Source organism: Cyphomyrmex costatus, unplaced genomic scaffold (assembly GCF_001594065.2).
Source record: "Cyphomyrmex costatus isolate MS0001 unplaced genomic scaffold, Ccosl1.0 scaffold193, whole genome shotgun sequence".
Taxonomy (NCBI): domain Eukaryota; kingdom Metazoa; phylum Arthropoda; class Insecta; order Hymenoptera; family Formicidae; genus Cyphomyrmex; species Cyphomyrmex costatus.
The window spans coordinates 11,063-83,151 of record NW_017275965.1 but is presented as its reverse complement, the minus strand read 5'-3'; the positions used below and the strand labels follow the sequence as shown (position 1 = coordinate 83,151).

The following is a 72,089-nucleotide window of genomic DNA, read 5'->3' as shown; positions in this document are numbered from 1 at the left end:
GGAAGGCGCCGCAGGGGGCTCGGTGGGGTTGGTGCGCTGAGGGGTGGCGGTAGTGGTGGCCTTGGGAGGGGCGACACCGGAATGCCCTCGCGTTGGTATACGCTACTCGCGCTGCCCTTCCCCGACCAGCACCTGGGGCGCCGCGACCTCACGGCACGTCGCGGTAGCGATCATCCTTACTCTTTCACTCTGTCAGCGGCGCATCGCGCCGGTTACTTCTCGAATCCCTCTCTGTAGACCTCCATCGCCACTCCTCTTTCTCACTCCCGCCGTAATAAGAGCAAGGGAAAAGAAAAAGAGAATCGTTCCATTCTAAAAAAAGCCTACAACCACCACTACCACCCCAACTCTCCACGCAACCACCGCCCACCACATCAATCATCATCACGTACCACCACCAACTACCACGCGCCACCCTCGCGAGTGATACTAGTCAAGGTAAACGAGAGCAAGGTTTTACTGAGCACCTTCTTTAGCGTTAGCTCGTTTTGCCGTCACACTACGCAAAGTAGAAGATGATTATAGTGCGTTGCACGCACCCGAACACACCAACACCCTGTTATATCAAATAAATCTCTCCGTCGTGTATTCAAGGATTCTAGAAAGTGGTCGTATATCCTGAGCACAAAAAATATCTAAAAAAAAGACTAACAGACGTCTATAAATTAATGTTATTAACATGGTTTATGTTTTCTGGGATCATTTTCTCTCTTCATTTTACTTCATTATTGTAAGATGAGACGAGAAATCGGCTTTAGTAGGCACGACTACGGTCTAGAAATCCTGAGTATCGCACTACACAGAAATCACGACGAAAGGTAATTATGTATAGTGCTTTTTATGTGTTCTTTTCATGCCTGCGATACTTTATGTTGTAATTTCTTTAAGTGCAATTTCTTAAGATTACATTAGTAAGCTATAATTAGACAAATACATGATATATATACAACATATAAATAATATCAAGTAGTATATATAAATCTTTCAGTATTTTAGAACTATTTCTCAGACATCTGAGTTCTCTTTCTTCTAACTCTTTCTTCATTTCGATTGTCAGTGGCTTGAAAATCACTTTGGGTCGTAATAACAGGATGGGCTCTCTTGCATTTAATTTTAAGATATACATACAACGATTAGATTTGTTATTTCATCTTTTATTCACTAAAAGCGTACAAAATACACATGAACAATCCGACCCAACTCTTCTTTCATTGCACGTAACGCTTAAAATTGCCTATTTGTTTCATTTTTTTAATGAAAATAGTTTAGTGGTATGTAATTGATGATATTAAATATCATGGAATGAAAGAGTTATTATTCCGTTACATTTTTGTAATAAAAATTTGATAATGACGTTGCAATTTTTGTGACTATAATGATAACTAACTAAATATTAAGATTGCGCTAATAAGATTGGGAAAGTTACTTTGAAAGTAACTTGAATTATTATGCGTTTACTTACTGAAAAAAAATTTGTAACGAGTAATAAATTTGTAAGGAGTAAAAAAAACATTACCCACGTAATCTCGTTACATGTAACGATTAAAAAGTAAGGAGTTACAAATGCCGAACTTTTCTAGTAACAAGTGATTTCCAATTCGTTACAAGTAACGTTTCAGTGACCTTTCAAACCTAATGTTATCGTTACAGTCATAAAATAATTTATCATTACCAAATACTATAACAGAGTAACGATAAAGAAAGTAACAGTGTTATAAGTGTAATATATTATAGTTCCATTCCCTACTTATAAAATTATGTGATACTCAACACATTTGAAATGAAAAAGTCATTAACATGTTCATCCTTTATGTAGAAATCGCGGAAGAAGCAGCAAACATTATCGTCACCGTGCATCGCCCGATTGCAACACTGTCGCCAGTTTCGATAGCAGTTCCTCGGAGAGTCGAGGAGGTCTGAATAGATATTATCGCCAAGCCTGGGAAAATCTGCACGAAACCACCGGTCACAAGTCTGGTCATCCACCACTTCGTCGCAAGGAGACCCTAGATGAACCAGGATACCGAGAGAACTTCCGTGGTAATAACACTGAACGCGACGGCTCGGAATTAGTTGTTAGCGACGTCGCTGCATATCCATCAAGCAAACACGCCAGTGTCTCCGATAAGAAGCGTCATCATCATCACCATCATCATCATCATGGAAGCGCAACGCCTGAATGGAGACAGTCGCAATCCCATCATAGATATTAAACAGAGAGCAAAATGGGAAAAATCTTTATACTTACTATGTTATCATCTGCAATTATCTGGACGATGATTTGTAGAGTATTCGTAGTGAACGTTGATAACTGTCACGAGTTGAAAGATCTTCCTTAAATGAGGGAGCACAGCAAATCTTCCGCTAGCACATAAGTAGTACCCAGATATTGTCTTACAAGAAACAGAGATGGATAATAATCCGAATAGATCCTACATGTATTATTCTGTTACGTTATAAATCATTTACCGTTATTATGTTACAGAATGTAAATATTATGCACTATAGCTTAAAAATAAGAATGCAGATGCAGAGATAGTCGTTCGTCGTAAGAAAGGTAGTAGAAGCTGGTCAGAGGATATGCCAAAAAGCAAAAAAATATTATATAAAGACGATCAAATAGAGATGCAAGTAACATTGTTACGTTTAACAATAAGTTATTCTAAGATCAAGGATTTACGTAATCATTTACATAAAAATACTTGTCTAAGAGAGCGTCACACTTGACACTAACAACGCTTACGGAATTATTCCATCTTTGTTGTTTATCAAACGTTAAATTAGGACAAATAATGCTTGCGAGCGTTGCGAGCGCCAAATGAAACACAGCCTAAGAAGACGCCGGATATCGGCAGAATGTACCTACATCTGTTATGGGTACCTTGGCCTCGCTTTAAATGGATTACTATATGTTTCCCAAAAACGGAATATAGATATCATTAAGCGAAGGCCGATGTTATCCATTTAGGAATAGGACAAATATCGTGTTGTGCACGTGTACAAGTTGCATATTTACTTACGCGCAAGTAAATGAGAATTCAAAGGCACACTACGGTTATGAAAATGAGTGCCTCGTTCGCTGTTATATCTTCAAAATATTCTACTACCGAGTTTGTATTATAAGTATGTAACATTAATTATAATTAATACTTACTAAACGTTTCTATCCAGCTCGTTCAAATTTACGTGTATTTAAGAAATAACGTAATGTTATACAGCAATAAGTTCTTATTAATTGACTGAGAGAATTATAATAATACTTGTAAAGTGACATTGTTGTTGTGTGTTTATGTGATTCTATTTATTGTAATAAATTACAATAGTGCCATTTGAGGCAAATTTGTTTAATTTGTTGAAGAAGCAATTTTGTCATTCAAACATGGTACATTATATGTATATCGTAAATTTTATATATTATATATATATATATATAAGGATTATTAGACTTAAAATTTCACATTTATATGAAATTACAATAAACGTATTTATATGAATATATATAAATGATCTTTTATTCTTGAAAAAGGATATAATAAAAAAGATATAATTATATGCTATGTGTAAAATGCATTTGTTAGAAATTTGGAATATTAATAATACAGGCCGACATGAATTTTGACTCAGAAACGGCAGTATATCGAGGTCATCGAAATGTTCCTTAAAAATTATAATTACCAAAAAATAATTTTTGTGTAAGCCTGTGTAATTGTTCGAAATAATTTGAAAAATTGGCATTATTTAATGGCTAAAATATTTATGGTGTGATTTATTTCTATAGAAAGTTTAATTTTGTAGCCATTGCTTGATTAAACCTTTTACTTGTTCTCTTGCCTCCTTTAGTTGAGGTATATCACGTTCTGACGAAGGATACATATTTGCACAATGTGCAGTACCTTCAAATAAATGATGTATTTATATTAGGAGAATTAATATAAATAATAAAACATCTATAATATATGTAACTTACCATTGATGTAAATGGCAGACTCTTGTGGATTAGAAGATTGTGTGATGCCCAGCACATGCCAAGGATCGACAGAACCATGTACAAATACTACATTTGTCGCTTGTAAATTTAATGCACCATATAAGATATTTGTTCGTATGACTGTAGATTTCAATAAGTTCATATTGTACCTGAAAAAGAGCTTTTATGTACATTAACATTCTTTCGTAGTTGAAATATAATTTTACTGAAAACAAACCTAGGCCCGAAAATATCGACGCATTGCTGTGCAAAAAATTCCACTGGAAAATTATTTCCAAACACATTAGTCTGTCCGGTAGAGGTTTGGTAGAATCCGAACTCCGTACAAGTCTGGTACATCCATTGACGTGCTGCAAGTATCATTTATAATTTGCTATTAACAGGCCACCATAATAAATTAATTAAGATAATAAATATATAATGCAATATTAATTTCAATGCATTACCTCCTTCTGCTTGTTCGCTAGCCCAGCTGATGTTTCGAAGTTCATGAATCATTTTATTATATCTATAATCTAAACACTTTTCTTTAGTAGCATTCAATATTATATTGTTTACATAAGCAAGCCTATCAATAGGCTTTCCTATTTTCTCATCTACTAATATATCACATACAGTTTCAATAGTGATATTAACGGTTGGAGAGCTTTGGCGATTGTCATTATTATATTGTACAATGAGAGCAAAGTTACTAGCTAATGTTCCATATAAGTTGAAAATATCTACTTTTTTTGTATAACCAGGATCAATTGGATCGCATAGTCTGTAAAACATAATTTATAAGAAACCACAAGCATACCTCGATCAATAATTCTGTATCTTGACAAATATACTCACTTAAATTTTTTCTGTATTTGCTGTTGACTAACAGTATGGTGTAACATTATATTGAGTTGCGAGTTAGCCTCTTGTATTGTGTTGACACATTTATCAGAGTATGTTTTCAAAGAGTTTATAACAACATTAAAATATTCTGTAATAAAAAATTATTTGTATACATATATGGCATACTTGTTAAAATGTACCATCTACAATTACACTACCATAAAAATCAATCTGTGCTAGCAGTGGTCCACTAGTAGACACAGCTCCATGTACCAAGTGAGGATATTTGGCGCGCATCCAAGCGGCGAGAGATCCAGAATATGATCCTCCAAATGCAATCCACTTTGTATCGTTTGGGAATTTATATGCAACATTAACACTCGCGATAAAGTACGCTAAATCTGCTAATGCCTGTTCCGAACTCAGATACATTAAGTTCTTTACGCTAAGATCCCTGCAAATATTCGTAACATGTAATGGATATTTGTAAACTAACTTCGGATCTTCTTTTGCATTTATATATATTTTTCTATAACATACGCAGTAGGATGGCTTTTTCCATAAAAACGATGTTCTACATAGAAACACATTGCTCCTAATTCTTTGGCATACTCAATCCAATCACCTGATACCATCCATGTCGTACTTGCCGAACTTTCACCTCCAATCAATAAAAATATTGGACCATTGCTTTTATAAAATTCAGTATTAACGAAGTACCTCTGTAAAATAATAACAAATTATACTTAATAGTATAAATAATATAAACAAAATTTAAAATGATAATACAATTTTTCTAGAGAAATAATGAAATATATAATGCACAATCAAAATTCTATGTGTGTGTCTTGCATTACTTGATTCCAAACATTAACATCAATTGGGTTGAAGTGATCCAGGTACTGCGTAAACCATTGCTCTTCAGAAGGCGATGTTTTAGAAAGCGAAATTGGATCTCTTAAATTGCCTCCTTTACTACGACCTCTCAAGAAAAGACGCCATGCCGTAGTAATACTTGAGATACTCAATACAGTAATTAATAGTAACGGTATAAGAAAGAGAAACCGCATTTTAAAATATAGTTAAATTATTTTTTCTTTTTCCTTAAAAACAGCTCTGTAAAAAAAGATATGTATATATTTTAAAAGGATTTATATCAGAATTAATTAGCAATTATATATTATACAACTATACAAACAGATGAGATACTTTTTCTACATGGTACTTTTATCTTTTATTTGATAAGGACAACAAAGTTACCTTGTTACAGTCATTATTCATGCAAGATGTATTTATGGCTGTATTCGTACTCCGTTTTTATTTTAAGAACGTCTTATCTAATTTAAGATGCTAATACAGCTTAAGATTTGGTTATCTTAAGATTTAAGATGCTAAAATATGGCTTTATGTTTAGCTTATGACTTCTTTAAATTGTACTTTAGACGGTATATTAAATATATGAAGTTATAAAAATACCAGAGCCTATATATATATATTTATTATAAAAATAAAAGTCATTTTTAAATTTCTAAGAGTAACTACTAAAATTTGGCTCTTATCACATTGTCTAATAATGGACTATTTTATAAATTGTACTTTGATACAATATTATAAGAAACTATAATTACACACTATAAGACGATTTACTAAGGTTTTATTATATGGACTATAACTTGCACCGAAATTAATATATTGTCAACCATGCGAGTGAAAGCATATACTTATTATTATTTTATATATATTAATTTTTATATTTTTAATTTTATAATTCCGTACATTACCGCGGCGTTTTGTTTTAACAAAACTTGCGATTATTATTTCTGTAATATTGATAATGACTTAATAGAGGTTGAAACGTTTGTTGTCTAATTAAACTATGCAATTATTTTAACTAAATGACAATCTTTATTTACTAACAATTTTATATTTTAATGAATTTTTGGCTCGTAGCCCTTTTTTCTTTTGCATTATTTTTAAAAATAAATTTATATTTTACCTTTCTGTTTAGGTTAAACATAGACTTTACACTTGGCAATTACGTACGATATCGGCGTTCTTATTTCTGAAATTCTTTAGTTGAAATTTTATTAGATATATGATAATACGAAATAAGACTGATAATGGTGACATGAATAAAAAAAAAAGAAAGATATTTGTAGCAATTGAATTTAACTTGAGAAAAATGATCTGCTGTTTGCAATTACATCTCCTATTATTTTTATCTCTTTCCTTTTTCTTTCTACGGCATTTCATTATATATCTGTCTTCGTTTGGAGGTAGGTATATGTAACGTGGTGCAGCTACTGAGCAAAATGCATTTAATGCAACCTTCCTTGTCAACAGTGGAGAAATATAGGCGGAATGTAAAAATTTATTCATACTTTTCCCCTTTTGAAATTTTCTTATTAGGAAATTTATCAACACATATATATATATATATATATATATTCTGTTAAATCTGTACTTTTGCGTTGATCGTAATCTTTTTTGTAAAATTTTACTTACCGGTCAAAATTGTTGACAAATTTTTATTAATTACTCCATTATTAATAACAAATTATTAATCGTCTTTTGTTTCATATTTATTTTAATTTACTATATAATTTTATCTTATTAAAAAATTTTTATTTTTAGAAAATACGCGGTTTTTGTTCTGCATTAAAATAAATGTAAGTACAATGCAATAATACGTTTATACATCTCTTGTATGCAATCGAACGTTCGACTTTATTCAATTCTTCTCTGTTATGTACAAAAAAACGTCGCTTCGGGAATAGCGTCAGCGAGAGAATTATGAAAATTAAAATATTCGTATCGATACGAGCGTATCGATAGGCAGTCTCGTGAGCAACTTGGAATAACCATGTGATCACATGTCCGACATGAATCGACCTGTGGCCAGGCATTGTCGTAGGAGTAGAATGTTTTGCTAGTGCATCTGAGAAGATCGCGTGTTTTTCTGAAAATCACGACTAGAATCAGTGGCTCAATTAATGGAATGCGTGATAACGCGGTGCGAAAAGATTGGGTTCTCTCGGCAGAGACACAAATTCCGTACGTTCGCTGCTGCGAATGCCAAATAGTTTTTATCTCGTGACCGATTAAATATTTATCATCACTCCAAACAACGAACAAGGCGTTTGATCAGCCGCTGCCGACAAAGTTCCTCAGCACGGTATAAATGCCGCTTGTAATCTCGCTTAGAACTCAGAAATCTTCGGATGAGTTCGAGTGAGTACGAAAACAGTTTCCTCAGAGAGTTTCCTGCTAATTTCTTATTTTTTACTTTACTCGTATGATTATTCATAATATTCTTCATTTAATATCATAGTTTGTTCTAATTGTAACTGTTTGAATTTGTTTTACAGATTAGTGCGATTACGCTGTGCGTAATTAGACAACATGAAGTTTGCAGAGCATTTGTCAGCCCATATTACGCCCGAGTGGCGTAAACAGTACATTAGTTATGAGGTATAATATTGAGTTCAAACATTTAAATTATGCTCTATTATGCAAGAATAATATGGGATTTTAACAAACTTTAAGTTTTAAATATAATTACATATAGATGTGTACTTTCAAACATTATCTTCCTGATCTTACAGGAAATGAAAGCAATGCTTTACGCGGCGGTAGAGGAAGCGCCTTCAGATGAAAGTGTAGAACCAGAAGTGATATCACGTCACTTTGCGTCTTTTGACGAGGTGTTTTTTACATTCTGTGATCGTGAATTAAAGAAGATTAATACATTTTACTCAGGTGAGAGTATTTCTGACACTAAAATGTAATTTTTCTGTAAAAGCGATGTTATTTGTTAACCCAGTAATCGAAAATAGAATTGAAATTTTTATGTGTAGGTATTTTATAAGCTCATTGAATCCAATCAAATAAAAAACTTTTTTAGTCTTGTTTTTGTGATAAGGCTCAATAAGTTTTTAAAAACTAATATAAAGAGACAAGGGCAATGAGTTAATAAATTCGTTAAAAATTTTTAAATTAATCTAATATATTGTGAAGAATATCACGTAATTATGGCGTTTCGTCCCAGCTTCCATTACTGGACTCATCAGTAAGGCATTGTAGTGGAAGCCTACCTTATATGCCTGAGGAAGTTATTCAATCGAGATTCTATATGAAGAGATATACATGTATCAAAGCACTTGCGAGAATTGCAAATATCGAATTTAACGAATTTATTGGTTTATTGCCCTTTTCTCTTTATATTATTTTTTAGTCCTATTCTCTTTTTATCTTCTTTTTTTTCTTAGTTTTATCTATTTAGTTTTCTTATTATTCTGTTCATCAAATCCAATTAAAGAAAAAAAAAAAACAATTAGATTTTCTCAACTAGATTCAATTGCATTGGAAATTGCATCTGTTATTCAGAATTTTAAATTGAGAATTTTAAATTGATTTAATATTATTTTTATATTGAAAGGCATATATGTGTTTTATATAATTCTTATGAAAATCAAAATGCATTCAAATTTATAAAGGATTTATTTTAATGTTCGCGAATGTATTTCTGCAAAAAAAAATCTGAATTTATTTCAATCCATTTTAATCCATTCTCGTTTTCTGGGCATTTATTGCAGAAAAATTAGCGGAGGCTACACGTAAATATGCTGCTTTACAAAGTGAATTAAAGACTGCAGTAGAGTTGCAACAGGGAAGTGGGAAGAACAAAGGAAAAATCAGCGCGAAGCCGCTTTTGCCTACCAGAAAGCTTAGGGATCTAAAACTTGCATTTTCAGAATTTTATCTGTCACTAATCCTTCTTCAAAATTATCAGAATCTTAATCATACTGGATTTCGCAAAATTCTCAAAAAACACGACAAGGTATCTTATTCCATTAGTGATATTATCATGCTTTTTGTCATTTTTTCGCCTATTAGCTTGTGTAATTTCAGAGGCTTCAATTATCCCAATATTATTAGTATCATGTCTTTCCTCTCGTAGTTACAAAATATTGAGAGTTGCAAGAAAGAACTGCTATGTGTGATACCATACCTATATTTCCTGTGTATATCCAAGTAAAAACCAGTAATTGTTCTTGATATTTTATATTATTTAATTATACAGTAATTTTTAATTCCTACAACACATTGTCAAATGCTTCTAGTTATTGTCAGTTGACGCCGGTACAAAATGGAGAGTCGAGTGCGTGGAAACGTCACACTTCTACACGTCCAAAGATATAGACAAATTGATTCAGGAAACAGAAGCCACAGTGACGAACGATCTCGAGGGTGGCGATCGGCAACGCGCTATGAAACGTCTTCGGGTGCCACCGCTTGGCGAGCATCAGAGCCCATGGACTACTTTCAAAGTTGGCTTATTCTCTGGTAGCTTTATTGTCCTATGTGTTGCAGTTATTCTCTCAGGTATTGTTGGAATGCTTATCCGTTAAAAGTTACGACGTATTCGCAGCTGTGCTACTTACAACCAGTAGAATGTTGTAAGAGATTTTAAATATAATTAACTGAGTAAATGTGATTTTTAATAAAAAAAATGTTTATCTCTGCGTACTCTTGGTTCATTGGCAGTTTAATTTGTTGAAGTACACGCGAATCCTTCTTGTTTATATTATTTGTATTATTTAAAATCTCGTTACTTTCAGCCATCTTCCACGACAGCGGGGAGAATCTTAAGATCGCATTTAGACTATACCGAGGTCCCTTCCTTATTGTTGAATTTTTATTCCTTATCGGGATTAACGTTTATGGATGGAGATCGTCTGGCGTTAATCATGTTTTGATATTTGAACTGGATCCACGAAATCATCTTTCGGAGCAACATCTCATGGAATTGGCTGCAATCCTCGGAGTAGTCTGGACGCTTAGCTTACTAAGTTTCTTATACAGTGCCAGTTTAAGTATTCCACCATACGTGAATCCATTAGTACTTGTCTGTATCATGCTGATTTTTCTATTAAATCCGGTTAAGATGTTCCGTCACGAAGCTCGTTTCTGGCTGTTAAAGATCATAGTAAGTATAATTTGTGCAATATTTCACTTGTGCAGTATTTCGTATGAATAAAAAAAGTGAATCTTTCTTATTTTAGGGGCGTGTTTTAATATCACCATTCGCGTATGTCAATTTTGCCGATTTCTGGTTGGCGGACCAGTTCAACAGTTTGGCGACTGCATTCTTGGACTTTCATTTTTTAATATGCTTTTATATTACGAATGGCGATTGGTTGAAGGCAAACGATACTACGCAATGCATGTCTGGCTCTCTCATTATTAGGCCTATTGTGAATTGCTTACCGGCGTGGTTTCGGTTTGCACAGTGCGTTCGCAGATATAGAGATTCTAAAGAAGCGTTTCCACATTTAGTGAATGCTGGAAAGTATTCCACAACGTTTCTCGTTGTTGCAGCCAACACTTTATACGCTTATCACGGAGGTAGGTTAATTTATATAAACCAAAAGTGGTTTTTTTTATAATTAAGTTTCCAACATCTCAAAAATGATTAAGAGATAATACGCTTTTTCAGTGGAATATAATAATAAATGGGAGAATCCATGGTTATGGCTATGGGTGTGTAGCTGCCTTATTAATTCAATATATTCATATACATGGGATCTCAAGATGGATTGGGGCCTTTTAGATAGTAATGCTGGTGAAAATCGTTTTCTAAGGGAGGAAGTAGTTTATTCGACAGCCGTAAGTAAAATAACAAATAACATTGTTCAGTTACAAAAAGAGATATATTATAAACAATAAGAGAAGGCATTGAACCACAATCACTTAATTATATTAGTAGATAATATGTTAATTTATTAATTTAATATAATATTAGTATATAAACGTTTCAGCCTTGATTAGGCCATCTTCAGTACATTATCACAAAGGAGATACTCGCAATTATAATTTTTTAATATTCCGCAAGTCTATTACAATTGTAAAGTCAGTTATTAAAAACAGTTTTTTGTTAAATGAAAATCTTGTTATGGCCTATTCCGTGTGAAGTGGATTAATCATTTCTTAGAATTTTTTTTTAATTTTGCACAGTACTCTGGGAGATAAAATCTTGTGCCAAAGAATTTTTTTTAATTGCAAAATTGATCGAGATATAAACAATGAAAAACTAAACTACTTTATTGTGTAAAGATTTTTATCTCTCTCTCTCTCTTTCCCCGCATCGAGAACTAAACATTTTTTTTTTTTTTTCGAAAACGAGACAAACCACGTTGTTGAATTTTTTTTCTAAGATGTAGGAAAATTAAAAGTATGTAAAAAATATTTTTCTAGATTTTTCGACTCTCTCCTCGATTGTTAAAAAATTTGTTAAAAAGTTTATTGTTAGATAAACAGTAAAAAACGAAATTTTTTCGGAATATTAATATTTTTCCTTAAACCAGATCATTCTTAGTGTGAATAAAAAAAAACGAAGTCAGCTAACATTATTAGTAACAGAGATATAAATCTTTGCAGAATAGAGTAGTTTAATTTTTAATTGTTTATATTTCGATCAATTTTGCAATAAAAAAAATCCTTTGACACAAAATTCTATTTTCCAGAGCACTATCTATGTGCAAAATTAAAAAAATTTCTGAGAAATGATTGATCCGCTTTACGCGGAATAACCCTTGTACACGTTTTGGGTGATTTTTTTGACACAAAAGTTTTCAAACTTTATTATAAGATTATATGATGACTTAAATTATTGATTGACATGAGAATTTATAGCTTAATTTATGGATTAATTTAAATTGTTTTTCATACCTGTATCTGAATAGAAGAAGTAGAATTTTGAATAATTTTACTATTTATAGATGTACTGCTCACACAGTACCTTATGAATTTTGTCTGTTCACATCCAGAGAGATATCTTTATATACCTGTTCTGTTACTAAGTATTATCTAAGTTTGGGTAAGGGGAATTTAGGAAAGTAGTGGAAGAGGTGATGTTCAAGAAAGGAAGTATGTATCTGGTAATAAATTATACTAGATAAAATGGAACAAAACAATGTTATAAAATAAGCTGTCTCGATTGCGACTCCTCTTATCTGGATCAAACAAAAAGGAAATTAAATACCAAAATACATAAGAAAGAATACATAAAAAAAAATTCAACGAATATGCATTCAGTAGCGTCAAGCCATCAACATAACTATGAACACGAACTGAACTGGAGTAATGTTCGGATATTCGACTCAGAGTCTAAGTCTGAATCTGGGTCTGAATCTAATATTCAAATGTTACTCCAGTTCAATTCGTGTTCATAGTTATATTGATGGCTTGATACTACTGAATGTATATTCGTTGATTTTTTTAAAGTCGTATGTCCTTGTATTCTGGTATCTAATTTCTTTTTTGTTTGACCCAGATAAGAGAATTCGTAATCAAGACAGCTTATTTTATACACAACGTTGTCTCGTTATTTTTATCTAATTTATTACCGGATACATACCTTCCTCTCTTGAACATCATCTTTCCCACTACTTTTCTCTAAATTCCCCTTACCCAAACTTAGATAATATTCAGTAACAAGTATATAAATATATTTCTTTGAATGTAAGGCCAGACAAAATTCGTAAGGTACTGTTGTGTGCAATACATCTCTGTAAGTAGTAAAATTATTCAAAATTCTACGGGTTCCTATTTAGACATAGATATGAAAAACAATTTAAAAAACGTATACTCCCTCCGTTGTTTTTGTTAACCTTCGGTTAGCAGCAGTCGGGAGTAATTAGCTCATAAATTAATCTATAAATTCTTATGTCAATCAATAATTTAAATCATAATCTTGCAATAGAGCTTGGAAACTGTTGGGTTGAAAAAATCACCCGGAACATGTATAACAAGATTTTCATTTAACAAAAAACTGTTTTTAATAACTGACTTTACAATTGTAATAGACTGCGAAATATTAATATAAAATAAATTGTAATTGCGAATATCTCCCTTTGTGATAATGTGACTGAAGATGACTTAATCGAGACTGAAACGTTTACATATTAATATTATTAAATTAATAAATTAACTTTAAAAAATAAATTAACTTAAATATGATCCACTAATATAATTAAGCGATTGTGGTTCAATGTCCCTCTTATTATTGTTTTTAATTTTATAGCCACTTAAGTCATTTTGGTTGTGGAGATATTATATATTATACGTGTGTTTTAGTGGTTTTATTATTTCGCAATAATAGAAGATTTTATACTACGATTTATATGGATTGCGAGTTTTATTCTCATCGAATGCGGGTTTATTTCTGGGGACTTAATGACTTCCATTGTAGCACCTCTTGAAGTTTTTAGGTGAGTACGTTTTTCGCCGTTGTTCGAGCTTATTGAAAATTTTATTGTACTTTTACTACTTCTAATTACAAAACTATTTTTAGACGATTTGTGTGGAACTTTTTCCGTTTAGAGAATGAACATTTGAATAATTGCGGTAGATTCCGCGCTGTACGTGATATTTCGATAGCACCTATAGAAAGCTCCGATCAAACGCAAATTTTACGTATGATGGATGATGAGAACGGTGTACTTAATAGAGGTAAACGTAAAAGCGGCGGTAAAAAGCAGAGCAATTCAAAAGAAGAAAAACGAGCTCTGCTTAAGGAAGAAACTATAGATATCGATATGTCAAATGCCAGTTGAATATATATTATATAATAGTTCAAGATTTTTGTACAATCATCTTTAATGACTTCTATGGACGAAAAGCCTCCAAAGTCTGGTACTTAGAGAAAATAATTCGCAAAATTTTGTAAATGATACATATCGATTTTGTTGGAAGATAAATAATTAGCATATGCTTTAGAACCAGTAGATTAGAAAACTAAAATTATCATAGTATGTATCATAGTGCCTTTCGCGCTTCTCTCATATGAGATACTTTTTACAATAAATTATAATAATCCAATAAATAGCTTGCACCGAGAGTCTTCCAACATAAGAACAAACAATATAGCTTAAATAAATAACTTCACGAATTTTCTAGCTTTTAGACACAACATAGAAAGGTGTAACATGTAAATATGAAGTGTGTGCTTTTGTATACGAGCTTTACAAGTTGTTAATGAGTAAGGTCATTTTGCCTGCCATTTTAGATGCTATTATATACTGTGATTTTATTTGCTGTATTGTTATCAATATTTTTTCTAAAAATGCCATTTTTTAATAGATAATCGATGCCCTAAGTAACAATTTTTTAAATGAAAGTAGAGAGAAAAGAAATATTGATACAAAATAGTCTAATGTTATTATACTACGCTCATAACAGAAGTGATACTAAACATGTATTAATACTAGGGAGGCTGTTATGTGCTTTTTTTATACATATATTAAACATAATTACTGTACTTATGTTATATATGTATAATAGTTATGTTAGCCTAAATATGTAAATTATTTTCTAGTAGTAAAAAGAGTAGAATATCGAATTTGTAAAATAGATGTTTAATTTACTAATGCTCTGTATCATTTGGACAGTAGTGTTTTGTATATAAAATAGAGTATTAAAATTATCCAACTGTTTTATATTGTAAGATAATATTCTATACATCACATTAATTTTAAAGAAGTAGCAACAGTACATTTTCTTTTGTTATAAGGATTATTTAATGTTTTCGATATTATTGTTACATACTTAAAGAAACATCTGCTCAATAAGATGACAAAAATTAATAATTGTTATATTTTACTTATTATTTCAAATTGTATTGTATTTATATCTTATCTGTCACTAATTATTTATACAGGTGTAATACGAAATAAGTTAATAATAAAACTTTAAATAGACTGTACACACACACACATATAAAGCAGCATGTGTGGAATCTAAGATACAGTAATTTTAATGCATTGAAATAACAAAACTAAAATGTTTTAAAAGTATACTTAACACACATTATTTTAACAAAGCAGTGCTTATATTTGTAAAACACATTTTGATTGCATATGTTTATTTGCTAATTAAAATAGATAGTAATCTAAGATATCTTTCTAATTAAAATTTTTCTGTTGGAATGGAAAATTTTTATTTATATACATTTAAATTTTATATATTTATAAATATAAACTGTTTTTATATTAAGTTACATATTTATTTCATTTACTCATAAAATTTATTTATAATTAGTTATATAAATGATAGTATCAATGCGTTTAGAAATATAAATTTGACATATTAGACTTTGTATTCCAATAAATTTGACGATTTTATATAAATATTTTCCTATATAAATAATCAGGATCACAATTGCCAGGAATATAAACATTAATAATATAAATAAACGTTAAGTATTTTTATATTCTATATACAATAAAATTTCTGATATTAAAGTATCTAGGTACAAGTTTATACAAGATATTACTGCTGTGTGATAATTTCTTAAGTCAGACTATGTATGTACATAATTTCGAATATTGCAATACACTGATTATACTTTACATTATAATAAAATGTTTATATAATATATATATATATTGTTATATTCTAATCACAGAAATAATACATTTAACAGTAAAGTAAGAAAAATAATATTTCAACAATTAACTTACATTTTTTTAATTTTCATGTTTAGATTTGTAGATCTTGTGCCGTAGGATAGCGAACAAGCTTAGCTTCAGTAGAGCAAATAGTATTTACGACGATGTTACGTAATAAGATAACGTATAATAACGGTAGCAATTGCTTCCTTTTCTTTGTTCTTCCGTTCTCTGAGAACGACGGATCGTTGAAACAGCTACTTCGCGAATTTTTATACTAACTTATATTGGTTATTTTATATGCAATCAGCTGTTAAATATAAAAAACCGGTATCATATTCTTAAATACATAATCTATATTTATTTATATCTCTGTTTAATTATCACTTTATTCATTTATAAACACATAAATTTATTATTTATTAAAAATTATAATTGAAATTTATACAACTACGCTATTACATACATTTATAATGAATTAAACCAAATGTGTATTATAAATTGCATTTAGAAATTATCATATCATGAAATATTACAGAATTTTTGATTTATTAACATAAATTCGTTCATTTGAATTTATTTAATAATTAAGAATTGTTGCTTTACTGAGAAACAACATCAACGAAAGGATAATTAAAGCAAGTCGAAGGAAACAGAAGATTAAAATTCATGTTAATTGTTCAGCTTAATCGACAATTTTAATAAAATGATCCTTATCGTTACATAACATTACGTGTCAGACACAATGACACACATAATAATATATATTATTAACTATAGTAATAATTTGATGATGTAACAATTAATGAATGGAACGATGATCAACGTGTCATCATAATGTACGATAACAATCGAACGCAATAGTAATTATAAGGAAGTGAACATATAATAAAATATACTGTATGTACAATTTGTCGGGCGCATCGACAACAATCGGCGCATGATTCCTTCTATCGATTAAAACAACAAACTTACATTAGCAGACACGCTGGATCCCCTTAGCTATCTAAGGATAAATGTATAACAACCGCGTTCATACGTGTCCAAACGTATAGGCAAGCGCTTTTTAACGCTTTGTAAGCGTGGTGTGCTACTTGGGATTCAAAACCATCCTTTTCTTTCTGTCACTCCTCCATACGTTCCTTGTACTTAAAACAAAATAAGTATATGCTCACGTGCTTTGAGGAGACATAAGAGAACGACTGTGGAGCGAGTTTAAAAGAGATTTAATGAAAGAAAAGGAGTATAGTAACAATATATCTAGGATTGCACTTTTTCGACGCGTATGAACGTAGTTAAATAAAAATAACAGAAAACAAAATGTTCAAAAAAACTTGCTCGATATGTGATGCAACGTCTAATTGCTCTTTCTTGTTCGCACAATTATGTGCCAGCGTAATACTAATTGTATATTTACAAATCTCAAATAAGAGCAAAAAGAACGTAAAACCGGAATGGTCCCAGTATGGTTGGCCCGAACCGATGAAATCTTTTCTCTCCGCAGATCTTCTAAACAGATATGTATATATTTATATATATACATATCTCTTCCTCTAAATATACTTCTCACAATCAGTAAATTCTAGGAAGTCTAATCTCGCAGGCTATATGTATATATATATATATGTTAGATCGTGGTCCCCGTTAAATCATGTCTCTTCTTTGACAAGTTGAGGTGCAAGTTCTGTGATTCGTGAGTCTCTTTAAAGTTTAGCGAAATAAAAACTGGTATTCCTCCGAGAATTACACAAATACTCCGGATTTGCTGCCCTCTCTAGATCTTCGATTTCTTCATCGTTCACTGATTTATTTTTATGTTTTATGTGCCGTAAAGCTTACTTATTTAATTGCAATATTAATATGTGTTAATAGCAACCCCAGATGAATCGGACTGAAGGATGAATCGGATTTCGAATCAGGCAATTTCTCTTCGATAAAATTTATTTGTATTTTATACTTTCGTTGGTTTCAGTGATTCGAATCCCACTAATCCATTCATCTGCCGCTGCTGCACCACGAGCTACTCTAGTTACTTAAATCTATAATCTTCGCGATACAATAAAGAAGGGAATAAGATACAGCAGTTAAAACAATGCAGGAAACATTCATTCTTGATGTAATTACGAAACCATCCTATATATATAATAACGCTTCTATAACGTACATGGATGTGCCGTCGATATATATGATAGAACGTATTATTTCTTGAGACAAATGTCATTTATCCAAAGCTTGCATATTTTAGAAGTTTAGAAGCTTTTTTTAAAAACCCACAATATATTATATATATACTCAGATTAAATTAAAACAAAAAGCACAAAAACGTCCACCTTGTCAATTCTGTGATGAGTAAAACGTCATTTCTTACGTTATTTTAATGTTTTATTCCTCTTCGGGCACATAATAAATGTAAAAGAAAAAAGACAGGAAAGTCTCGATGTAATCGATCGTCGTTTTATTTCGCACAATTAATATTGAACTTCTCGTTGCAATTTGCATTTATTCCACTTTCCAGAACATTACAGCAAACGCGGTAGGAATTCACGACAGAGAAAAGGAAAAGGACATAACGTACGTATAGTGCGGAATTAAAAGCGTGATCCCTCCGGGAGGAGCGTGATACTTTCCGCGGCGCCAAGACGACGAGGCGAGAGAATGAGGCGGGGAGAAAAAGTGAGAAAAGGTGGAGAAACTGCAAGGCGCGTAAAATCCAGCTGGCATTTGCTGGCAAAAGCGAGTAAAACGAGCAGCTGTTACGCGGCGCGTTCTGTTCTCAGCGGCGTTATTACGGGGCTCTCCTCGCAAGGCGCGCGGCGCCAATCGCGCAGAAAATTGCGATACCGCACCCGGCGCGGCGGGACGAGTTCTCGCCGCATCGGTACGGAAAACGAGCAGCGAGAACCTGGGCGAATAATAAAATGGAAACGAGACGCGGCTCTCGTTTGAGGGAACCGGCCGGCTGCAGTGTCGATCGGACGGATTGGTACCGCAGGTATGTATAAATAGGCCGTCGCGTCGGTACCACTGTGGCTTGAATCTCCTGTCCGACGGACAGGATTCCCGCGAGTTTCCTGTCCCCGGTTTCATGCCCGTCCCGTTCTGGTCACCGCGGAAAAAAAGTAGCCGGCTCACTCGCGATCGTTTGTGGAAATGTGACTCTGGTAGTCGCGAGCCCGGTTTATCGTATGCGGCTCCGAGAGCACGTGGAGCAAATACTCGATGGTCGGAGTCGCACAAGGCCGATAAAGTGTCAGATAAGAGCAGCGGGCACGCAATTAATCCGCTAGGCCGTGCGATAATTATCGGAAATGGTCCAAGCCTGAGGATACTTGGTTTTACATACGATGCTTTTAATAATAAAACAGTATTGTTTATCTCTGTATTGTTTTATAAAAGCTTTGTGAGATATTTTAAATGAACAAATAGAGGCGAACTCTTTTTTTACGCAGAAACGGCACGCGACACGTTATGCTTTTTTTTTCACTCTTTGCGGGGGTTTAAATTAATTAATTTCGATAAATAAATATATATATATGTATATATTAAATCAATATAAAACCAATGTAATTTGCTTCAATCTTAAGCATTATTTATGAGAAAATTTTCAGTGAACAATGAACTTTTTCTCAACCTTTTTCATTCGTTTTACACAGCAGAATGCTCGGAAAGGACTAAATTAGAATATTAATCAAAGTATTTATAGAGAATATTTATAATTTTTGCGGAAGCGAATTTTTCATATCCTCATCGACCATCTTCTTTTTGCGAATAAAAGAGCATATGCTTCACGATGCATGATGTAATCTTCATAATTTCCTTTCCTCCGCAAACGGAATCAACAAACTGAATCCACGTTTAATCTGTTCGCATTGCACTTTTTGCACTTAACATCTTCGTTTTCTCTTTAACGCTCAAATATATATTTATCACATTTTAAATGTAAAATTTTGCGGGTTTTTAAGCAACGTAAATAGATCCATAATTTCGCGCTTTCAATTTCGATCAGAGATAATCGTTCTATCACCACGACGACTCGTAAGAATAGCTCTCGCTAGGACTGCGTCCGTATCCTAAGCTTATGTTGTAGACTCTTGAGCTACAGATTGTGACAGGACGGAATAATGCATGTAAACGGTTTACGGTGTTTACAGTCACTTGATATGTTTCTTGCGCTTTTTCCGCCCGTCTAACGTAAAGCGACACGCGATAAGATTCCCGCGGAAAATAGGTCATACCGATAGAAAATCGATTGAGTTCCATTCTTCGAAATTTTCAATCGCCGCGATGTAACTCAATAAATAACTCATGATATAAGAAGAAACTTGTTTTCTTTATAATAAAAAATTTTTTAATTCTGTTTAATTAAAATAAGTAAGTTTTTTTATATGTAGAAAATATAAAAATTAAGATCGGGTAATATATAGAAGAACGTTTATGTATAAGCAAATCATGAAAATTTGAAGATTAGGAACTTAATTTCACAAAGAATGAATCTCCATCTATTCCTTTTGTACAACTCACTTATTCCTGGCAGGAAAAATACTGTTTTCATATATGCAGACCCACATTGATACCTCACGTGCTTCTCTCGCAAGAAAAAAAAGGCGAGGAACTTCGATTGCTAACGTGACCGATAACAACATTCCTCCATCAAAAATACCGTTTCTCGACATATGATTATTTCATAATAATCGACGATTCTCTCTTGCTTTTGAATGATAGAGTATTATAAATTCAAAGGAAAATAATTTATCATTGAATAAATATGACCAATTGTCGTCGAAATTCGTGTCAACACGCTTTATAGTTATAAACTATACTATGTGTTTCATGTGCAATTTTATTTACAAAATATATTTTTATTTCCTAATTGATAAAATTATAATTTTTACAAATTACAACCAATGAAATATTTTATAATGAAAAAAAATTCATTATAAAATGTAATTCATAATCGACGAGAAATTATAATATCTTCATAAAATATATAATTGACAAAATATTTTAAAATGCAAAAATTTATATCAATTTATAAAAACGCACATTGACGAAGTCGACGTCAAAATGCATCTCTTCGTATTAATGTCATAAATATCGAATAAATTTAAGAGAATGTGATAACAAATTTTTCCTCTTACTTAGTAAGCTCAAAATTGAAGAAAATACATGAAACATTCGATGTTTCTATTAAAATATAATAATTTTTTAAATTTAAGGAGCAAAAATGTGTGTACGTGTGCGTTTCTGGATTCTTCTCTGTCAAATATTATACATGATAACAACTGCTGAGACATTGCCATTCGGCATGCAATAAATATGTGATACGAACTGAATAATTCTAAGATTGTCACATTTTTAAATGCGCGTCTTGCATAAGAACTACGCGCAACAAAAAATATTTTTTGCTTCTGCGCATCGCGTTATTTTCGTGACCACTTCTTCGCGATGATGAGGTGGTCTCATATTAAGAAATTCTTAATAAGAATCGCGGATCGGAGTGATTCCTCATTATGGCGTAATTCGATAGTTTTGAATAACAGTGGCAGAAGTTCCACGTTTCTAGAGCATGAGAGCGAATTTTTACATCGCCATGCATTCCTTAGCACCACCAAATATTGACAAGTGTATTACTTATCTATCATCGACTCATTCTGGTCCCGCTGAGAAAGGTGGAAGCCAGATTTCAGCCTGGAGAAACATATTACACTCGGCATTACGGCATTACCTTGAAGAGAAGCATTCGCAAGATGGAGTCGTCGCCCGGCATCTCCACTTCATCGTGGAAGTTGTGGGCATACCCACTGTTTCACATTAAGGTTGTGCTTCAAAACCTTAACTTCCTTGTGACCAAACGCGGTTCCACGTTCCGGATTTGCCGTCGAGAACACGCTTTCCTCGCCCACATCGTCAACGAGGAAGAGTGCCGCGACTGCTCATTGATCTCGGCAGCTCATTAATCTTTATCTCAGGATGAGAGGGACTGATAAGCTAGAACGAGGGAATGACAGGCGGAAGATAGTAGAGGAAAAGGTATTCGCAAAATCGGTCGATCGGATCTTCCGGCCGTCGTCTCGATTCCCCCGTCGACGAGCCGAAAAAGCGGCGCGAGGACTTTTAAGGAGGGACAACTACGTCGACTACGTTAATCGTCGCTCACAGATGCGTGATGATAATCTCGTCGTCGAGATCATCCTTTTCGTCGTCGGTTTCTTCCGGCTGATTGGCCTCGGCGGCTGCTTGGGCAGCCTTCGGGTCTTCGGCGATCGCTTTGAGTCGCCGTTGCTTGCGTCTGTGCAGCAACTCAACGATGATGTAGCCTATGGTACCAATGATCAGCACCGTCAGCATCACGTACAGCTTCATACGGGCGCAGAGATGTGTGCTATATGCGTAAGCGATCACGAAGCCGGCACTCTCCCACAGCCTGTAGTTCGAAAAGGCTGCCTCCTTGTTACGCCTAAACAGCGTACCGTAGAGTCCTGTAACAGTCAGTATGATAAATAACCGTCACGGGGTAATTTGGATAGTGAGCAAAATTTAAAAATAATTTAGCATCTAAAAAATTTATCCATGAAATTTCCACGATTGCAAGCATTAAAATTAAATTATTAGAGATAATAATTCTTTGTCTGGTTATATTAACGATCTTTCAACACAAAATTGAAAAATAAAAATATATTCGAAAAATCTCTCTCTCTCTCTCTCTCTCTCTCTCTCTTTTTCTATTCATTAGGAAATCCCTGAGTCGCACACTTAACTGAAACAATAAACGACTTAAGCGATTTCATTTGTTGCGGATTAACTTGGCAGGTGTTTTTGTCGGATCCGCGACTACAAATAGGTGCATTCAGGTACTACATTATGCATCGAGGTCAATCGTTTTGCGTTCATCGTCGCGTTTGATAACGGCGAGATAACGAGCCCATAGATGGATCAAATCCTTGACTCTCGGTACTCTTTAGATGTGCTTTCAGAAAGCATGTAACAGCGATAATAATGCTGCCGGTGATGCACGAGATGCCGCATTAAGGAAATAAATTACTCAAATAGAAGCGGAAAATCCGTGGGAAAGAATATATGAGAGTGTACATTAGAAATCTATTATGACGACAGCCTTAATCATTAAAAGGTTATATTTCAATTAAAAAGGATATATTGGAGCTTAAAATAGAATTTTCCATGTGATTTTCAAGATTACGCAATACCAATTTATCTTAATATGAAGAAAGCTTCGAAATTCTTCGAAGAAAATTTCTGCTGTATATGGTCGTTGTAATTTTTGAGGTTTTTCTGTGACACTTTTTAGAAGTATTTTTAGCTAATAATTAACGTTGCTTATTACTACTTAGCACGCTAAATAGAAGTTTTCACAGTGTACACAATTAACTGACAAAAGTGGATGTAAAGCAAATGCAATTGTCTACATTGTAGTTTTTGTATACCTACACGTAGTTGAATAGATTTGCATATCAGTTTCTGCAAAATCTCATGACGTGACTCAAAACAGATTAGAGCGGCGGAGAGTGAATAATCATATAAAAGCTGCCAAGGCAAAAAAAAACAATACAAGATTCGTTTTCCAGACGTGTAGGTCTGTACAGAAGCTCTAATTACACACAAAGATAAAACCTTCTATGCGCAAGCAACGCAAAATTGCCGTGTGCTATTCGATTGTTTACTATACAAGCAAACCGCGACTGTATAAAATGCAAGCGAAAATTGAATTAAAATTATTAAAGCATCGCTCAAATTTGTTTGACTCAGAAAAAAGAAGATATAAAAAAAAAAAGGAAAAAATCTAATAAGTTTAAAAAAAATTTTAATTTATATTTTTTTATAAGAATACCTTTTTTTGTTAACGTGACGATGTCGAGATATACAATGAATATGGAACATGAAACGAAATGTCCTTGAATGCAAATTAAATCCTGGAGTTAAGTACTAAGAGAGATAAGTATTGAATTTTTTAATACATCGATCTTTGAATGTTTTATATATTTTTTAATATTTTTTATGATTAACGAAGACTGGAATAATCGTTTTCCTCTGATGCCGAAATAAATTCGGATATTTACTCAATTTAATATGAGCAAATCTTTTTTTGCGAGAGAAGCTATTTTCCTAAAATTACTATTTATCTACAACATATATGATACATTGAAATGTTTTTACTATGTCACGAAATTGACGTTCCAAATTATGATTATTTTTTTAAATGGTTCTTCAAGACGTTCGTCTCCAAAAGCACTCTTATCATACATATTTATTAATTTGATTAATTACATAATGGTGACATGTGTAAAGTACAGAAAATTACTTTATAATTGATCCGACAGACGATAATTATAGAAGCAATTTAATTCGTTAATTCGTAATTTATAACCTTTTCCTGACACGCTTAATTTTTTTGACATATACGTCATTGAACTTTCTATCTAGTGTCTTATCAATGGCGAGCAATCATATGGAAAATTGATATTTATATAATGCAAAATATCAAAATCGAGTTTTATAAATCTAACATTAGAAAAGTTTCTTTCTGGATGAAAATGAACGAATCAGAAAAGATTCTGATCACATCGATCAAACTTCTAATTAAGATAATCAAATGTCCAATTATGATGATCGGAATTCTAATTGATGATGATCAGAATCTTTTGGTTTGTCTATTTTTAACCAGAAATTTTTCTTAATGTCAACTCAATAACGAAGATATTTGCCTTTTTTTTTTCTGGACTTGATCGATTAGTGATCCTAATTCTCAGATCTCAGCAGAAACGTTAATATTAATGAGAAGCGATATACACTCCAAATATTATTCATCAACTTATCGTGAATACATTAAAAATACTCGTTAAGTGTCCGTCTATCAATATTTATATTGACTGCGAACAAACAAACGCGAAATGTGGCCAAAAAATCTTGATAATTTTAAATTTTTTCTCGCAACGTTTTAGCTGACGTTTCACACGTAGGTTTACACTCACCGTTAACCTGCGTCTGCCACACGGCATCGCCCACACCCCACAGTCCTGAGACCGAGAAAAAGACATAGGGATTGTCGGGATGAGGCTTCCACATGAGAAGAACAACTATGAGAGAGGCATGAACGATGGCACCCAACGCCATCAGTGGCTGTCTGCCAACAAATTTCATTAACGAGCCAAATAGTAAGGAACAGCCGGCGTTGACCACGCCAAAGCAGATCATGACATAGCCAACTCTGTGGACGCCCAGTGCGCAGGAGATGTATGCCTGGAAAGCACAAAATAATTCAATTTAATGTCTTTCCTTTTTTCAAAATTAAAGATAGTCTTCTAAATTCAAACGTTGCGGAGATTTCCGATACATTAGATATATATATATATTAGAAATTTTGAAAAATTGTATGAAAATGATTAACTTTTAGTTTCTCATCAAATGCTAATAATGACGGAATTAATTGTTATTTTACAAGTTTCTATCAAAATTTATTATAAAGACAATAAGAAAGCAAAAATAAAAGAAATTGATCGACATCTCTATAAAAAACAAAGAATGATTTGCAATAAATTATGATTTTTAAACTTTTTTTTCTCTCTAATGTAAAAATATCTCTAATACAAATACATTATAATTATCTTAAATTGCATATTTGTGACATGTAATCGGTCTCTTTCATTTTTGTTGATTTCACATACACTTTTATACATTCACAGGATTTATATATGTATATGTTAATTTGATTTTTAAAATACGGACGATTCTTAGTCAGTTCGAATTTTACAAGAAAAAGAATATTAAATTTTTCTTTTCTGTGCTGAATCAATGGGTTTGTTCTGGAGGAAGTTGATGTCAATCTGCCTTTGTATGTATTTATAGGGGCAATTATAATCCCATCAATCGTTGCCGACATAATAAGAGGACAGACTGAGATTTAGCTCGAATTTTTTTAATTTGTTTGGATTTTTAGCATCTTTATTTCCATTTAAATTTATTATGACATAAGATTTTGATGATATATTATCGAAACGCACGCATGTCCTTGAATTCTTCATTACAAAAAGATTCTTATTTCTTTTTCTTTATATTATCGTATTATATTCTTTTTTAATACTATTATATTCCTAAGACCAGGAATATTTAACCGCAGTTAATTTTTATTTAAAACAAGAATAATAATCAAAAATATTATATGTTAAAAAAATATATATATTTAAAAATTTTTTTAATATTTGATGTTGTTTTGAGCGAGATAACATTTGGAGCTGCGTATTTATGTAGTAAGTAAGCAAAAAATAATGATAATTTTAAAAATAACTGTCATTAATCATTAACATGTCATTAATCATAACGCGGATGAAATTTAATTTTGAGCTAATAATATATAAGATATTCAATTGCCAACTTTAAATACATGGCATCAATTTCATGAAATGTTTTGCACGCTTCATTAATTATCAATATATTAAGAGTTATTCGATAATATAAAATGTATCACTACAGGTTTTAAAGTTGATTGGCAACAGAGATTAATTCGTAAAAATTATAAGTAAAAGTTATAAGTTCAAATTAGCGTCATAAAAATGTTTATGCGCAATTATCTTTCGCAATATGCAAACATCGTACACCTTAGCTATCAAATACACTAATCTCGAATGAGAGATTTCTTCAATTATTTACATTTGTAACATTATCTCGACAGAAGGCGCATTATATGTATATAAAGCGCATTTATCGCGTGATCATTTCATGCTAACCGTTAACGCATAAATACCCACAAGACGCCCTTCGTAATCTCGGATCCAGAATTTTTACGGTAGGATCACAGCCACGCTGAAGGACATTTTAATGTCTTATGTCTTACGATAAGTGGCAATTCAACATTTAATCAAACATCATTTTAAACATCACGGCCGCATTATTGCATAAAATAACGTATCCTCAATTCTCTTCCTATGTTATATATTTAATAATATATGAATTGTATAATCATTGGTAGATATATGTTAAAGAACGAAGTGATTTATTTGTAATACCGCGCATAATATCCGCTGTGACTTTTTGCATTTGTAACAGCATTTTTAGTGTATAAGAACTCCACATGGAATGCATTGATAGCTTGAAGTAATCTTTCTTTCAAATCAATAAAATTTGCATTCAATATCATTTCTGTTTCCATACGTCATATGTAATACATGTCATATTATTATATATTATCTGTTGCTTTCGGTGAGCAATTACCTCATTAAAACAGTTTGATAAATAAATTTCAAAACATAAAAAAACATATACATGTAATAAAAAAAGCGTAATTAACAAACAAATTTCATTGTTCTAGCCAGTAACAAATTTACACAGTCGATAAATCGGCAAATAATTTCTTCAAAAAATATAATGTTATTGTTGTTTACGTGCCCACATAAAATTTTAAGCAAAACTTTGTAACAATGTTTTAAAAAAAATTAAAATAGGAGAGAGCTTATATACTGCTAAAAGCAAATTGTTAATTTAAAAAACGCATAATAGGCTTTTTGAAACATATATAAAAATGTCAAAACATATATTAACATTTTATTTTTAGAGAGCAGTGTACATTTAATTAACTCTTCGCGTGAAATCGTGATTAACAGTTCCTATAAATCTAGTGTAGAGTTTCATTGAACTCGAAATGCATCATCGCATTCTTTTCATTACAATATTTTTGCGCAATTCTTCACTGAACGATATCCGTGAACGTTTGAATGAAATTATGTGTCCCGAGGCGTTCACGAGATCAGACCGAAGCGAATGGTGACTACGACACGTGCACGCATACACGTGCATGTGTGGCACGTTAAGAAATACTGGTACACGAGATTCCAGATATGGAAACGATATCGCCGGATCGATGCGAGAATAAGCTCGTAGGGCTATTTATAACAGGTCCAGCGCCCACAGCTGACTCAGCAGAGCCTGCAACTACCACGTTTTGCTCATTTCTTTTTCTTTTTTTTTTCCTCTCTTTCCGTTTCATTTTCTCGGCGCGGATTTAATTGCCCAATTATCCAGCTCCCCGAGTCGAAGACGTCGTACGACCTATCGGCGAATCAATTTCGAACGAATCGCAACTCGCGAACCGGAGGTTGTTTTTGCCATAATGCAGGGTCGCTCAGTAATGAGGGGGTTCATCCGATGCGACCTTCCTCGATTAATTCCAGTCCCTTACGTGAGACTCAAGCTCTTTTTGTAATTTTCATATATAGATTGATAATGAGCAATATCTGACCGTTTTACAGAATATACCTATGTATGTAACTCTTTAACAAACCTACTTTTGTATAAAAAGAATTCGTAAAAAGTAATGTAAAGAAAGTACGATATATTCTTATGCATTTTATGTTGGAAAAAGCAAAACTAAACAGCAACCTGAAGTGTGTATCTTTACGTAGTGTCTTGAATTATTTTTCGAGTATTATAAGATTTTAGAGACAATCTTTATATAGAAAATGTACTAGAAAAGAATACTAAATTTTAATAAATATTTGTTTGAATATTTCTAAGTATTTACTAAATGTAAACATATATTTATTTAATACAAAAATCATTAATTTCATTTAGCTATTACTGTTTTATTGAGTGAATATTTATTTATTGTAAGTTTACTTAGTATATTATTCAAGATTCAATAAATTTCTTTTTCAGTGTACCATATGTTTTCTACTAATCATTATATAAAAAGCAATTCTAAAGAAATGGCTGGAACTCTCGGCAATCCGAACACAAGAACAGACTGATCCGTTAAAAACTGTAGTAGCTTAATCATAATTGTGTCGCAAAAAATCAACTAACTCGATGGTAGCTGCTCGATGCTGCTTCAAGGTGTGTTTTTGCTGACAGTCACGGGATGCCGTATTTGTAACGTCCGAGAGAAGGTAAAGATACGGGATATCGTCGGGCAAGTTTATTACCGGGTAGACAGCATATAAATTACGCAAATCCATTTTTCCAATCGGGAGTGATTAATTTAGACGCGGCCAGTGATTACCACCGTATCTGTTCTTTCTTTCACGGTATATCCAAGAACTTCTTAGAGAGACTTTTAATTACATTCCCTATATACATGAACAAGTATCGCGCTACATCCTGCATTCAAATACCTTTTGGTTTAATGACGTTTTTACTCGCGTGTCAGACATACGTACATCACACTAAAAACGTCTGCTGTAAATGTTTCTTTCTTATACATATATTTTCTTCTTTTGTTTAAATTGTTTTTCTCTTCTCTTCTTTCGCTTTCATATGACGAACATATATTTTAGTTGAGGTATATTTACTTTCTAAATCAATTATCACGTGACACATTTAATCATTTTTCTCTTGTGTAATGTTCTAATTCATCTTCATTATTATTTTTAGTTAATTACATCTCTTGACGTATTTTGTTTCATTATTTATATTTTTTTTTACAAAATATAAAAAATAACTTTATCGCAATCTCTTAGATTATTTTCTTTAAATATAGTTTTATTTTATTAAAAGATCAATCGCACGTGACTCAGAGCACGGAGATTTTAATGCTCGCAGTAAAGATATGAAACGTTCTGTCTTGTGATATATTTTAATATTTTTCTATCTAATGAAAGATCGTATATATCTCATAAGATAATTTTGAAGTATAAAACATGCTTTTATACTGTAATAAATTTTTCATTTACTTTATTACATAAATACATGACACATTTTCTAATGATATAGCTTTATATCGTTAGAATTAATAACAGACTTTGTGTATGTCTATTAATAGGAATTTTTAATCATACGTTTTGCGTGTAAGTCACTTTTCAATAAAGTCATCATTAAAAGAGTTAACGCACACATAAGCCTAGTTTTTACAAATCTCGTATCTCTAATCGGCAATACGTATTTCCGAAGGATGATCATGCGTCCTCGTGTGGCCGTCACGCATCGAGAAACTGGCGTTCCACATCTGTGTTCAGCTGATCCCGATCAATTTTTCATTGCGATTCGTTGATCACGACTTGTTATCTGAGGTACAGCGCACGAAAAGAAGTCAAGCGAAAGGTTTCTCATAGAGAAGAAAAATGTATTGTACGTGACTCTGTTGTGACAATGTTATTTTTTGTATTGCTAAATATTGCAAAAAAATAACAGATTAAAATATATTTTATTGTTAATATCAATGCATCTACAACAGTGGCCAAATTAGAGAGATTTATTAACAAATAAATTGACACGCTTCGTAGAAATTATAAACTGAAAATCTAATAGACACATTCCTTATTCAATTGTTTTACCGTTCACGGATAAAAATTTTCGAATAAAATGTACATTAAAACCTAGCATGAAATTACTTATGACGTCAAGTATACAGACACAAAAGCTATCTTAGAATCTGTTGAACGAAAATTGACACTAATTTGATAGAAAGTGGAGCCGGAGCGGTAAATCTCCGCTTCGAAGGTAATTATTAAAGCGGATTTAAAAAATCTATAAGGATATGATACGTATGTACGTCGTCGGTTTCACGATCTTAGCTGGTAATTTCCGCGCCGAAGAAAAGAAAAGTGTCTACCGGTTTCCACGAGTGAGAACTCCTACTATCAACGAAGATTGTCGTCGCGACTCGCCAGTAGTTCAAGACTAGATCGGAAAAGACAGACTCTGGCGCCAGTTAAAGATCGTGCAAAAAAAGAAAATCTATGGAGAGACCGACCGGTTACAGAGCTCGATGACCGATCAGCAGCTTCCATTATACCTATATATATCTTTATAGCCTCGGGTTTCCTCGGAAGTAGGTTATCTACAGATTCTCAGAACTTGATCGGAATGTATCCCGAAAAGGATTCCTTTCGCACAATCCAACACAAGTGGAGAGATAATTACATAATTTTACATAAAAAATGGCACTGACTTAATTATTTTTTTATTATATTGTTAAATTTATAATGTCAAAATTTGTAATATTTATACTCAGTGTGAGTTACTTCCAATCATATCTATAGGTCGCCACGTTCCTACTCAATGCATCTGTTTAAATTTAGTTTATTATTTATTAATGCATACGTTAATGGACATTTTTACCTTGAAACTCCAGAAATGGATTGATTTATGTTTTAACACAAATGGAAGTTGAAAAGAACAAAATGTTATTTAAAATTCAAAGGATTGGATTTTACTATTGTTTCTTCGATATCTAAGATAAATATATTCATGGACCGATTAACAGATCTACAGTGACAAGAAATAACGTGCGACACGCTCGAATCATTTTAATCTATTTCTAACTTTATGCTGGATGTTCTTTTCGTTTTCCCGCATAGACTACTGACAGCTTTTCCACGTCTGTTATTGTATATCCTATAGTGAAATATTCCTCCGGCGGTCGAGATTTTACCGTTTTCGGAGACTGTCGTTTGTCATGACAAATAATTACGTCCGCGACGGTTTTACGTTATCGCGGAGCAGCACCGATAAATCTTCGAGCGCGGTTTGCAACGCAATAAATGCGGCTGTACGTGCCCGAGAATAAGAAAGGAACGCTATAAACGAGAATACGGAACTCCGCTTTTTTATTCGTCTCTCTTTTTTGTCTCTTCGCCGTCCGATGATGGCTCGAGTTCGGACTGTAATTACAGAGTCAGGCCGAGTTGACGTCATTGTGCTTCGTTAAAGTCGGATCCTGGTACGAAGCCAAGGACGGCCGTTTCCTTATCAATGCTCCACGAGAACACGTGGACCCGAGGGGCTTGCAATAAAAGGTCGATACACGGTGCAGCCGTGCAGATTGCAAAATGGAATGCCATTGTTTTACCGGCGGCTGCCGTTTACAGTGTACGCGAAAGGGAGAGACTTGGCGTCGATTTATATGTCGGTGAACGATTGAAACTGACATTAGAAAGTATCGTGCATTTTAACGCATACGATCAAATAAATCTACTATGATAAATTCATTCATACGCATCCCAGTTAGATCGACAAAAATTCTTGTGTAAATAATTCGTGTCAAACTTGATGGTAAAAAATTCAATGTTACTTGCTAACAAGAAAAATTATTAAGAAAAATTAAATTTTTACGACTCCCGTGTATTACGAGCTTGTATATTTTAGATCATTATATTAAACTTTTTCAGTTATTTCAAATATTATACATATGATACATGTAAAGATATATTTATCGTTATCTAACAAATATCAGATCTCATATAGAAATTGTTCCTCACTGTAGAAACTATGATTAAATTTCCACAGTATTACTGACGTCGATCGATTTAGAAATGATAGATAGACGCTATTTCAAATTCGTTTATTATTTGAAGAGCTCACCTGTGTGAAATCGGCGCCGATGAAAGCCTGCTCCATGCCGATCCATATCGTAATGGGTATCAACAGTTGCTGGTAAGGTTTCTTCAGCTGGTAAGCCGTAGCAGAGAGCAATTGTATGCCGCTCAATTCTTGGCTGTCCGATCGCCGTTGCTTCTCGCCATACCTGGAAGACAATTAAGAATTCTATGAACCCATATGTCCCCTTGAGAAGTCAGTTAAAATACAATTACTCCGCGTTTTATCGACTTATTAACTTATGGAATACAAAGAGTTTCTAGCGTAATTAGATGTAAACGTACAGAAATAAAGCAAGTGCGCGTCGTAGTAATCGGCCGGATTCCGGGAAGACAAAATTGCGACTGTCGAGCGATTCATTCTATAATAATACGTTTCAGCGATAATGGGGGAATTTTCATTCACTCGCTTTTCCGCTGTCAGCAAAATCTGTGCAATTTTAATCAATTTTAGATGAATAGTACAGACATCTACGTTTGTTCAACAAGTCAACAAGTAGCATTGTGCCTGACGTTTCTGTCTCTCTCTTTTGTCTTTAGAAGAATTTTTACGCATTGTTTACAGCATTAAACCTTTAATTACTCTCATTATCTAAGTACTTGTTTTTCTTTTTGCAAAATTATTCGATTATATTTATTTTAAGATGACAAGGACTATTCTAAGCATTTATATGTGCGGTTATATTTTACGTCGAATATAATTTCGTACGATGTACGTAATGCGGCATAAGTCAAGAGTTAGGCGAACAAAAGAGCGGGAAACGCGAATGAACAATGATGATCGGCTGCCGCTTAGAACGTATGATTTTCCGGCAGACTTTTGCGCCGCTATTCGCAAAGAGGAAGAGCGGGCTCGCTCGGATGGGGATTAATGACGATCGCGATTAATTATCATCGCGATTGTGCCATCCATGTACTTATTCAGTGTCCGTGCAGCGTGAGCCACGCGGAAACAAGTTGCGTAATTAGCAAACTTCCACTGGGCTGTACACTGCCATTGAACGGTGCCGCGTGTCGAGCTGTGTTCATTCATTGTTTTGTGCTACGATTAGATAAACGAACGCTGGGTGACGTATGATCCAATTCACATTTCATATGATTTATAATAAATCAGCGATTGGCGAGAATAATAATTATATCTTTTTTATTTAATACAAAATCGGATTACTTGTTGTCAGTATTTTTCACGACGCGACGATATAAACATAGTGACGTTTAATGTTTTAGATTAGATCTCAATTATTTTACACAAACGTCATTTTACATAAAAGATATATTTTTGCTGGCATTAATTTATTGAATAACTGTATTTAATCATCAGCAACGTACATTCTACAAAAAACTCATCACACACACACATACATGCATATAGAATTCTGTTTCATTAATGAGACAATTTAATTGCGCGGGTAACGTAAGATACACGTATTATACTATGCGTCTGATACTTGTACGTCGATACTTTTCATTGATATAATAAAGAAGGAAAAAAGTCGGAACATCGCATTCTCGTGTTAGGCAAAGTACTAATCTTTAGTAAGATCGTAGTTTGAAAGATTTATGTGCTGTGTAAAAGTCGCACGCGGAACGGTACTTCGGTCAATGAAAACTTCGAGATTAACTACGCAGTTGAAATTTACCTTTTCATTTTTTAACATTTTCACGCGAGGACATTCAATGCCAATAACAGAGAGATTCAACACAAAAAATGTTAAAAGCTTAAAATGCCTTGAAAATTTTACTCGTAGAACCTGTTGCACGACATTTTATTCATCAGTTCTCTCAATCTTTTATCACAGAATGATAAATTAGATCTCGACGCATCTAAAATTTCTTTGGTAGACAATTATACAAAATTTGATTATATCGTTATGATAAATATTCTGAAATGTAAAAAAAGATATCATGAGATCTTAAGAACTCCCTGCTGTATATTACAGAATTAACGGATGTTACGAGAATGAAAGTTGCTATCGCGTTTTTTCGCGGCGACATCCAACGAATATAAACCCGATACTAAATTTAGCAGACGAACCAGGCAGACGTAATCAGCTCTGAAGATCCGCGAGAAGTTTAAGCCCGAGACGGCGGCGGCGGCGGCGGCGGCGGCGCAATGGCTGATGCCGCCTCGGTGAGAATTCGCGAAATAAATCTCCTGACGCCGCTAAACGCTCGGCATACGCTCGACAGCAAATGTTCTCCACCCGGGGGGACGGCATTCCTGAGAACACGTTTGCTGGATTTCTGGGCCCGGCCGAAGCCACGGCCATCGTCAGCAGTCGTAGAGAGCGCGGTTCGAATCGACACTTTATGCAAAAACAGGTACCACACGACTCTCTTCAGGCGGAAGGAGACGTCGAGAGGATGTGGGACGGTGTGATCTTTGACGTGATCTTCGGCGCGTGATCCTCGGCGTATCTTTCACGGCGATCTATACGTTAGTCCATATTGCTTTCGAATCGTCATTAATCGCGCCTATTGATAGGCTGAGCAATCGTGACGAGTGAATCCTTCATCTTGAGGATATTCGGCGAAAGACGAATCGCATCTGTTAAACGTCATATTTTTTTCGTACGTTGATCTCTGGTTGATAAGCGACGTATTTCCGCACGCGAATATTTATTGAAATAAAGAGAAAGCATCATCTACTTGAGACGTATGAATGTCTCGTTAGGCAGAACTGATTAATATGGTAGTATTATAATTAATTTATACATTTTGCTTCACAAATTCCGGAAAAATTCATCTTCATTTTTCAGAATATTTTTTTTAGCAAAAATTGCGAAAATTAAAGAAATTTTTTCTTTAACTATATAACAAAGAAATTTCTTTGAATCACAACAAAGAACCATCTTTCTTTAGGTGTGACAAAAAGCATTGTCATGGTAAATTTTAGATCTATCGATTTCATTTTTAAACTTTACAATGTCAATAATTAATTAACTAATTTACTATTTTTATAATTTCAGGCCAAGCTGTAATATAAATTAAGAACAAGATTAATTTTCAATTTGATTACAATAATAATCTTCAAAATATGAACAAAACCATCTTAATTTATTACATAATTTTCTATTTCAACATAATTGTTTGTAGGATTTTATATTTTATTGTAAAGAGAAACAAAGATAGCGTTAAATTATTTAGAAAAGCGAACTTTTTTCGAAGCTATCGAATTCAACTCGTAATCGTTTTAAGCCTCATTACCTATTATAATACAAGAAAAGAACTTTCTTGCCATTAATATAATTACATGCAGTAGTGACGCTATTGATATTTTCACTTAGATTTGCGGCACGTGCACATTTTCTTGAATTGTCACGTGTGCGAGTGTCGCGCAATAAACTTACAAACGTCGTCCCTATACCGGAAAATCGATTTGACTCGTGCTCGCAACTTCTATGAATTCACGCAACATCAATCACGAAAATCACACTCTCTCTCCTCGAATAGAAAGAACAGAATAAATCGCTGCACATTGCATACATATTATATATAAATACACGCTTTGCGAAAATCGCGAGCGGATTTATGCACGCACGAGTCGCCGCGCGTTAATCCAGATACATAATTCAAAAACTCGAACAATTTAATGGACTTCAATAGCAGTCAGTGCAATAACAGTCGTCGATACTGCTCTACGCCTTCAAAAAGTACGTTATATTATGAATTATCATCATTACTAATTTTTCTCCTCTCGTGTTCTTTACCGATTACCCGCCAGTTTTGTACTTGGCGGCGGAAAAGTTTATGTCACCGTAACCTAAGAATTTCTTCACGCAGTTTTCAATCAAAGTTGCATTTTCACGAGTATACTTCTGCTGCGCTTTCCAACGCGCACAGACCAGAACCGTTATGATGCAGCCTTGGAAGCAATGCGAATGGAAGATAGCGGAGACGCTTTACAGCCGCGATCTGCGTCCGGATCTAATACACTCGTTTCTTACATAAGACTCCCCGTAATGTGCAGACATCACGGACAATGCTGTCATTATGACGAATGACGGTGGAAGGAAAGAGAGCGACACATGTAAGTACTCGTAACACTCTCAAATCTTTTGACATTTTATGGACAACACGTCCCGAAGAGAAAGTCCAACGGATGCCCTTGTTTGCGAAATTAATTCCGACAAATTGATTCGATTGAACATTCTTTCTCTTTTCTTCCATCACGTATTGCATTTTTAAATTCAATAAAGTATATATATATATATATATAATCAGTAATTATCCGTCTAATTGCGAATTTAGAAAAAAAGCGAGAGATACATTGTAATTATAGCAACAAGCTTAATTTATTACTTATTATTATTCAATTTGTAACACAACATTAAATTGGTTTTCTAAGAGGAAATGTACCATAACTTATATATTTAGCACATCAATTTCAATATAATTTACGGCCACCGCGGTCTCGTTCTGCGGTTCGCCTTCCTCGACAACGCGGTAAACGTTATGCAGGTCAGAATTGTCTTTCTTTTAATAATGTCGCCTGTTGAGTTGCAACGATGTAGTTACGTTTGTTGCTGTGTTAATAAACTAGCAACTGCACTTGCTAAACAGGTTCACTATTTCTCGAACCTGTCAGCATATCAATGATGCATTTCATTTAGAGGAGATAAGTATACTATTATTGAGATTATATCTCAAGATATTTAATAATTAATTTTCTAATCTTATTAAATTAATTTTGAAAGAGTATAAATAAAGATTAATATTAATTGTTTTTAGATATCAATTAGATATTCAATTTAAAAAAGAATTAATTAAATATTTAAAATACGTTTCTGCATTAAATGGTATTTCGCGGAGATTTCATCCCTTTCATTTCTTTCAAAATTTCCTTATATAGTAATAAAATAGTTTTTCTCTCTAAATCCAAACCTCCAATTATTCTATTCATTTAAAGGCTTTCCGAGGACTATCATCGCTATAATAATGCTTGCAATACATCGAGTAGACACGCAACGCGTGCGTTAAGACTGTCGAAGCGGGCTGAAATAGGCCGGATATCGAAAGTGAGTCAAGTATTCTCAACATGCGATATATTTTATATACATATTTTTAATGCTTGGTATACGCGTCTATCTACGAGGATAAATTAGCGGCATGCATATGCACCGAGTCGACCGGAAAGGGATACGCGAGCGAGGGAAACGTCAGTTTTCCTAACTGCACCGGTATTATGCGCGCTATACGATCGCACGCTGCGTTTCATCGTGGGCGATTATCGAACGGCGAGTATCTTCGTAAGCGATCGCATGAATGAAGCGCGCCAGTGCTCGTGCATCATGATACATCGGTTTGCAGATTACGCAACGTCGGCAATCGCGAGATTTTAATGCTTGGAGAGAGAGAGAGAGAAGCGGAAAGAGACACTGTGATTTAGAGATCGGCACAAGCCTGTCTCTCAAAAGAATTATTAATGGAAAAATACAAGAACGCATTAACGAGACAGAATTGAGATCATGCATCGAGTAGACTAATAGTACCAAACACTTATGAATTATAAAACGTAATGTAAAATATTCGAATTTCCTTTTAATAATTAATTTTTATATGTATGTATATGGTATATAATTAAATGTAATAGGATTCTTAATTAGAATAATATAAACTATTTTGTTATTTTATTATTTTTGCACTTTTTACAATTTTCTTAAACACGTGATAGTAGTGTTTGTGCACGAGAGAAGTGTGTTTTTTTCCTGAAGCGATAATGTGAAGAAGTGTTATTTGGCAACAGATTTTGAGCGAACACACGAGCAGCATGGTAGTTGTATCGATACGTGCCGTCGTGCGTCCTAGATACATTCGTTTCGCCGCAAACTACGATAAATGCAATACAGAGTGTTACTGCGAAACCTTCTTTTCGATTGTAAATATTAATACAAATTAATCTAAAGATTGACTTCATTTATTCGCTTGTTAAGCAATTTAAAATTACAAATTTTTGTTCAATCAAATTTTAAAATAACATATAATAAATCTCATTTTCCAAACTTGAAATAATCTTCGCTTTAACATTCTTCTGACTTAATTAAAACATGAAACAGAAGCAATTAGAAGATTGCAATAAATGATTTTGTACAGAATCTTTTTTATGCGGGAAACCAATGCCAAAGCCTTTGAAAGTATTCGTGGTCAAAAGTATCACACTTCTGAATCACCGTGTATGTGGCGAGGACGTTGTAACTACGGGCGTTGCTTTATCGTCGGTTTTTTTTTTGTAGTTGACATCGTGAGTTTCACGTTATCAAAAACCTGCGCTAACACACGTAAATCAGAGGAGGCGCGACCTTGCGAAAAAACAATTTACGAATTACGGCTTTGCGGCCGTAAATTTTCCTAGCAGTTAAGGATGTATAGTTACAGAGTTCTGGACAGATTCATCATTAGAACGATAAAAGAGCGAGCGTGGCGAGAGAGAACTGCGATAGAGAATCTCGAAGATCTGCTCTTATCGGAATATAGAAAATAATAAAATTGTACAAAATCTTAGTAATTATTTATAAAATGAATATCAGAGATTGTATCAGAGATTGTTACGAAATAGACAGAATCTTTGCTAATCTTAATCATAAACTATTAATTTTAATATTCATGAGAAATTTCAGGTAAAAATTATGATACGTAAAAATATTTGTACAGCTATCATTTGCATTCAATGAATAATTAATATTGGCGTCATGCGTCATCACGAATGTGTAATATTGGTAGCTCACACATTTATGTATAATATTTATATTGTTTTTTACATTTTATATAAAAATATTTCGCGTGCGTATAATCAATTTTTTATTAAATAATATAATATAAAAACGTAAATATAATATATAAAAATTTTAATAAAAACATTATAAATATACGCCTTGAACATTAAGAGATCATTACTCTCGTCGTTTAAGGAAATTATATTTATTAAAATTGCGAAAGAACTAAATTGAATCATAGTAGTCCGCGTAATCCTATACAAAGCGACATGTACAAAAATAATGAAAATCTGTCATTGCGGAAGTCATAGAATAGTAACACTATAATTACAACCGCGAATAAATCTGGCGCGATAGCATCTATCAATTCAGTGTAATTACGAACGTAATGATCCAACGTATTTGTTCCTTTCGCGCGAGGAGTTCGAGTCGACTGATTTACAGGGTTTCGTTGCATTGAATAAAACCTTGTCGCGCGATGAGAAAAGTGTAAACACATGTTTCAACGCAACTGTCCATAAAAACAATTCATTAATAACAGATCGGCCGAGTGTGTCTACAGGAAATACGTAAGACCTATGGCCCCTATAGGCAGGCTGACGCTTTTTCTTCTTCGCTGTCACATGCCGTCAGGATTGTCTTTAATGTCACGTCTATATTAACGATATTTCCATCGCTTTCTCACAATCAGTGAAGTAAGATCGACTGTATTAATTGCGAACAGGGTAGTTAGTGTGTGTCGGAGTGTCGTAAGTGTTTGACAGAAGTATGTATTTTTTAAGACTCTGTGACGTTGAGTTGCAATCTAATCTTCGGTCCGATAATAATTTGGCGGGCAACATATCATTAAGAGTTGCCTACATCCGGACGGACATGTGTCCTTGAGCATCTCCTCGCGACAGGATGAATACGAGAGAACGATTCTATCGGACAAAAATAAAACGATAGCGACGACTCAGTAAATAATATCGATATGTACACTAAAAAAAAGTTTGGTAACAGTTATTAAATGTTGAGTAAAATAATTTCAATCAAATATTCGATTAATATATTATAATATAACCAAAATATAAAATATAATAAATAAATACATATACATAAAGCATAATCATAATTCGATCGACTTTCCTAAATATTTAGTAATTATTACCAAACAGTTGGTTGTTTAGTAATATTTACTAAATATCATATTTAGAAAAGTAAAATTATTTTTAGTTATATTAATTAAACATTTGACTGAAACTACTTTACCTAACATTCGGTAGCTATTACTAGATTTTTTCAGTATATCCAGTATTATTCAACATCATGCGATATATTTAAAATGTTCCACGAGATGATGCGACTGTTACATCGACGTATTATTAACATTATCAGATAATATTTTGCAATTTTTAACAACTTTAAATTATATTTTCTGTAATTAATTATGGATGTAATAATTATTTCATCAATTCACCAAAGGAGAATTATTATATCCTCCACGTCCGTGAGCCAATCCTTTCAATGCTAACTATAAATAATATTTCCGTTTTACTATGGTGAATGATAAATATATCTCTAGGGTTATTAATTCTAACATCAAGGTTGGCATTCTGTTGCAATCAATTTATCAACTTTTTACGTCGACCGACGCTCCTGTATATTTTTTTAATCATAATTCTGATAAGCGAGAAGTCTTAAAGTCTCTTAATTATTCTCGGTAATCGATGTAAAAAAATATAAGATTTTTTTCCAGTATAGACCAGTCGTGTTGCTGTGTAACATGCTGAAGGATAGCGTTGACGCAACACGAGCCTCCAGAAACTTACCGACTTTTAATAAGTACGGTTCACGCTACGTGTAGCGTTATGCAACTATCGGCGCATCCTGTCGGATGTACGCTATTTCGCAATCATAAGCAGAGCATTGGTTACAGCTATCCAAAACGGAGGAGGTAGGGGGAGGAAATTCGGGCTGATGATTTCGCGGATCACGTCTATCAAGCTGCGTTTCGTAATACCGCAAAAGCTCAACCGCTCTTCTGCTCCTCTATTTTCGCGTACACTTCAATGATGAGTCATTGACGATCTGTAGTCGCAAACCAGTAATCGCTGACGATGCACCGTGAAAATGGCTAAACTTAGTTGCTCATCGTCTTTGAAAAAAAAAAAAGAAAAATACTAGGAAAGAGGCGGTCGCTCTTAAAAAGTATGATTAAAAAATTTCCTTAAACTATCTGACCCGCGTAACGTTAGTAACATGATGATAATCGTGATGAGTGTTACTATAATTGAGTGGATTATTGTAGAAAGAGACAGCTCTAGAGAAAACGTGAGTCAACTTCTTTTATCGTGAATATCAGAAGAATTAATTTCCTTTTCCTGGGAAACTGTATATATCGCGTGGCAAAATTAAAAATGACTGAAAAAGTTCAAATTACATTCTATACAGTATACAGTGATTCTAAGAAACAAAACTTCTTCTGAACAAGACCTGAAGCGCGCGACTGCGATTATCATATGCTAATTTTATAACGAAACGATACGTCTTTTGCCGGTCACAGACGGTCATTGACATCGCGCAAAACAATGCTCTGTTCTTATCAAATTGAGAAGAAAAAAAATGTTATATTCTCGTTCGTTTGTTTACACTTGGAACGGTCGGACGATGAAAATTCGCGATTACGTGAAATCGCTGAATATATTCGTAAAACGATCGTACGGACGATGACAGTCTGAGCTACGTAATTTAGTGCAAAATCACGGATAAAATATATCATTGTTAATGATCGTGTGCACTGATAAGACCGTGCAAGTCACCTTTCATGCGACACATAATTACGGCATGCTTTACACCTCTGCAACTAAGCTTCGTTGCTGATTCAACGCGCAATTATAAACTTCTTTGTGGCGAACGGATTTCGTATCCTATTCACATAGATCAGAATAGATATAAACAGAACAAGGTATTTCTGGGAATATCGTAGCAACATTCGCTAATCCGCTGATTGTTTTGCAAATTAAAAGTAATCCGAGTAATCGTTTTTTTAATAAATATTTAATAAAATAATGTAATGGTTTACAAAGAATATATCTTTTTAAAAGAGTGACATATACAAGTCGTTAAAAATATAAAATAGATAGAGTGAAAATATACAACATTTAATTCGGTATTGTATTTTGTTTTAACAAAAATGTTAATAAAAGTTATCATTTTTGTAACTCAAATAAATATTTTCTATGATAATAAGATATTTTAATTTCAACGGAAACTGGTAATAAGTAACTAATTAGTATCTTGATGCTGTATATTAAACGTTAGTGTTCCAATAGCAGCGTGAAGATTTGTATCATTGATAAGCGCAAGTTGACTACTGTGCGCATAAATATGTAATCCGATCGATTAACATTAGGCGCGTTATCTCTAATTATCACATAAAAAGTAGAGAACCGGGTTTATTAAGCTCGACTACTCTTTAACGTTTTTCAACGGCTGGCCTTGCTTGTGCGATGTATTATTCTGTTACGAGGTATTACGATGCCGACTTGATATTGGCAAGCAATAAAAACGAATGATTAACATCGCGACGGCTTTTGTATCCATATATTCGACACTCACCTGGAGAGAGGATCGACGAACAGAGCGACGATGATCACCGCGACGATGACGCACGTGAGGTAGATCGCGGAGATTTCATAGATCTCCGACTCCGGTGGTCGCTCCAGGTTCTCGTGGCCTCCGTTGCCAAGGACGCAGAAATCCGCACCGCACAACTTGATTTTGTCCCAGCTACTGGTCGTGCTATTGCCATCGTCACCAGAATGTCCGCCATCGCTCAATACTGTAATTTGAAAGTGATCTCTGAGTGGTTTCGAGCAATTTATACTTTCTCTATTAAACTTCTTCAAATTTAACTCAAAAAGAAAAAACGCAACAACAACCGAGGAAGATCAAGAGCCTTATTTTTTCTCTTTTTAAAAATGTTCTCTTAAAAAAATTAATTAAATCATGCGAGTAACTTGAAAATAATTATTGTTCTTTATATACATTTCATATCGGTGAAGTTATTCTTATGTTAATTTTCTAAAAGAAAAAAACAATTAATGTTAAATATTTCTAACTAAAAAATATTTATTTAAATTTGACAGCAATGTGACTTTTGTTTATTATTATAAAAATTACGATTATTAGTAAAAGAACTACACATTAAAAAAGAATTACACAGTATTTTTATAGATGATCTTACTTAGCAATAAATCAACTGCATGACGTTAGGCATAATTGCAGTGTCTTCTTTGACCATTCTGCAAAGTTCAAGATCTGAATTTCTCCTCGTGACGCAAGTTTGTATACGGGGAAGCTGTTTTATAGTCGTCGTATATATTACGAGTCGGGAAATAAAATCGATAGGAGGATATCGACGTGAAGGATCTACCTGGCAACTGCGTGTACTTCTCTTGGACAACTCGAGGAACGCGTAACAATTTATTACCAAGTCGATTATGCTGGTTCGAAGCGGGTACTCGAAGAGTCGCACGGTGTGTGCGAGCGATAAATCGAGAGGTCGACCTCTTATGCCGTACCGGAAACTGATGTACCGGTCTCGTCGCGAGAAGAGAACGAGACGCGCGCGTAAAGCGAAGCTGGACACTTCGTAAATCAATATTTCATGTGCGAGTTTCACCGCCGAGGAATCTTCCTTAATCGATTTTGCGGATTCGCGGTTTAGCGCATTATGCACGCTACGCCTTTCCTTTTCACGATCGAAAAATCGATTATGCGCGTCGACTCGTCTCAGTGGAGGTGACGACGCACATCGAGGTCACGGTTGTACCCATGGTAGGATCCATTCTGTACCTTTATTCACGGCGCGTGAAGTCAGAGGAGACCTTTGTCGAATGTAAATCACAACTGGTTACCTCTAACAGGGATGCAATAGACATCGCAACCTATAAGCATGTCCTGATTGCTTTATTATCGCCATTAAGACAGCCGAGATTGCGAAGTCGTCCTACGAGAAAATTTGCACGCACACGCGATAAATGAAATGTATCATTAATGCACTTTTATATAGGATTGTCACAAATTCCTCATTCCTAAAATTTCATAACTTTTCTCTGATTTTCAGATAAAATTTCATAATAACGTTGTGTTGACACTATTTGCATTTTTAATTGTTATGTTAATAGTATTCGACATGATGCACGTGTATTAAACTCTCTCTATCTTGTTTAAAAATCAAGAATTTTAATATTCCAATAAGTTTTGCAAAATTTCCTGATTTTTATCCGACTTCTCTAACTTAATTATTCAATTTTCTTGACAATTCTCTAATTTCCACTTTTGTGGCAACTCAACTGTGTTCTTATATTCGTGACTTTATATTGTGTCAAATAAAAGTTATTTTAATCTCAACGACGGTCTTGTTGAAGAGAAAATTTCGCTGATAAATAGGAATCACTAAGCCGATCGACGAAGCGCAGACAAGAAATACTCGCAAATAACTGAAGAAAAAAATTCTTAGACAGCTATAATGCAAACGCGATCAGCGCACCCGAGTGTCGCCAATGAGGAAGCGTACGATATGCGTTCGAATGCGCTCGTTTGCGAGGAGTCTTCTCGAAAGATCTCGTTGATATTCGACGTGTCGAGTTGAATTGGATACATCGACTAGAAGTCGAGCTACGCGCCCCGAAGTGCAACGACGCTAAATCACGTCAACGTGCAACCAGCCATACGTATTATTATTCGCGTGTGTGATATAATGTGTAACAAAGTATAAGCGTCTACAGGGCTGACAGCATGTATTTGAAATATATATTGTTATCTGTAAAACAGCTGTATTTGTAAGATAATTATATTTTGTATTTTGAAATTCTGTAGAGCACATGAGAAAATATTTTACATTTTGTATTTCATGGAAGCATACACACAAAAGTACTTTGTATTTTATATTTTAGTATTAATGATAAAAGATTAAAAGTATTTTGTATTTTGTGTTTCAAATACTGAGATTGACAATAAATCTTATATCTGAATTACAACATTACAAGATATAAAAAACTTTCAGTCTTTCAATATTGAGTACAAAATACGAAATACTTTCACGTATATGTGCTCCGCTGAAATAAAAAATAGAAACACTTGTATATTGTAAATACGGTTCAAAATAAAAATATTTCAAATACATATCCAACTATGCGCGTCTACGTGACGATAAAACCTTTCTGAGTGTGTCGAGAAATCGCTCAACAGAAATTGCAGCACGCATTACGTAGCTGCGAGAAAAATTAACGGTCGTGCGCTTCTCGCCGGTTAAATCATCGACCGGAACTACTGACACGTACGACTTTCATCTTCTATCGCCGCGGCGTGCCAGGAATTTTGCTATTCGTAATTTCACACGGACGTTTAAACACTTTCCGGGACAGGAATTAATCGATAACTCTAAGTAAAACCTATCGACATACCTACTGAAATTTACATTAACTGATTAGTGTGCGTCGACCAGAACTTTCACCAGAGCAGTGCTAATAATATTACGTCGTGTTTTACGATTCTCCCCACCTCGTCACCAATTGTCGGAAATGTCTGCTTTTTAACGTCATTATCATGCAGGCACGCACGAAGATATGTGCGGAAACTGTTTAGTCCAATTATGCGATTACAAGGTGTATAATTTTATATACAACGATTTCTCATTAATGTACTGTACAGCACATTAATGACAAATCTCTTAAAATATTACAAACCATTTCTGAGTACTTTTCAAATGTTATGTAAGTAAAAATGTTTCGTATTTTTTGGAAATGACTGCGTAGTAGAAAATGCTCATTTGTAATCAAACACGTTTTGGCAGAAGGTTAAAGACGCAGAATATGTATTAGCATGCTAAAATTAAAAAACGCAAATGTATCTTTGACCAATTTCAGATTCTAACTTTATTTTAAAAGAGTTAATTAATATTTCTGTTAAATAACTTAAATAAAAAGCATTGCAAATTAAATTTTTAAGATAAGATCAAAAACAAGGTGAAATATTACTGTTCATTGAAATTTACAATTTCACTTCCTCTGTATTTTAAATATCATAATTTGATTATTAAGATATTAAAAGATTATAACGAGTGATGGCCTTCTTCGAAATTTTCTTGATAAAAAATTGATTCCAAATGTAGCAAAAAATTGGGTCACCGATATTCAGATTGTAGGGAGACATGCAATTGATTATAATTTATAACTGTGAAGATTATTAAGAATTTAATTAGTTTGGCGCATTATAAAATTAAAATTATTGAGACTTTAGTTTGAAAAAATAAACCGAATCTTTAAGGATAATTGATCGTGTTATATAAATGCTATCGGTGCGTGGTATATTTAATCGACTTCTTCCATAATCGATGTCATAATGTATAAGAAATTCGTTATCTTCAAGTATGTAATCATTCCACAAAGATCTCGTCGATTTCGAAGAATTATTCAGTACCTGCCCATGCAATCTGTAACCTTCATGCCACTACCAGTCATTCATTGCTACAATACTGCGCATATGTCGACCTCGACAAGGACTCAAAAACATCTTGACCTTTGTTGTTTATTTGCGAATGTTGCCTGGCGCCAATGGCATCGACTTTTCTCTGTCCATCAAATGACTGATGATGATTTAAGATCAACTTGTTTGTGTAGCCGTTATACTTACATAAAGTAATATTTTAAAGTAGAAAATTCTCTTTCAATTAATATTTTATTATTATTAAAACGTATAAACGAATTTAATAAATATTAATATTACTTATTATTGCACGTACTTATTGACTTTTATATATTATTTTAGCTCATTAATTTCTCATTTCTTTAGAAGAATTATTAATATAAATTAAGTAATACAGTTACTTCTATATTTATATGTAGTATAGTATAATAATTGCACAGATTATATAACTTCACACATAAAAATTAATTTAATTTTCATATCAATTTATAATCAAATTATATGTTTAACAGAAAGTCTAAATGTGCATTTTATCATTACTTTTATTTTTCTCGTACATCTCAGTTAACGATGTTTACCTAAAAATTTCATTTTTATGCTTATTGAAATTCTATTTTAATTAAATCTAATTCTAAAATATATTCTATTTTGTAGTTATTTCCGTGCCTCAATTTAATAATTAGAATGTTTGGAGCATTACCGGATCTTCTAAAATGGCGTTAGGCCGAAATCAGTCGTAGGAGTGGCACTTGACAAACGAAGAAATCGAAGAAACACACGTAAGACTGACATACAATGATACTTTGCACGTATGTGTATGTGTGTACAAATACACGCGGTATCGGGGAATGCGTACGAGGTAGTACGGAAACCGACTGCCACGAGTTTATACCGGATAAATCTTGTTTCTCTTCTTAGCGAGCGTGTGATTCTCTCTCCGTTGCTCTCACGGCTTCTCTCGTTCGACAAGTCCCTCACTATGACTACGTTGTCCCTCACGTATACAGCGGAAGCGGGGTTTAAAGATGCGAGGATATACGCGTGTCAGGGGAAGAGCCGAGCGTTTAGTCAGACTGTCTGACTGTAACGTTTGCCTGACTGCAACGTTCATTTCTACTGTTGCGCGTACTGCGCACACCTGCTAAAATAGCGCAAAATCTGACATAGAGAAGTCAAAAACTTTTATCTCAATTATAAGTAAGTAATTCTATACTTTGAAAATTATGTAATCCAACTGGAAATCAGATTTGAGAAGTTTTGTAGCTCATTAAGACTTATATAATTAGATAGAATAACGTGGGAAAAATAATTTGCTTGTATTATTGATTCAAGAACTGTTTATAGCAGTGATCCTCAACTTGCGGATCGTGTGAATTTTTTGCAATCTGCTGTAGCTCATAGCCAAATATATATAAATTAGATTTTTTTTTATTTTATGAAAGCGAAATAGACATTATACGGCCTGTAAGATTTTTGAAAATGGCTCTCTGAAATTAACCTGAAAGCTCATGAAAAAAGATTGAACATCACTGGTCTACAGAGAGAAATGTAGTTAATGTAAACAATGTAGTCTAAGCTGATAAGCTAACACACAATTGTGCACACATTCTACTGGAATATTTGCGCGGTATTAACGGGTATATTGTGTGTGCTGCTGGTAAACGAGCGTGAAAAACAGACGGCGATAGGATTAAGATATTGCGCATTATTGAGATGCGTAGAATGTTTTTATTATGCGCTCGTGAATGAATTGCTTTTGCGAAAGTACACATGATGGTTTAACGTTTAGCGTAACTGTGTAAAAATGCTCGTTAATCACTTCTAACTTTAACAATGAGAATTGGAGATTTTTATTCTCAGAAATCAATTCTTCGCGGAGCATCAATGTAATCAGCCCTGATAATAACTATTAATCATACGTATATAAATCCATGATGACGTTAGAAAAGGCTTGATAAGTTGAGTATAAAATCAATGCAATTTGTGATTTACTGATTTTATCTGCATGTCTTTATCTGTGTATGCTGTTAGTCAGAAGCTTTTCTCATTATCACTCTTCAATTAAGTCCAATTTTAAATATACATAAATTATAACTCTAGAATATGAACGTAGTAGTTTTGTACATTCAGATACAGGATAGTGTTTCAAAGTGTTAAAATATCAACTCCAAGCTATGGTAACTTGAAGTTGTCGACTTACCAAGCGAAGAGATAAGGTTGCCCCAGAGCTCGGCTGTCTGCCACGCTAAGAAAAAGAAGCCGAAGAACCGTACAACGATAGCGTCGACTGGCTGGTCGGTGATCTTGGCATAGACACCGCCGACTTGCGTCAGATACGTGGCCTTAGCAGCCCACATGGGCGCGGCGCCAAGACCCAGGAGAACGCCGGCGGGTACCAGGGTGTAGAATTTGGGATAGAACTGCGAGCCGATGTACGGCGCATAGCACAGCATCGACAGGCAGAGAGTCCATTTGACGGTGAGTCTCTTGATGAGGAAAGTGGGCACGAAGATGCACGAGAGTACCAGGGCGGCGTAGATGGCCGAGAGCGAAACGGTACCGAGGCCGTCGCTGGCATTGATTGACGATTGTAAATTCGCTGTGCCCTGGAACGCAGTGAACTGCACCATGAAAGCGATGGAGACGGTGCCGATGTTCTTTAGGATACGCCATTTTTCGCTGCGCGACAGTTTGAATTTTCGCGACTGCGTATCGTCGTCCGCTGCCGGAAGTTGCGGCGGCTTCTGCGGCTCCGGCGGTATGCCATCGGTGCCGTCGTCCTTGTAGCCCTCGTTCCTGTAACCGACCCCGCTCACGGTCACCGTGTAAACTGTGTCATCACCGCCGCCGCCGCCACCACTATCACCACCACCACCGCCGCCGCCCATACTTCTGCCGCCGTCATTTTGCGACGCCACCATTTTACGTGTCGGCTACCTATATAACAGACATGCAAAATTACAATTATAAGTGTTTTTTAACGTTTTCGATTTTTTAAAGGATTTTAAATAATACTAATTAGAATTTATTTCTTTTCTCTCAAAAGGAAATAAGTTTAACTAAGCAATGGTATTTTCTTTAACATTCGATTGTAAAATATACTGATATTTAACACGAATAAAAATGTTCTATATATAAATGACATTTCGATGGAATGCAATCGATTAAAAAATAAGTTGTAATTTTTTGTCAGTGAAGATTGACGGTAGATTAATCTGTGATATTTATTTGCATAATAATTGATGACGCTTACATCACATGAGGTATCAATGTAAAATTAAAATTATATCTATCGTTTTTCATGAAACGAAAAATTGTTCTTATACTATATGTATAACATATAATGTATAAAAATAAAAAATTATATATTGTATGTATGTGTGTGTGTGGTTAAAATTAGAAATTACAAAATACTATTTCAGATACTAAAGATATATTCAATAAAACGTGAGTACTTGTTCTTGCGTGAGTAGTTGTAATTAACGTGAGTCCGAGGTAAATGAGAGTTTCGTCACCGTTCTTGACGCGCGAATAAGACGTACACAATTACACAAAATCATTCATATACATAGAGATGCACGAACACATTAATATGATTTTATGCACTGCACACACACATTGTTCACAACAATATTATGATCGCGTACATTGCTTCCTGTGCTGTTTCTTTATCAGATTGCCGCCTCGGTTCTGCGCATCGCGTATGTCTATTTATGATTTATGCAGCCGCAATCTATTCTTAAATACGTATACTCGTACCATTACCAAACCAATTTTTTGTCACAATATTATATATCTTACTTAATAACCAATAATGTTCTTATATTTTACAATATTTTATTGCAATTTTAGCTATTGTGTCCGAGGAATACAAAAATTTTTAATTAGGCTACAAATTATATTTATTCAAAATTTTCACGTTAAAAAAATGTAATCATATATTTATTCAAAATTTTTTAAAATATTTGTTCACAAAAAAATATTCAAATAAAATATAAAATGATAAAGGAAGCTCCAAGCAATTGTTATGTCTTAATTATAACCGGCACCTTCATGATTTTAAGTAAAAGAACATTAATTTTATTTATTTTTGTCATTGTAATATTCAGATTTGATAAGAGAGGTAAACTTAGAAATTTTGAAAATTATTTTTGTAATATTTACATTTTTTATTTATAAAGTATCTAATTGATATGACATATAATTTTATATAAGTTTTCATTATATAACACATATAAGATAACATATATACCTAATTTTATAGAATAATTTTATTTAAGACAACATATTATTTTTATTTTTAATTTATTTAGCTATATGCCATATCATGTCACTAATCTACTATCTGGTATTACTGTAAAAGTGAATACAGAAACAAATACGTTCCTAATTATATTTAAAAAATATTCAATCAAATAGAAAGAAAAAGTATTTGTTTGTTTTTTAATTAATGAATAAAAAAGAAGTGTATTCGAATGGATATTTTCATTCATTTTTTATTCATTTATTTGAGTATTAGGTGTATTCATCGGGCGCACTAATTTTAGTAACATAAGTCAATTTATAAAAGGAGGCAATGTTTTTCTTTTTGGAAAAAAACAAGATTAAAAATTAATTTGTCAAATTACTTTAGCACCATCATTGTATTAGATTTTTCAATTAAGTAAATGTGTAAAAAGGATCTATTAACAGCTATCAAATATTGAGTAAAATAATTTCAATTAAATATTTGATTAATATAATTGATAAAAATAATTTTACTTTTCTAAATATTTAATAAATTACGATAAATATAATAATATAATAAATTATTTAGTCATAATTTCTAAATATTTAAAAAAGTAAAATTTGTTTTTTGTTACATTAACAGAATATTTGATTGAAATGATTCCATTCAACATTTGGCAACTACATATTATCACTATTTTTCAATGATAATATGAAGAAAGAACAGAGACATGAAAATAATCTCTTGTCAAATTAAACAATCCGCTAACCTGATTATCACTTGTCTCATGGTTTTGTTTTGTAATAAATTCTTTTAGCGTTATATACTAATATATAGCATGTCTAAAATACATAGAGTTTGTAATATTAAGACAATATTGTAATAAGTTATTAGAACTGATTTTTGCATATTTATGACTTTCTCGAAGCCACTGCACAAATAAGAAATCTCCGTAAACGTGGTGAACACAGCATGACAAACAGCAACCTTTCGAGAGAGAACGGCAAGGCTGCATAATCTTTAAAACGAGTCTGTGGCGCCTCGTTATGTGTAATATCCGCGCAAATGATACAAAAATATTAATCAAGCGCCAGGTGTGTATGCTAATTACGAATGACAAACAATCTTTCACCACAATCGGGAAAGAGCATGTAATGACACGTGCAAGTATTCAATCTTCAAATTGTCATAAAAAATGGTATAGTTTTGTACAAAATAATAAAATTTATATTTCAATTGTATAACTTGTATATTTTTATTTTAAGAATATATACTTATTCTAGCGCGGGTTTAAATTAAAAAATCAAATAATGAATACTATGATAAAATAAAAAAATATCATTAACCTACGTCAGAAAAAATATATCAAGATGAATGTAGAAATACAGTCGATTTAACTTTTCGTGTACGTGCTCGATGGTTCATTATTGAGTGCGATTCTCTGAACAATCGCTATATCTCTCGTGCGATAAAAAGCGATTGCTACTCGCGTCCGTGATAATTTTACCATCGACTTTTTCACGAATAAAAAGCATGTTGAGCCTGTCTAAGGTCGCGCCAATGTTAATCAATTTACTAAGAAGAAAAAATGATACGTTCTGCAAATAATTGAAATGTCCACAAGGTTATTACAATCGTATGATAAAAACAGATATTCCGCAATTATTTTGCTATTATTTTTCTTAGAAGGTAAATGATCAAAACGTTTTCGCAAAACGATTACAACTTATTCCTCGTGCTGTATCGACATCGAGATGTTTTCATTCGTGTGCCAGATAATTTTATTAAAATTGCGTCGTGCACGCGGGTGGATTTATTTAAACCGCAAACGTGGCGAATCGCGTGCCTATTCTGTTGCGTCACTATAGCAAGTGAAAATTATGCGGCGAAGAGATAGACACGCTTCGTTACAACCGCACGTCCAAATAATCAACGTGACGTTTTTCTACGCTCTTGTTGTGAGGCATTGGTCGCTGCATGTATGGATATTTTTGTACAATGACAAAGTAAAGATTACAATGGCTATTATAGAAAATGAAATAATTGTCGAAGTAAGTAAAAAATGGACTGAATAAGAAACAATGTTAATTCTGAGTTATACCTTTTCCGAGAAGTATTTAATGCAATTGTTAAAAATTGTTATTTTACAAATAAAAAAGTAAAATAAAACTTCACTAAAAGTAAATATATATATATATATACATATAATCGTATTTTACATCAACCTTATGTGATATAAAAAATATTTCCCTATGCGCTTTATCTGATTTTTCTTAATTCTACGAATCGGTTTTAGCTTTATTACATATAACATCATAATTCTACACAATATTCTACGCAGAAATTCATTGGAAGATATTTTTTTCGCTTAAGAATATACTAATTATTTTCGCTTAAGAATATATAATACTATAAAAAACTAGCTACGCACGTCCCGCTTCTTTTCTTCGGAACATTTTTTAGGAACGCAAAATTCTGGGTCTTTGGCCCCGCTGTGCGTAAGATTAGAAGACGTAAAGAAGGGTCAACGATTTATCGGCTCATTAAATCTGCTTAGCAAATTCCGATCATGAAAATGAATTGGCTGACCCAGCACCAGAAACCGGTGGAATTAAGGCGATTCGTCGCTGGTGAAAGCCGGTTTGGATCGGCTAGATCCGTAATATACGTACGGTGTCGACGAAGGCATTTTGCTTGGGGGAATGCCTGTATAATCGCATAAATCACGCCAAGCAAGTGAACCGTCGCGTCGTCGTGAGGCTCCGCATATATACATATATATATATATATATATATATATAATGTTATAATAGAAAGAAGCACTAACATATGCGAAGATTCCTGTGAATAAGCGACGACGAATGAATATCGCGAATATAATATATCCTTCCTACCAAAAGCGAGCACATAAACAGTGAGTTTTACGCCAACGCAATAAAACGGGCTACCTTTTACAGGATCCTTACCGGATTAGCCGAAGAAAGATAGTACTTCACGGAGAGATGGGCGAATGCAGCGATTATTCAATTTCAAGATGATGCCGCGCGCTCGTAGGACGGCAATGTGATGAAACGTCTAATTACCTTGACATGAAAACAGAAGGCACAGACAATGTCTAGATTTTTTTCCGTGTACACAACGCGAACTATGCAGTTACTGTTTGCCAATGACGAAAACCGTGATTGCTACAGACGCGAGTTCACGAGACAAGATATTTAGTAACTTCAGCCGACCAGAGTTTGTCCTGTTTTTTCCGACGTCTTCCGTCACTTTTTGCTAAATTTACATCATAAAGCCGTAACAGTTGCTAGACCGATACTCTCGTTGATCTCCTCGGAAACTTCTCAGTGATATACACGTGATTGTCGTCCGTGAAAATATAAGCAATTAAAGAGGTAACACTGACAGAAAAAAAAGCTATACTGTTTTATGTCAGTTTCCATGAGATGGATTTTTAATTATTTTTACCTTGTTATTAAGTGTATCGTTTGCAAATCAAGATTTGCCATAATTACCTAGCAGGATATCTCCGATAATACGAGTCGTGTATTGTGCAAGCGGACAATGGTCGAGAACGCACGTACAAGTAAACTTGTAAGTATTCACCGTAAGAACAGGTAACGTCACCTTCGATCATCATCACTTCTTACCTCGAGAGTATCGCAAAGAAAACTGTCCGTAAAAAGATCCTAAGGCTCTCGTAAGATATAAATAGCAAAAGACAACACGATAAACAGTCTTACATTAAATTTAATTATTTATTTGAACTTTACACTGAGAAACATGTTCTAAATTTTAATACGTTTGTTTGAATAGTATATCAACAAAACACTTACTGAATATAAAGACACATTTATTCGATTTGACAATCACTTTTTTGTATTGGTTAAATATTTAATTGCTGTAAGTAAATGTTTAGTGGTGGTAATATTCAAATCAACATTTATTAAAATTTTTAGTACACATTTTTTCAGTGTAGCCGTGTAATAATAATAAATAGAGGAACGTTTTAAATGTTTAATATCTAATGAAGAAAATGCTCCATATTCTTTCTATTGCTTCTAATGAAAGAAAATTCTACGAAAAATGTATAAAAATAAAAATATTTGCAATAAATGTGAAATGCAAATACGTTTCAAGGCCGATAAATGTTGTAACACGAGTGTTCGACGCGAACAAGAGAAAAGACAGCCGATACCAAAACTGATCCTAAGTGTGATTGCAAAACAGTATCATTCCCTCATTAATATCGCTTTATATATGTCTATATATTCGCTTATGTTAAATAGTTCGTTAGCGGTTTTTCAGACACGGAGATGTTCATCGTGCGATGTCACTTAGCGAAACGGCGCACTTCTTCTCGGAGGTGATTGGGAACACAAACGGACGGAATTTTTTTCTCGCACGGTGAAATCGAACGCGCAGGCAGGAGGGCATCGTCACGAGGAACGGGATGGGAAAAAATTCCATTCGCTTTGCACTTTCGAATCGCGTGAACAGACGTGTCGATTGAGTTTAGTTAAAGCCGAGCGCGAGAGTTACATACATATGTGGGCGTCCTTGCGAATAACCTCAGAGCCGTTTTGCACCAGCTTTTGCTATCGCCAGCAACTCTGATGAAGCTCAACTTATTATAAGAAAAAATCAATCCATAAAATCAAACACAAATGACTCTAAAATATCGTATACGGTTAAGATGGATCTTCATGTCTAATATTTTTTTTTGTGAATTTATACAATTTTCAATTCAAACAAATTGTGCGGCGATTATATTTGTTGATTTTGAAATATGATCCTAGATTGAAGCTAAAATAGTAATATCATACATTAAATTAACAAGCAATTTAACATTATTGATACTAATAACATCTTTAAAATCCTGTAAATAATTTATTGCAAAAAAAATATTAGTTCAATCAGGATTCGAATTCGCGGATCTTAAATTTTAAATGAACATTCAGATATTTGGTTTAAAATCATCTATACATGTGTAGCTCCTTCATCTCTTTCTTCGTCCAATATTTTTATTGAATTAATGATTTCGCGCAAGTTGTATAACAGTATAACTGTACGAAAGGCTGAATTTACATATGAGCTAAAAAAACAACTTGTACTCATGAATAATTTTAAAAAATATGTTTACAAATTCTCTTCTCTTCCTATATTTTTTATTTAAATGATTTAATTTTATCGTAGTAGAGAATATCACTCTCTTACACAAAATATTAAAGTGACACTAAAAAAATTAAATTTTTCAAAAAAACAATATTATTTTTTAACTCAATAGAACATTATTGACTAATCAAATAATAGAGGCAAAAATAAATATACTTTTAAAAACACATAATCAAATTTTTATTGTCGTTTTCGTTTTTATAATGTTAAAAAAAATCGTTCTTTTTGTGAGTTATGATTTTAGTTAGAGTTATAATATCCTGAGATTATATTAAATAATTATCTAAAATAATCTATCAAAAATATGATAATTTAGAGCAATTCGTAACTTGAAATTTATTATCAACGGTTTATATTATATCTTAGTCATCTAAAAGGACTAATTTTTTTTTTATAATCAAAACTGAACTCTAAACGTAGAAGATTCATCTTTTTATTTATAAAACTGACACAATTAAAAATATGTCACTTTTATACAAAATATTACAATCCCTTTGGAAACTTTAAAGAACGACATATGTACGTGACATTTAGCGGACAGACTATAAAGTTAATTAATTTTTTGATGAGTGTGATAGAATAATCTTTATCTACCTTATTCATAATAACTCCAAAATTACATTCTTTTAGTTCTATCATTTTTTTTTAACGATGTTTATTCAATTTATCTAATTGGCAGTTAGATGTATAATAGTTCCGTTTTCCTATTTAGACAACTGTAGAATGTAACTAATCTTATAAGTATAACCATCAACAGTGTTCTATTTTCTCGTTTGCATAACTCCCATCGTACGAGTCGAGTGAAGCGATTATTTCGTGAAGCGATGTAGCAAAAGTGAATACAAGTGTATCTGTGTATCTTTGATTATGGTACATATACACTATAGTATATATACACTTTTTCTTAGCAAAATACACCTGCAATCATGTGTGTGTTATATGACTCCTTTCATGGAAAAAAAATGTACAAGTACCAGATAATGCGTGTACTCGCGATGGAAAAACAGTCGATTTCTGCATCTGTTATTTTTCACCGAAGATCGAAGGAGAAGGAAAAGAATTGCATACTCTCATCACGCGGAAAATAAAGGATGATCGGTACCACGATGATCAATAATATGCTATCCAATTACTACCGACAATTACCATTACATTTGCGGAATTGAATGTCATATCAATCCTGTGTACCTAGCACAAAGCAACACCGCAAATTATCGCGTCCGTATCTTTTCAATTTTAATAATTTACATGTATTCTTCTTTAAACATAATCTTGATAATTGAAGCAAAATACCCGTTGGTGTATAATAATCATACGCAATCGTCTGTAGTAATTCCCATTACTGCCTCATTACTACCTCATTCAAACTAATCACAGAAATAATCAATCCAAAGTGAAAATAATTTCGATATAAAATAAGATTTCAAAAAGGTCTTCAAAACAACATAATATCAAAATATATTATATTATAAATAAATAATTATTTCCCATTTTGTTGAATCAACGTGTATAAGTTGATTAAACTTATTTATTAAGTTGATTATTAAATTTGCGAAAAGAAAAACTTTTTTTCTGATACAGTTAACCCTTAAGTTTACCTCCGCAATCTTATTAACGGTGCTCAGATGGCACGTACGAGGGTGCTTGTAGATTCGCATGTCGTCGATGTAATCAACGTGAATGCGTGACCGGCCGTGCCATGCCGTGACACGTGTCACGACGTGCATCACAATTAAACGGCGCTTACAAGTAATCGACCACTCCTTTATACTCCCACATCTATTTCAAACGACTCTCTTCTAGTATACCCATCGTTGGTTTTTCCACCATTCGCGTATTCTGTACGAAAATCGTACAGGGAGAAGAATATTAAGTAGGTGCACGGGAGAATGTAACAAAGTACTGTAGACTGTAAATGGGGGGTGGGGTGGGGAAGGGGAATAATGTGATGGTAAAATGTTACGCGCAATGAATGAAACGTTACGAGCGGTGACAAAATGTTAAAGATAAGATAAATGAAAGCAGATAAGTAAAAAGTTCCGATACCATAGACAAAACGCCGTTTTAACGGCCATCGACCATTTAGAAATATCGAAGATTACTCATTAAGCCGACCTCGATTATGCAATGGTAGAACGCAACGCACGATCGCTGCGTTCTATACCGTTCGTCCGGTTCCGCCAAATTATCATCGACGCACGTCACCGAAAATGCGACGACAATGATGTATTAATAATTGATAATGTTCTCGTCTGCGGGTGGCGAAACTATAGAGCAAAGATGTTATTGCATACTGCACATATCTTATTGTTTTTATGCATAACATATCATTAATGTCATATGATTTTGTCATTTTTATATATATTACATTTTACAATCCCTTTATTTACAATAAAATAAAGAAATTAAAAATGTTTTACTATTTTTAACTAAACAAAACAAAATATTTGCTGTTATGTCACAAATAAACTCTTCCATACAATCAGCAGCAAAGCTGCATAATGCATTTACCGCTGACTCAGTGCGGTTATCAATGGATTATTAACGGCCAAGAAATGGAAGTATGTGTTACTTGTAACGCCGTTACTTTTTATCGTTATTTTGTTAAAATAACGATTTAATGTAATGACGCTGCGAATTTTTTGGGCAGTAATGGTAACACATCAGAGTTGGAAAAAATTTATTTGTTACGAATTGAAAAAGTTACTCGTAACGAATAAACGTATCGATGCATTATAAAATTGCATTTTTCAATAAATAACATGTAATGACAAGTTACACTTTAAAGTGATTTTCTCAACCTTAGTGTTTACTTAGTTATTATTACAGTAATAAAAGACTGTAACAAATTGTTACAAAATATAACACAGTAAAAAATCGGTGTTACTTTCATTCCTTGTTAACGATTATCCAAAACACTCGAAGTCAGTATGTCAGAATTAGAATCTTCGTTCATTTTCTCGTTGTGATAAATAAAATATAATCTGTAAGAATATTAGTACTTTAATAATATAATTTTGTTCACACTTGATAAGATTAATTATTTTCGAACCTCCATCAAAAAGATCACGATATATATGTATATATACCAATGGAATTTGTCGACCACTCTTCAAACGAAGGCAATGACCGCGCATTATTTATAGATGAATGATTGATTTGACGATTTAATTTAATTTACACGAAAAAAAACATTTGAATTAATTGGAATTCTGATTAAAAATGAATGAATCCGAATTTTCTAGTTAAATCTATTAGAATTCTAGTTGAGATTTCTGATTCCGGATTTCTGATTAATATAACTTTCTGATTCATCTATTTTCAACCAAACATTTTTCTCAGTTCAGATATGTGTGTGTGCTAATAGTTTATAATAGGTGCCTTCCATTTAGAGATACAAGTCGACATAAGTATCGTTAGTCTGCCTTTATTAGTCATGGAATGCAAAATAATATTATCTATAAAATGTCATTTAATTTGAGAGACAGAAATTCTAGCAAATTTGTATACAGTTTATTCGAGTAATTGTCTGTTTGATACATTATATATACCGCAAAATATTAATAAAATTATTGATAATTTAAAAAAATCACAGTACGAAACTGCCCATACATAGATTTAAAGCTAACCGAACTGTAATTCGTGGTCAAGATAAGGTCAAGGTATAATATCGTCAAAGCGGCTTGACCGGCATTTAAATCTCTTTTCATTTCCTCTGCCTTTCTCCCTTCCTCTAACTATCAGATACCAAGGCTGCATTCGGGGAGCTCACTATCAGCGCTATTACATCATTCTATGCTTGTGTTACGTTTAATGAACGATAAAGGTAGAATGACATAATAGCGCTGATAGCAAACTCCCTGAACGCAGTCCAAGGCTTACTCATACTATATCTGTACTACTGCCACGGTGCATTTGGTTTCCACGTAAAAGTGCATCTCTCTCTCTCTCTCTCTCTCTCTCTCTCTCTCTCTCTCTCTCTCTGTCTTGTAGTAAATATGATATAATTATTTATATGATTATAAAATAGCTATGCAGTTTCGATGTACTTTCTATACACATTGTTGTATTATAAAAGCCAATATTTGTACACTTTTATAAGATACGCTTAAATGCCAAGAAGATAGAAATATTTTTTGAACAGAGTAATACTTCTTGCTATAAATTAAAGTTATTTCTACATGTAAATCAGTAATAAAATTAATAGATTATTAAACTATAAAAATAATTGACACATAACAATGATGATAAAGTTTACTCTCTAATATTTTGTGCAAAATTCGAGATTTAATTAATACTAATGCAATTCCGAGAAATCGAAGGAAACACAACGTGCTCAAATTTCTATATATAGCAACAGTAAAATTCGCTAATGGTACACTTTCGCGTCGTTTCGTTGGAAGTCTACGAATGTCTCGCGACAATCTAGGAAGGCCGTGACGACGAATCGAGGTCACACACTCTTGCGAACGAGCGCGCGAGGGAATCTACCTTTTAGAACGTGGCTATTTACACAGGATGTATACGATCTGTCCCGAGGCGTTATTAAATTGCCAAGCTAATGTTTTCCCTGTTCGATTTTCTCGGCGATGTCTACGATTGATTGTTCAATCCGATATAATCCCGGGCGCATTTCCGGGTCGAGCGAAAGGGAAGAATGCGATGCCAATTGGTTGAAACGGAGGATCTTTAAAATTATCAGCCTTGAATGGCGTCATTATTAAAAACAAATCGTCTGCGGACCATGTATCGGTTCTCCGGGTTCATGTTTCCTTTTTACAACAGCCTTCTGAATCGCGTGTGTGCGTGTGTCATGATCCAGTTTTACAATACGTTCCACATGCGTACAAATCACCAGCAAAAATAATAAAACATTGCCATCGTGATGCAAACAGTGCCTTTCATAACTTTAACTTGCGCATTAACAGCAAAAATCTATGTCACGATTCCTTGTGGATTTTGTTTTGTTATAGACTATTCTATTATATGCTATATTATTATATTTGTTTAAAATATTACTTTAACAATTAATATTAATAATATTAGATAATAATAATTGTTTGTATAAACGTGAAAATGTGGTTTAAATGAGTTCAAATTCATAGTTAAATTACTTGATTATAGCGACATTAGAAAAGATATAATAATAATTATCTGTGAACAATTATTTGTATATTATCGCAGTTTTAATAAAATTCGTCTTTTTGTTTCAACATTTATTAGATTTCCTTGAAAGATCGAGAAAATTAACAGGATATGCATCATCTTTGCGATTCACACACAGTAATTTAAGCGATATAGCATTACATAATGTCCAACTCGATGAAACAGTTTACTAATAATTCCTGATGACAATAAATGCGCTGTTATGTTCGTGAAGTGATTAGAAGTATCCGGTTGAATTTTCTATAGACTCTGTAATTTTTTTTCAGCACTTTAACCTATCATTATATTGATAGGAACTTATATGTACTTACATCTAATTGAGATGTAAATTAAAATAATAAATGTTACTCTTTAGCAATCTTTCGTTCTTAATCAATTTAAAATGCTGACAACAACGTTTAATAATATTAACATACTGGTATTAAATAAAAACTCTATTAGGTTTAATGTCAGTTAATCCAAATCAATCTATGAAACAGAAAAACTGAAGAAACAAAAAAAGTGTTATATGTGTGTATAAATTAACATATCTATAAATTTATTGAGTTCAATACAAAATTATTGACTTAATTAATTATCAATTTAATTATTGATTAAAAATGAAAAATTATTATTAAAAAAAATTATTAAATGAAATCGAGTATATTTTTTCTCAATTCTTTTCTATTTAGTTTTTTCGTATCTGTCCTTATTTTGACACTTCATGATTTCTCTCTCTCTCTCTCTCAATTTGAAAAATACTACACTGAGAACAAAATTGTTCATTTAATTAAATTAATTGTTTTTATTTATTTTGTCAGAGAATGCATGCATTTATAAATCAAATACATATATAATATGTTTTATTTAAATATATACATTCTTCAACAAAAGAAACAAAGACGAATTAAATTAATTTAATCAAATAAACAATTTTTTCTCTGTATAACATTAAGACAAATAATTTAATTTAACAAAGCATTATTCAGAATTGAATAGCAATTGATTAAAGTATTCACTAGTTGTCACATTACATCATTGGCGATTGGTAATATCATCGTGGGAAACGAGATTGCATACAAGACCTAGGACAAGAAATATTTTCTTGATTAAATCGATCGATCAGATGTGTGACGTTACGCATATCATTAAACGATTCTCAAGAAAGATAAACTAGTGTGCAACGGTAATCGAAGCTTGCGGCTATTGTCTATTGATCATCATATTGTCTATTGGTCGAAAAACGATCCGATTAAGAATCTCATTGATTGTTCTAATTGCTCTTATTGTTTTTCGATACAAAAAGCTGTTCTTTTTTATACCTGCGATGAAAGATGACTGATTACAAACATTTCAACAATGTCACTCAATCAATGCGTAAACAAAACTTGAGCCTTTTAATATTACGCAACATTAAATAATATTGCGATAACTGCAAAATCGGCAATGTTAATTCTTTCTGATTCTTTGAACTCTCCTATCGAAAAAGAACGCAAAAGAAAATTCTTTGCAATCTCTACGGCTGACCGATCTTCGATGCAAATTTCTACAACGCTGATATCTTTTTCTTTGATCAGGGCCAAAGATGACACCGAACCATTGTATACACAAAGGCGACAATAGAAGGTCCTTGCGAAAAGAAAAGATACCACCGAGTTATGCCTCATTCGTTCGGCATGCATGCGTGAAAAGCATGCGCCGTTCGCGCATGCAAATGCACGCAGCTGCATCACGAATCTTCCGAGGTTAATATTTGTCAATATTAATTACGGGTGCACTTTTCCTCTTACCTTGTTCAAAATCGACGGAATCTTTTATATCTTTACGTTTCTCATTTCGATATAAAAGAGTTACAAGAATTTAACAACCAGATATTTTACAAAATAATACCGCTTTAAATAAGATTTTATAACAATGAGTTAATGTGATGAATTTAACAGATAATAACAATAATAAATATATAATTTAGTTAGTAATAAATATATAATTTTAGTCGACTTCGTAAATGAATTGAATAAATTATAATTGTAATAATCCGGCACAAATAGTTGAATGTTATTTAACGTTATTAATTACAAAGTATTTATTTTTAATCGATTTTGATTGATTTATGAAGTACCTTCGTCTATAAAATTGCATTATTATTGCTTTTGGTATTGTCTGTCTTAGCAGTTATAATTCTACGGACAACGTAAAATTTACTAGTACAATATGAAATATGTTGTATATATTACGTGTTACTAAATACTCGTTTGTATATCACGTTCAGTCGCGGAAGAATTACGCATTATTTATACACATGCAAGACAGCTGAGTGTGCATGCGTTGACGTAGTACATACGTATGCATCATTGGTCGGCGTCAGCGCATTGTTCTACCTGTTAAATTAGGCTAATATTGATTACAAATGACGCTCCATTGAATTTAGCTTTCTCGGCGGCATTCGCTCGACTTACCTCGACGGTTTCGATACAAAAAGACTGCGAAAGGCATAACGCTTTTCGATCAGGCTAATGTCTGCTTAACCGGTAAAGATGCTCTTCACCTCGCTTTTACATTACACAATACTACCGTGTGTTATCACGCAAAGTGTGACTAAACGCGGCGAATCGCGGAATAATAATAAGTGGAATAATACGGAAAATATAATTAGGGCTCCGAATGCTTTTCAACCATGCGAATCGTAATTATATTCGTATCATGCTAATGCCCAACGTTCGCACACAACGTAGAACAGGTGCAGAATACACGGTATAGATCCTACTCGTTTTCCTACGAAAATAATTTTCATACTCGCGTTTTCATCCTGACTAATTTAATTCCGCCGTATCTATCACGCAATCGCAAATTAAATATAACAGTCCTATTTATATGCAACTCATCCTACGTATACAATGAGAGTAGTAGATAGTCTCAACGCCTTTCAACGCCTCTTTAAATTGAAATGGGCGAAACTAATTTGCTGGGAATAGAGTATTTATAAGGGGCCGTCCTAAAATAATCTCCAACAAAAATCTAACGCGAGTGGAACCTATAACTAAATAATTGCTCGGGAATTCTGTCACACGAAACAATTAAGTACTATGGATTAATTGGTAGTACAAGATTTTATACGAACACGCGCTCTCGATAATCCTATCGATGTATTGCTATCGACGCCAATACGCTCGTATTTCGCTCCTAGACTTTATTGCACCTGCATCTATTCGTTGTGCACTGACTAAGCGTGCGAGACAAACGCACGCACGTGGCCGGGGGATACTATATATTCACTATAGTTTAGAAAGTCCGCGAAACGATTGGCTCGTGAATGTTACAACCGTTTCACAACAAATTATCAGGTAAGGTGTGCCTGTGCGGATGTGTAGTCTTCACAGCAGACGAACATAATAGATCACACAAGGATTCTCGTGGTGAAAAATCTTTGATTCATTATACATCGGCCGATGGTTGATCTTACGCGATCGCGCCTGGAGGAAAATAACTGTCGTTATTAGCACTCCTGCAAGAAATATGTAAAACTAACTGTAAACTTCGTAACCGTTACGCGAGATATTTGTGTGCCGCCTACTATTTACTAATGCATATGTACTTAAAATATCGAGCCTCGATTATCGAGACATATTGACAAATGAAATTAACGTTTTCTTTCCATAAATCATGTTATGACATATGTATGTGAAAGACTTTTCCGTGAATTTGTGTCTACATTTAATCATGAATTTCTAGTTTGTTGTATACATAGTTTAAATTATTATATTGTTAAAATTTAATCAGTAACTTTCATGTATAAAATCTCGTTACAAACACTCTTTAATTTTAGTTAAGAATTAATTTATGAGTAGTCCAACGCACTTATACGTGATCTCTAAAAAAATTAATAATATATTATATAAAAAATGTACCTATTATATTCTACCATATTTGTGTAATAATGATTAAAAGATCCCTGTCAACAAAATGTATTAAATACGAGTGATGAATCAATAACAAGATATCACATGTTTTCAAATGTTTACCATATTGCACAATAAAACTATATAATTACTTAATAAAAATAATTAGGCGACGTAAACAAACAATTGGCTTATTCTCATCAGTATTTAGTTTGAAAAGTAATTGTAACTGTGTTATATAATTTATTAAAATTCGATCTCTACAGTTGTGAATTGGTGAATCAGCTAAGATTATTTGCATCGTTTCTCAATTCCGAATACAAGAAATGAATTTCGAATGAAATCTGATTATTTCGATAACTGCATACACAAACATAGTTTTGAATTTCGACGAATTTACACAGCATGTCAAATAAACCGAAAAACATAATGTTATCTTTGCTCCTTAACTACGATGTCTTTAAGCATACACAGCGCAATTTTATGTCACACTTGACGGTCATAAATGTCTTAACAATCTTCCGTCAACTCCCTCGTACCTTTTGAACACATCACGATGTAAAAGATTTCGTTACATGTTTTCCGTAATTCATCTGAACGAAAAGAGGACAGATAAGGAAAAACTATTCAAACTATGTATGATATATTGAGAAGAAACTAACTCATTCTCTATGTTTGCGAATATTGCAAATCGAGTTTGCATGTGTAACTACACTAACATACACAATTTCTGACATATTGTGAAAGATCCATATTTTCTATATTAAGCATTTTCGTAACTTTATTCTGTCTCGTTACATTATCGCGCATCATACAGCATGTCTCCCCTGTGGCTCCTGAAATATTTCATTATTCTTATCGCGGGTTTAATTAGTCATTATCCAGTCGCCTTGTCGCTCGATATTACGCAGACGTAGCCGTGTGATATTAATAGAAGTAATTTATTATAGAATGTGTTAGGTTGGCCTTTCTTTTAATATTAATATACGCAAGTGAATACAGTATTTTTTTATTGCGAGATCAATACATGAAGCGGCCATTTAATGGAAATTGTCTGTGTGAAAAATGCAATATTATATTTTATTGATAACTATGAAGTCATTCATTTAATATTTTCTCTTGAGTGGATTGCGAAAAATAATAATAAAGTAGATAGTCCTTTCACTTCTGTAACGTTGAGAGATTTAATTTTTGAACATTAAAATTTTTCAATTAAATTTTCACATTTCAATCCTATCGGAAAAATTCTCACTTGGCAAATACAGAATTACTGTTAAGAAGAAAATTATAATATCACAAGCAACAAATAAAAAGTTCAGTGCGTCTGTTACTGTAACACCTTTATAGAAATCTAGTATATTTCTGTAGAATGTATCATATATACGTCAGCGTAATCATACATTGCTTTAGAAAGATCACGAGAGTTTTTCTTCTACTACATCCGGATGAAGTATCGATGTAATCGCTGGCAAAGTTAAAATCTTATAACGATATGCAAAAGTGAAATTAGTTAGGTAACAATACTTTCCGTAATTCATCTTCAGTACAGAATTTCTAGTGTAATTCTAGATTTGATATAATCGATTTCAGATACAACTATAACACAACGAAGTATGTAATCAGACACATAAGCAGATATTTCGTTGAATATCTTGTAATATAACATGTATTGGTCATATATTTTGATCTAACACATACCGAATATGCAACCGAGCGATCATCTACAAGTCACGTGCAACTCTCTATAGATATAGATACACCTATACGTGATACTAAAGTGAAAGCATTTATGAATATATATTACAACGCGAAACCATTAGTTATATCTTCTTTTCTGTAAGATATACATTAAGTTTTCATTAAATTAAAAAATTCCGTGAGTAACAAAATATATTTCAAAAAAATTAAGTTATTTAAAAAAAAACGGACATATTTTTTTAACACAAAATACTGCTTTTAAAAAAATGTATATATATCTCTTTATTTTAATTGTATAATTAATATTTAATGTTTAATTTATAATTATTATATAATAATGTAAACAATGCAATAATCCTCTTGTAGAATTCTGAGGACTCGTCCGTCAGCTGCATCATGGAGTTAAAAGCAATGTGATCTAAATTATGTAATTCAATATGAACGATTGTAAAATGAAGAAGGTTTATCTATTCGTTTTATATAGAAAGCCTACTCCGAAGCAATCGCGCAGAATAAAAACGACAACTATATTACGTTTCCTTAGTATCGAGTGTATGCTATATCTTGGAGCAACCGTAGCTCCACATCACTGAAACGGAACGCGTCCAAATATCGTGATTGCTTGTAGCGATCGGACGTGCATATAAATAAACCGTCTAAGATATAAAACTACGTACGAATTTCTTATTGCAAATTGATCAGATCCTTTTAATTCTACAATGCGCGATATTTTCACGCTTGTAAGAAATAAAATGTAAAATAAATAATCACAAAAGTGACATGTGTTATCTTGTAAATCCATCTGTCACTAACGTAAATAATTATTACTTGCGAATAAGAGATCACAAAAAGTTATATATACGAAGATTACATCACTCATATGTACGTAATTTAATTCTCTTTTACTTCTCCCTTTTATATTGTCGCCACGCACAAAACGATACAAATGTTTTATTTGCTGTTTTTATATTTCTTCGGCAAACTAAAAAAGCTATATATCGCACCAAGTGACACTTGATAGATAGCTTTATATAAATAAAGCATTTCACATACACGAAAGTATTTTTGTATTTGTGTTGAGATTTGCAAATATTTAAATTCATAATTTTCCAACGCAACTCAAAGAAAATAAAATAATTTTCATTATTGTCACGTTGTGTGGTTCGGTTTCGGTGCGAAACGTTTCAATAACCTGATTTTGCATATTCATATCGGCCGTCTAATAATGGATATCCGTATTCTCGTTCCCTATCACGGTAATTCGACCCCCACTTTGGCATCTTTACTTTCTAAATGCGAGACAGAATTATCTTTCGTCCGGTTAAAACCCATTGGTAGCGATCGCGCGCGTGGCGCGTAATGGTGCATAGGAAAAGTTCACGACAGTTGGCGAAAAACCACCCCCTTTGTGAGCAACCCCGTGAATTTCCTTCGTCACAATACTCACGTCTTAGCAGATCGATCGTTTGAATCAACGACGATCTCGCGTTCCCCTTCGTCTCGGCGAACAGATAGACAGGTGGTTGGTTCTCGCGAGGGGTTGTTCTATCGACGCAGCAGAGGGTAGGAAACCCTACGTTGACAGCCGTGGCTAGCCCCGTTCTCGTAACGTTGGACGAATGAATTGTCTCGCGAATCGATTCGATTCGATTTTCGGTCGAACCGAACTCCCAAGGTGTGATGGCGAGTGTCGAAAATCGCGAATCGTGTGAGGAACGTGTTCGCGAACGCGTTGCGGGAAGAAAAAGTAATTCTGGAAAACGCGTCCGAACAGTTCGGGGGTTCGGAGACAACTGAACCTGCCTGACTGTCGACGGACTTTGGAATCGGTGAGTGGTTCGCCGTTCGGTTCTTGGTTCGCCGATTCTCGGCTCCGCGGGTTCGTATATACGCGCGAGTCGCGGCCGTCGTTTTCTCTCTGTACATACGGCGCACGGTGCACCTTCGTTTGCTCCTACCCTACCTCCCTTTTCTTCTCCTCCTCCTCTTCCACAACCTCTCCACCTCCTCAAAACCCTCTCTTTCTCTTTCTCGGTTTTGTCTCCTCTGTGTCTTTCTTCTGTGTCACTGGCCGTGCCGTTAAGCTGATAGGTAGCCCCCATGAGACCACGTATGCACGTGCTTGTAAATTTTGCATACGCACGAGACCGAAATCGCAAGCCTCAAATCGTGTGTGCACTTGAAGTATTCTCCTACCACTACTTCTCCTTCACTGTCTGATATCAAAGGAGCAGTGACAACCCAATCATTGAGTTAGATAACGTGTTATTTTTTAATTTCCATGTCAAAATGTAAATTAATACATTTCTTTAATTATGCATTTAATTAAATAACAAACAAATTTGAATTAAATGTAATACACTTTCATATGAGGTAAATTGTTTAACTTCATTGCTTTAGTTAAATTAATGACATATTGAGTATAAGCAAATGATCAAGAAATGATTAAAAATAACTAAAATTAGCACGTTTGACTTTATGGTTTTAAGTGTTTTAACAATGCTTTTATTTATTCAATTCTGAGTCTTCTTTTTTATGATTCTATTAAGTTTGATCGAATCTTTCCTTTTAAATTTTAATATAAAATTATCTGAGAGATATATAATCCAATCTATTCACACACTTAAACATCACAAAAATTATTTCCAATATCGTGTAATTTTGTAATTAGTAATTTTTCCCGGCTGCAGTTTCGGAGTCGTTTTCCTTAGTTTAACTCCAATATTCTCCAATAGTCTACGTGGCCATTTAATAATAATATATAAATAAAAGGCACAAATATTTATGTTAATTTTTATGTACAGGTTATTGTAACAGGTTAGTGTTAAATGTATATGATATATTAAACACGTAAATAATCCATAATAATTCATAGGATAAGACGATTGATGTAACACATAAGTGCCTTATAGTTGCCTTCGGAAACGTCATTACACGAAGCATCAGGCGGAAAATAATAACTCGTAAGATATGTAATTGGATATATGCTTACATCGGTCTGTTTGAATGTGAAGTTTAATGCCGTGAGAATTAAAAAAAGGAAAAGCTTTTCCATTAATTCTGATAATTAAACAATATACGTCACACTTTCACGAACAGAAAAACGAAAGTTCTACACCGGTAAAATAACCGTGTTTCACGTGTCACTGGGTCACTGTGTTTTTCCAACGATGGAAAACTTTTTCCTTAGCTTATAGATTACTTTCGACAAAACGACCAGTCGGCATGGCAACAGACATTGCTCGGATGTTAACGATAAATAATTAAAATAATCAAGGCGCGTTATTGTAGTGATGAGCTAATTTTAGCAAATCATCATTAAACATACCTATATTATCACGTATTGCGTGACTATAAACATAATGAAATATACCGATGAAAATGATATGACGTTTCAGCAATTAAAAATTACTCGAGGCAATGTCGTAATAATACGTTTAAAACAAATTTTAGAAAATGGAACATATTTGAAAATGTATTCCTGTTAAAAATATCAGCACAGGTTCGCACAATTCTCTCACAATTTATACGAAGTACTCGTAACTCCGAAGATGTAATGAATGTTTCACATAAACGTAATAGCCTTTTATTACTAGGATTAAAATATCGAAAATTGCGAAAATTAAATTGCAATTGTGAGCGATTAATGACGATGATTCGGTCATTAATCGCGCATAAAAGTACGACAATAGTAGACGTTGAGACAAAAAGACATACCAGCTTCTCGAAAAAGGGAATGACGGGTCGCCCAGTAAGGCAAGTTTCTACTGATGACTTCGAAGGGGATTAAAGTTTACCAAGTTCCTTTGCACACGACAACACAATTCGTTTCTTAGTTAGCCATATACCGTCCGTGAAGAGAGGCTTTTCCCGTTATTGGCGTTGCCGCGACACGAATGCGCTTCAGAAATTGCATTCGCTGATCGCGAGTTGTATCGTGTGTCGCGGCCGCGCAAATACTCCGAGAATCCTGTTCGAGACAGTACTTGAAGATTCGTTACCTGATGACGTCACAGAGAGACGATCAAATAATTCCATCGTCCCCCCTACTTTTGGATTCGTAAAAGAAGATTATGTTAAGATAAGACGAATGCGTGCAATTATCTTAATTAAACATATAATATATTTCAAAAATAAGTATTTCTTTTAATAATATTTTTTCTGACACAATTATCACTTTTAATAAATAATTTTAATAACTATAAGTTAATTGATGATAAATTTTAACAAAAAAAATTATTTATTGATAATTATATGTGCAATCTGACTTCGGATGTGACGTTAATGCGCGTTTTAATAGGATATATTCAATAGTTACTCGGTCGCATATCATTATTCATTATTTTCTGGTAGTTTCGTAACATTTTCCTAAGCACAGAGATATGCTGTCAGCCGTACGCGTTCATTATCTTTTACTATAACGTGGTTATTATTCAATGACGTGACGTCCATGTAAGAATCGAGCTCTTTATTTTATTTCGGTCAGACAAAAATTATCCTTGAAAGATATTAATTTTACTCTCTTTTCGCAATTATTATAAAAGTTATTGTTGATATAGCGATGCCTAGCACGTGTCAAACACGCAGAATACGTCACGAAGAAGGTGACTCTTTGTCGCACGTGAAATGCACGTGAAACGGTCAAATGCCATCGGTTTTTTTCCATGAGATAGCTCGACAATAATCGATATTGGTGTCTAAATGCAAGGTGAAAGAATCACTTATTTTACATGCCGGCTTCGTACGCATACACCACTTCTCCTTGGTTGTTGCCTTTCTTTGTCTTTTTCTAGTTGTTACCATGGCACCGTATCAAGAATCGCTACTGCTCTTTAAACGCTTGTAATTTTAATCGGTCTAAAGCAACCGCACGTGCGTTTTTAGCCTTATTGCGAAGTCTTTCAGTTTCTATTTCTAAACCCAAGATCTTGTAATGAAAACTTCAAACGGCGAAGTAAAATTAAAAATGTCTCATGTTATATCATGACAAGCGTATATAAATTCTTAATCACATAAAGTTGCTATAAATTCCAATTTTGTAAGAGTAAAAGAGTCTTACAGTTAAAAAAATTACAACATAATACTGAAATGACACAATCGAATAATATACATTATCTTTTTATGGATTGTGTTCCAACACTTATTTAGTTCCGCAATTCAAAGCTTTAATTACAAATGG

General features: G+C 33.4%; 4 protein-coding genes across 4 annotated transcripts in view; 2 read left to right on the top strand and 2 right to left on the bottom strand.

The window, feature by feature from the left end:
* Nucleotides 1-3,023, top strand: part of LOC108772606 (uncharacterized) — a 67,037-nt gene extending 64,014 nt beyond the window's left edge. Inside the window, 1 exon segment of the mRNA XM_018538177.1 lies at nt 1,817-3,023. Coding sequence (XP_018393679.1) covers nt 1,817-2,213 — 397 coding nt within the window. The 3' untranslated portion in view covers nt 2,214-3,023.
* A 714-nt stretch (nt 3,024-3,737) lies between these two features.
* On the bottom strand, nt 3,738-6,869 carry LOC108772804 (putative serine protease K12H4.7). The gene is made up of 9 exons (XM_018538431.1): nt 6,810-6,869; nt 5,671-5,929; nt 5,354-5,535; nt 5,032-5,267; nt 4,826-4,961; nt 4,435-4,751; nt 4,206-4,338; nt 3,968-4,137; nt 3,738-3,893 (listed from the first exon to the last, which is right to left on the bottom strand). The coding sequence occupies exons 2-9, from the start codon at nt 5,881-5,883 to the stop codon at nt 3,784-3,786; spliced, it is 1,497 nt and encodes a 498-aa protein (XP_018393933.1). The 5' UTR covers nt 5,884-5,929; nt 6,810-6,869; the 3' UTR covers nt 3,738-3,783.
* A 1,116-nt stretch (nt 6,870-7,985) lies between these two features.
* On the top strand, nt 7,986-14,593 carry LOC108772762 (xenotropic and polytropic retrovirus receptor 1). Its single transcript, XM_018538372.1, has 10 exons — nt 7,986-8,044; nt 8,182-8,284; nt 8,419-8,572; nt 9,409-9,653; nt 9,937-10,198; nt 10,435-10,802; nt 10,879-11,221; nt 11,313-11,482; nt 13,952-14,085; nt 14,169-14,593. Exons 2-10 carry the CDS (start codon nt 8,216-8,218, stop codon nt 14,428-14,430), a joined length of 2,007 nt encoding a protein of 668 aa, XP_018393874.1. The 5' UTR covers nt 7,986-8,044; nt 8,182-8,215; the 3' UTR covers nt 14,431-14,593.
* A 7,823-nt stretch (nt 14,594-22,416) lies between these two features.
* On the bottom strand, nt 22,417-49,689 carry LOC108772823 (UNC93-like protein). Its single transcript, XM_018538455.1, has 5 exons — nt 48,969-49,689; nt 42,896-43,118; nt 32,569-32,731; nt 25,251-25,518; nt 22,417-22,742 (listed from the first exon to the last, which is right to left on the bottom strand). The coding sequence occupies exons 1-5, from the start codon at nt 49,687-49,689 to the stop codon at nt 22,417-22,419; spliced, it is 1,701 nt and encodes a 566-aa protein (XP_018393957.1).
* Nucleotides 49,690-72,089: the final 22,400 nt, after the last annotated feature.

Excerpts from the sequence above, each read along its gene's own strand:
- LOC108772823 (XM_018538455.1), bottom strand. The coding sequence starts at position 49,689 with ATGGTGGCGTCGCAAAATGACGGCGGCAGAAGTATGGGCGGCGGCGGT. Across the intron at positions 43,119-48,968 it reads CAACCTTATCTCTTCGCTTG|TATTGAGCGATGGCGGACAT; the intron begins GTAAGTCGACAA and ends TTCAAATTACAG. Across the intron at positions 32,732-42,895 it reads TTCGTCGATCCTCTCTCCAG|GTATGGCGAGAAGCAACGGC; the intron begins GTGAGTGTCGAA and ends ATTGTCTTCCAG.
- LOC108772762 (XM_018538372.1), top strand. The coding sequence starts at position 8,216 with ATGAAGTTTGCAGAGCATTTGTCAGCCCATATTACGCCCGAGTGGCGT. Across the intron at positions 8,573-9,408 it reads GATTAATACATTTTACTCAG|AAAAATTAGCGGAGGCTACA; the intron begins GTGAGAGTATTT and ends CATTTATTGCAG. Across the intron at positions 10,803-10,878 it reads TCTGGCTGTTAAAGATCATA|GGGCGTGTTTTAATATCACC; the intron begins GTAAGTATAATT and ends TTCTTATTTTAG.
- LOC108772804 (XM_018538431.1), bottom strand. The coding sequence starts at position 5,883 with ATGCGGTTTCTCTTTCTTATACCGTTACTATTAATTACTGTATTGAGT. Across the intron at positions 4,962-5,031 it reads AGCACAGATTGATTTTTATG|AATATTTTAATGTTGTTATA; the intron begins GTAGTGTAATTG and ends TTTTTATTACAG. Across the intron at positions 3,894-3,967 it reads GTCTGCCATTTACATCAATG|GTACTGCACATTGTGCAAAT; the intron begins GTAAGTTACATA and ends ATTTATTTGAAG.